Genomic DNA, 53,876 nt, shown 5'->3' with positions numbered 1-53,876 from the left:
CTGAGGTTTCTCTTCGTCCCCTTCACTCTTCACAGGGAACAGAGTGAAGGGGAACGTGGTGATATCAGCCTCCTCCTGCCCTGGAAGCTGCCCTCCCTCCTCACTGGTCCAGAGCTCCTCCCACTCCTCTTAAATGTGGGGGGGCTCTGGGTCCTGCAGCTCAGGGGGAACCTCTTCTTTAATCACCAGCAGCTGCTCCACATCTGCAGGACACAAACAGCAACATCAGAAATCTCTTCATTTGACTCTGAAACAGTGGAGCAACAGACAGAAACAGAAATCAACTCAATGAAAAGAGACATCCTGCTACTGACGACCAGTCAGCAAACTGGGAACAGAAACGCTGGCTTCAGATGCTTGGATCAACGTTGTGTCACCCAGGTCAAAGGTCACTGGTCCCCTCTGCTGAATGGTTTTGTCCATTCATGATCACATCTGCTAGTCAGAATGTTCATTTCTAGAATGAGACCCTGTAGGAGAATGAGAGTTCAGTCCCTAGAACCAGAGGGAACCTGTACCGATGCTAAACATGTCAGCCCACCTACACTCACAGCCAGGGAGGTGCTGGCCACTGGGAGAAGTGGAATGATTCCCTAATGGCCGGTCCAGCCCAGGCCAACCGGGCAGTGGAGAAAAAAAGGTTGTTTTTAATGGGCTGATATAATTTCCAGTGTACAGGATCATCTTTTAACAAGGTAGCACCGTAGCAGCCTACAGAAGAACGACACAAGGACACCAACATGCACAGCATGCTGGGCCAGCCTGTCACACACGACTCAGTTAGCAGGAGTTAGCAACACAGTGTGAATGTCCCCTCAGCTTGGTCTTGTCTTGGTTCAGTCCAATGGTAACATGCTTCTGATGCCTGTCAATGGGAGTGTTCTTAACATTGACCACTGACAGTGACTCACACCTCAGGTTCCAGCCCTGGAATGACGATTCCTGAGATCCACTGATGCGTCAGGTCTTTGTTTCTTTCACTTCATGATCCTCATGGCGCCATCAAAAAATAACACAACACAAAAAACACCTACACAGGAAATACTTAGCTCTCTGGCACACATAACGTCTGGACCAATATTAATATTAATATTAATATATAAAAAAGAATAAATGGCACAAACAAGCAACCGGCGGCGCTCCCACGCCCAGGGTGCCTCCCTGAATTTTAACTACGTTCTAGTCATCCACACCATCACATCTACACTCCCACGCACAACACACACCCTGCACCCATGTTGGGATGGGGGGGCAGCTGGGGCAGGGAGTGAGTCCATTGCTGCCCCTTTTGCTAACTGCACCAGCGCGGGCATGGGCTGGGCCTGTGGCCTGGGGGGTGGGGTTCCTGGGGCTCCCTGTGTTCAGGGGGTTTCTGGGTGCCCTGGTGGTTTGGTCCTGACCTGCCTGCTATCCTGGACTGGGGGTGTGATGTTCTGGTCCCCCACATCAGCTACAGTCAGCTACCCACTGCATTCAAGACAAACTGTAGCACACACACACACACACATACACACACACACACGGACGCATCTATGTACGTGTGTGTCAGAATGACTTGAACACACACCCACACACACATATCCAAATAGACACACACACACATCTGGTCTCAAAATACACGCCTCTCTGGCTACAAAGACAGGTCAGTGAGAGTTTTTCTCGACTGATAACTTCTGTTGTTCTGTGTTGTAGAACTGTAATACTCTGAGAAGAAATACCTGCTGGCTCTACTCTCTCTCTCTCTCTCTCTCTCTCTGGTCTATTTTTATAGTTTGTCTCTTGGTGACCAGTAGAATTTCCGATCGAACTCTCGATAAATCTCTGTTGTTATTGTTGTTACTGGTTTTTGTTTGTTTGTTTTTCTCCAATTGTTGCCCCCCCCCCCCCTTGTCCTCCCTGTCCTGTCCCTGCTCTCTCTTCCTGTCCTCTCCTGAGTCTCAGTCCGGTAGCTTCATCAATGAACCAACACCATTCCTAATAAAGTTCAACACAGAAGGTGATAGGAGGAGTTTATCAGGTTCCTCCTTAGCAGAGTAGAACTGCTTCAGTCCAACCAGGCACCAGGAACATGGATGCTGCTGCTGAACAGGACAGGTTAAAAACTACAAAAGAAGGCTGGACAACAATCCACAGAAAAACTAGTTTACCCTTCGATTTTGACCTTTGAATTTTTACATTTTACCTTTCAGACGTTCACACACAACCCGGAAATGGCTTTTTACACCTAAAATCCCCTAAAATGCTCTCTGAGGGCCTCTGCAGCTCCACTTCCTGGCTGAATTCGGGGCCCAGCAGGTCCCTGCGGGGACTCACCTGCTCTGTCCAGCCTGACTCGGGGCTTCAGCACGGCATCGAGCAGCAACCTCTGCCGGCGGTTCTCCCGCTCGTACTCCGCCACGGTTTCCTCCAGCAGAGCCACGATCTGCTCCGCGGCCGCCGCCAGCCGCTCGGTGAGCAGCGCTCTCAGCACCGGGACTCCAGCCGCTGAGTCTCCTTCTCCCAGCTGCAGCAGGAAGTCTTCAGCGGCGGCGAGGATCCGCTCCTGGACCGACACCCGCAGCAGCTGCGCGGCGCACATGTTGAGGTTCTACCGGCGCCACTCAGCCTTCAGGAGACAAAGACCGAGGCCGGGGGTTCACGGACTTCTCCTTCTTTCCTTGTTGTGTTCAAAGCTTCCCGCGTCTTCGTCTCGTTCTGTGAAGCGCGTATTGATGACGTATGTGGTGACGTCCGAAGCCTCGCCAGCCAGCAGTGACCATGTGACTGATTCAGGACCTGCTTCTCCGGCTTGGCGTGAGATTCTAAATGTAAAGCAGTGAAACGCCGTGGTTTCCTCCCTCTGGTCCGCGCGTCTGTTGCAGCTTCGTTTCCATCACAGCTCTCTCAGCCCCATCAGCCATGTTGTTCATCATCGTGTTGGTTTTTGGAAATTGTACTAAAAGGACGGTTTGTTTGTTTGTTTGTTTTTTCTTTAAATGACCTGTGGCAGCACTTGGATGATGAAGTGGGGAGACTTGGAAGAAGTGGAACTCCAGCGAGTACATCAAGTACAGCGAGTACATCAAGTACAGCGAGTACATCAAGTACAGCGAGTACAGCGATACTAGCAGATACTGGACGGACTCAAGATCCTCTGGTGCACTGAAGAGCCAGCAGACTGCCTGTCCCAGCCTCTTCCTGCTGGCCACAGACTTCCTGTGCAGGCCGTCATCATCAGGGCCATGTGAGCGTGTGTTCTCCACGGCAGGAGAAATCGCTTCAAGAAACCCAACAGACTTGATTTGAAAACGTTGGAAAAACTTCTTTTTTATTAAAAATTTGTAAAAACAAAGCGTCCTCATTCCCATCACTTTCACTGAGACTTTCACATCATGGTCCCATTGTTCAAAGACATGGAACGATCCAGTATGAACACAAAGACTTCAATGATCTTATTGTGTTCACGGGTCATCAAATCAGTGTCAGTTCAGTCGGTCAAGCCTGCAGGGAAGTTTACAGTCCAGCAGGTGTCAGTATTCAGTGACAGTAACACAGTGTCATGGCGTCCACAGGCTTCATGACGCCTCATCCACCCTTCACCACTTCTCCTGTCTGTCCACCAGTCTCTTCACTTCTCTCTCTCTTTATCTCTGTCCCTCTCTTTCCTTCTGTATATCTGTCTTCCTCCATTCTCTGTCTTTGTCTCTGCCCCGCTCTCCTGCTCTCTTTCCCCCCATCCGGTCAAAGCAAACATCCCTTTCTACTGATCCTGGATCTGCTCCACGTTCCTGCCTGTTAAAAGGAAGGTTTTCATCACCACTGTTGCAGGATGTGCTGCTGGTGGAGAATTGTTGGGTGGAGGTTCATTGAAGGAGTTTGGTGCTGGACCTGCTCTACTAGTAAAGAGTCATGAGAGAACTTTGTTGTTTGGGGCAATACAAATAAAACTGACTTGACCAGTGTCATTTGTAGTCTTTTGTTAATTGCATGCCACATGAAATTATTGTTGGTCAGTTTTCTAGCGACTGTCTCACAGTGGCAAGACAAGAACACTTCTACTTTTGATGATGACAGTTTGTTCAACACTAAACTTCATCCAGTACCATGTTGTCAAACACTGGAACCTCCACAGCACCTGAACAGGGACTTGAACCCTGGACCCTCACATTAAAAGTCTGATGCTCTACCGTCTGAGCTCCTCAGGCTCTTTCTACAGCATTGAGACAGGAACAGAAACACCTGTGAAGGTCAAACTGATGCTTTCTTGACTTGTTCAGTCCTCCATGTTGAAGTCCACCAGGCTTTTGATTGGCTCTGATTCTCTGTGGCAAAATCCAACAAGAGGCTCCAAAAATGTCCTGAATGTCACAAGAATGCACAGGACAAGATGTTAGTTTCCTTCATGTCTGCAGTTCCTCCACTGGAAAGTAAAGTCAATGCTGCTCCTCTGCTGAAACCTGGGATCGGACCAGGGACCTTTAGATCTTCAGTCTAAGGCTCTCCCAACTGAGCTGGTTCAGTTCTGAGTGAGGGCCCTGCTTCTCTCATTTATAATCTCTTCCACTCTCACTGGACCTTAGAGAGGATTGGAGCTTCTGAAGTCCTGACACAAATCAAACCAGGGACTTTAAACTACACAGTGAAGGAGTTGGTCATCAAGGTTGATGGCAGCTTATTAAGTTCTAGCTTTGATCAAATATAAGAAATGTAAATGAATTCAACATTGATTGCATTTCCCTCCTTTCTTTGGTGCCCTCAGACTTTCTGAGAACTGTAGGAGGAACTGCTCTCTGTTCTGTGTTTGTTCTGCTCAATGGAGGAAGGAATGGAGCTCTAAGTTTTCCAGTTCCTACATCAGTGAATGGACTTTCTGTGCTGCAAGGAACCAAAGCTACTAAGGAGGATTACAGAGTTTGTCCTTGCAGGAGTCAGTGGCTTAATAGAGTCTAACAAAGGGTTGAACCTGAATGAGACAGTCACCCTTCAACATGGGGCCATGGCAGAGTGAACCAAGGACACTACAATGGGGGTGAGAGTGGAGCCATGATGGATTCACAGTTCATCACCTCCACCATCATGTGGACCACCTGATCACCTCTCCCTCAACCTCTTAATAACTCATTCCCTGACCGGGAATCGAACCCGGGCCGCAGCGGTGAAAGCGCCAAATCCTAGCCACTAGACCATCAGGGACCACACTGAGCTCTCCAACAACAGAGACTATAGACAATGACTCAAGAACACAGGACTCTGTGGTCTCAGTTTGAGATGCAGAGGGTCCACCAAGACCACCAGACACCTCAGCCCCCTAAAGACAGTCCACCCGCAGGATCAGCTTCTATCACACAGTGGTCCAGAACCATTATGAAGCCTGATCAGGAATGTGAGCAAAGCTCTTGGAATAGGCCTGCTGCCACCACAACTAAGATCCTTTAACTGTCAACATTGGTTTGTCTCATTGGAACATTTTCAAACCCTCGTTGCTCAGATTTTACATGAATTTGATCATGACTTTAGACACATGTTCTGTTTATTAATTAAATAATCATTCAGTTATGAATTTAGTGAGTCAACTCGACTTGGTCAATGATAAAAGTTAGTCTGGTTATTATTCAGTCACACACACACACACACACACACACACACACACACACACACACACACACGCACACACGCACACACACACAGCCTGTCTTCAGAAAGATCTGATATCTTTGATAAATCGCCAGCTGAATAGGATAAATGTTGCTCCGCTGTTTCAGAGTCAAATGAAGAGATTTCTGATGTTGCTGTTTGTGTCCTGCAGATGTGGAGCAGCTGCTGGTGATCAAAGAAGAGGTTCCCCCTGAGCTGCAGGACCCAGAGCCCCCCCACATTAAAGAGGAGTGGGAGGAGCTCTGGACCAGTGAGGAGGGAGGGCAGCTTCAAGGGCAGGAGGAGGCTGATATCACCACGTTCCCCTTCACTCTGGTCCCTGTGAAGAGTGAAGGGGACGAAGAGAAACCTCAGTTCCCACAGCTTCATCAGAGTCTAACTGAGGAGAACTTGAAAGAAGAGTCTCTGAGCAGCAGCCCAGTTCATCCTCTGAAAACAGAAGCTGATGAAGAAGAGAGTGGAGGACCAGAACCAGAACCAGCCAGCAAGGTAGATCCAGATCCACTTGTACAACCCCAGACTGAAGACCAGATGTCAGACTCTTCTGAAGCTGAGACTGAAGTCAGTGAGGATGATTGGGTCAGACCTGATAACACGGCCTCCTCTGAGCACAAGGAACCCTTTGGCTCAAGGAGGAATTTGCTTCAGAAACTGAGACCAGGACAGGAAGTGACTCATTGCAGCTCAAAAGAGCAAAAACTACAGACTGAAAGAGAATCAAAGATCATCGGGAATGTGAACTTTGGTCCTTCTGAATCTGAGACTGAAGTCAGTGAGGATGAGCGTCCCTTTAGGTGCTCAACATGCAGTAAAGGTTTTAGTTACAGAAGTAGTTTGGATACTCACATGAGAACACACACTGGGGAGAAACCATTCCCCTGCTCAGTTTGTGGCAAAAGATTCTCAAAGGGAAATCTGAAAAGACATATGAGAATACACACTGGGGAGAAACCATTCCCCTGCCCATTTTGTGGCAAAGAATTCTCAGAAAATGAACATATGAAAATGCACATGAGAACGCATTCTGGGGAGAAACCATTCCCCTGCTCATTTTGCGGAACAAGATTCAAAGGAAAGCAACATCTGAAAACACACATGAGAACGCATACTGGGGAGAAACCATTCTCCTGCCCGTTTTGTGGCAAAGGATTCCGAGTTAACGGGAATCTGGAATCACACATGAGCGTACACACTGGGGAGAAACCGTTCCTCTGCTCAATATGTGGCAAGAGTTTCTCAAAATGGAATCGAAAAAGACACGTGAGAATGCATGCTGGAGAGAAACCATTCTCCTGCATGGTTTGTGGCAAAAAATTCTCAGTTAAGGAAAGTCTGAAATCCCACATGAGAATGCACAATGGGGAGTAATTGTTCCCCTCCCCAGTATGTGACTAGATTGTCAGATACAGTTGCCCAATAAATGTGAGTGTTCTGCTGTAAAGCAAGTGGTTTAAAGCTGGTGCAGTTCTACATTATGATGTAACAGATGGCATCACCCACATTGCAACAGACAAGTAAATACTGACTTGGTTACATGCAAAAACATGAAGATCCCTCACATTGTGTGAACACATTATCACAAGTGTTCTAAAAAGAACATTTCATTAGTATTAGTTAATGGGGAAAAAGCAAGGCTACTGCAAACAAGCGGCATGGCTCAGGGGTAGAGGTCGAGCAACCAAAGGTTCGATCCCCGACCCCGGTGACCATGTCCAAGTGTCCTTGAGCAAGATACTGAACCCATAATTGCTCCTGATGAGTAGGTTGGCGCCTTGCATGGCAGCCTCCACCATCATTGTGTGTGTGAATGGGTGAATGAGACGACTGTGTTAAGATTGTTAGTTAGATAGTTGCTGATTGATGGATGCACTGTGTTAATAAATATATTTTTATTATAAGAGAGGAGTAGTAGTGTCTTTTGTGTACCAACTTGTGGTCACGTGTCTCAGCAATAGCAGTGCTCTGATCTCATCCTCCAACATCAGAGCTGTCCCTTGGTCGTTAATGTTACAGAATATTGACTGTTAGTAGATAAACTCTGTTAGAGACTGGTAACTGTTACAAGTTTGGTCGTTTTTTTAGTTTCCCTGAACTCTTCAGGGTGGTGCCCCGTATAATTAATATTTAATATTAATTAGTTATTTATTAGAGCTGGTCAGAGACAAAGACAGGTCATGAAGAAGGAGTGCTGTATTCTGCTAGCACATGCTAGTGACAGTCAGAGATCAGGAGTCTCAGCAGGGAAAGATTCATCTCTTATTTCAGAAGATAATTGGACGTTCACTGGTGGAATGTTTGAGGGTCAGAGGAGAAAAGAGGACAAGTGCACCTGTTGTGTGTGATGGGGCACCAGCATGGAGGAAGTTGTCATACATTTCCAGCTAAACAGCAAGAAACTTCAAGTAAAGAATTAAAATGATTTAATTCAGTGTTTAACTACCAGGCCTCTGTCATAAAACACCAGGAACAACTGACCACCTCACCATGACTTCACACTGATAACCAGGAGGTAACCTGGTAGTCAGAGCAGCGGTGCTCAGGTCTGTGGACTCAGAGGAGGGTTCTTCTTCTGGTCCTGGGTTTGAAGACATCAGCAGCCTTATTGGAGTGAACTGGGATGTTCCTCTCAATAGACAGCAGCATTAAATCAGAGAGCCTGTCTTCTCCATGGCTCCTCCTGAGCTGGTCCTGGATCAGCTTCAGTTTGGAGAGTCACCGGCAGTGCTGCATATACTGGGAGGAGCCTGTGGCTCTGGGTACACTGTGCCCATGTTGTTGACTTGAAGGCAGCTCAGCGTTACTGCACATTGTTGTTTTGGAGTGCTCAAGATGAGGAGAACACCTCAAGTTCAGGACATTTTCTTCCCAGAGTGATAAAAGCAGCCAACACCTCCAGCACAGAGAGGTTGGGAGAGACCTGCCACACCTCTCCAGAGACATGATGGCAGTGGTGGGATTTGAACCCACACCTCCTCAGAGACTGGAGCCTTAATCCAGCACCTTAGACCGCTCGGCCACACTACCTCACTGAGCCAGTCAGTGAGTTGGTCTGCTAAAGGCATGTTGAAGAGGAAGTAACAATGATAAAAAACGTATTCTGAAGGGGGACCCCTTCCATCCTGCGGTCACAGGAAGTGACGACAGCGCCACTAGAAGCAGGAAAGAAATGGTAAAAGGACTCAGTTTGTACAGAGCCTTTCTACCTCCTACCCCCCTTTGTTTGGTTGTTGTTGTTTAGTGACTGTGGATGAACACACAGGAGAAGTTGAGCATGAATCTGTGTTCCTGTTCACTTGAATACATGCAGGAGCAGCAGGTGGAAATACTACTGTTTATTTTTGTTCTGATTTCAGAACTGTTGACACAACGGTGTCAGATTAAAGCATCTCCACCTTCCAGATGCTGGTCTCCTTCTGGGGTCCTGACTGACCTCCATCTTGTGTTCTGGATCCACCTGAACCCAGCAGCTCCAGATCCCTTAACTCCTTACAGGGATAGAAAATGGCTGCTGGATGGAAGTCCCCCAACTGTGGCTGTTCTGAAACTCTTCTCCTCAGTCACTCCTGAGTTGACACTGAGATGGAAACTCTGAGTATCAGGTTCAGAACAGCTGATCTGAGTTGGTCCAATCAGCTGTGAGTGTGTTCACCTTGAGTGTCACACGTGCACAACCACGACAAAATGCCATCATCAATGGAGCCCCGACACCCTGAGTCACCATGACAACCACAAACAAAATAACGAGTTATTTCACTTCAATTCATTGAAACAAGACCTTCATATATTTATGATGACATCACCAATATGAGCCTTCCCAGTCTGTCAGGTGGTAGAATTCAGTCACCACCAATGACATCAGAGTCATAGTTCAGAGATCAAAGACAGACATTAAAGTCTCTCTGATAAAACAAAAATATAGTGTAGTACACTGGAAAAGAATAATGCAGTATATTAAATATGATGTTTCCATGGAGGGGCAGTTTGACATTTTTATTCTTGGATGCATTTATATTTTAGAATCAGAAAGGCAGTTACAATGACATCATCAAGAAAAAACCTGGTGTTACAAAGGTGAGGTGAACAATTTTAACAGTCAATCCAAATTTTAGGCCTGAAGTTAGAAAATAATATTAGCTAGCTAGCAACATTAGCTAGTTAACTTTAGCTAGCTGGTGATATTTAGCACCACCAACTAGTTAAACAAGGTCAACAGCTGTTATGATGATGGTCACATGATTTAACCTTCCTCCTGTGTGACTTGTTGGAGGTTCTAAATGCATCAAAGAAGCACATCAACTTGTTGACTGCATCAAGGCTTTCTGACTTTGTCAGGAACCTCTAGTTCAACAAAATAAAACAGAAAATGTTTTTCACTGAATTATAAAATCATAAGGATTGGTTTAGACCCAGTTATCAAAATAAGATGATAAAGCAACAATCAGAGCCAAACCTGAAGTCAGAAGTGCACTGTCAGCAACACTGCCAGCAGCTCCTCTCCCAGTCATGGGAGCTTCAGGGACTCTCATCAGCCTCGTTCTCCCATCGACCTGCACAACAACACAACAAACAAAGACGGCAGGTCCAGTGTGGTCCTGATAAGACCACTGGACTGCAGGGTCCCAGTATCACTGGTGACAGTGGTTTTACCAGCTGGGACCTTGGACAAGAACTTCTCAGAGGAAACTCATCATGGTGGCTCAGTGAAGAAAACTAGACCTGAGCTGCCTGCTGGAACCTAGCAGGTGAAGGACAGAGCTCCACCTCTTTAGAGACACCACCACTGTGGGCTCATGTTGGCAAAAGAAGTGGGTCAGTTTTTGACACACACACACACACACACACACACACACACATGCATGTTCTTACACACAGAGACTTTTCCTCTGTTTTTGTTTTTTACTGGTTTTGAACCAGTAACTGGTTTCTGTTGGTTTGGTTTGCTTGACTGGTTGTTGTTTGTTGACCTTCCAAATCCATATTTTGGGTTCTGGCTTGTTCTGCTTTTCATTTTGTGTTTGTATTAAAGTTCTGTTGATGAAAAAGAGACTTTTTTCTCTTTTTCTTGAAGTAAATATGAGGGTCTAAACTGACCCATAACACCATGGATGTTCCAATAGTTAATGATATTAAAATGAATACTAAATCAAACCAATCCATGTCAGAGATGTGTTCTAACACCCTCAGTAACGGTCAGGAAACACAACAACCTTTGGTTTATTTCTAGGATTTTCTTGAGGTTCTTTTTACCATTTTTTTTAACTGAAATTGAAGATTTAGTGACTAAAAAAAGGTCCAGAGGCCCACAACTAAATATTCAAACCAATATTTCCATGGATAAGGAAGCCTAACAAGGTCACCAAGAGATGGAAACAACTTGGAGGATAGAAAATTGTTTTAGTGTATTTGACAGCTGATTGAAGACGTGTGTCAAAACTTACCGTTACCATAGAGATGGGAACAGGAAGCTGACACAAGAGGAAGGTTCCAGCTCTGAAAAAGGAGTTTGATCAAAATCTTGAACTGCCAGTAGAAATATCCTTTTGTATGTTGACCTTTGTTGACAGAAGTCACTTTAGCTTGGCAGTGAAAAGAATGGCTGCTAGCTTGACAAAGAACTGCACAAACCAGGTTCAAGCTGGACTTTGGACCCTGGTATCTGCAACGACTCCATCAACTCCTAATCTAGCAGCTCTGCTGGGTCCAACTATTTTACAGAACATTTGACAGACCTGTGGAGCAGTGAGGACACACATGAGTTGATCACATGATCCACTGAAGCACCATTTTACCTGCCACTGAGGTCACCAACATGAGCTGGAGTTGGGAATCTTGAACTGAACCTGGTATCACAGCGACACCTGCAGCTGAAAAATGGAACAGCAACACTGAACCCAAGTACAGGATTGCAGGGAGACTTTTTGAAGAACAAGGAGGGCGTGGCTTCAAGCTGGATTCTCAGAGACTATTTCCCAAACCTCTACATTGGCATCTACACTGTCATCCAGTCACGTGACTGAAGTCATCCAGTCACGTGACTGAAGTCATCCAGTCATGTGACTGAAGTCATCCATTCATGTCAGTGATGTCACTCTGCAGGACTGTCACTGCCGTCTCATTCTAGAAAAGAATCCAGACTCCACCTGTGGCTCCATGATAACTGATGGACCTCTGGTTGGAGGCTGGACGATGATGTTTGGACTGGAAGGAAAACTCCTTGTCCAAATTCCATTGTGTTCAAGTTTAAAGTCCCACAATAAGAAGTAGCTGAATCTGACAGGTGGAGGTTTGGAACTACAAGATGGTGATGTTTCCTTGACTTGATGCTCTGACTATCAGGGTAGATGACAGCTTCTTCTGCTGCTGCATCTGAGTGGCTATGATTGGAGGTTTTACCCTCCAAGGTTGTTTGGTTCCAGGGGAAATTTTAGAATTCCAGTCCCCAACCTTGGCTGTTCTGAAACTCTTCTCCTGAATCACTCCTGAGCTGCAGCAAGAACAAATACCAGTGCCAACCAGATCAACTTAATGGCTGCTAACAGCCTCAGACACTTGATTTCCATCAATCTGGAGCCAAGAAGGCCCTCACCTGTGGTTCTCCTCCAGGAGGGTCCAGGTTCTGCCATTGGGGCTCCTGGTGCCACTGCCAGAGAGCCTCAGCTGCACACTGCAACATTTCAACAGGAGATTGACATTCCTTCAAATGTCCTGACATCTGATTCCAATGGTTCTGTTCCATATTTATATTTTAAAATCAATCACACAATGAAAGCTGCCTCAGCAGGTTTAAGAGAGAGAACAAGCTAAGAGATCTGAAACCAGTAAAATATGCTTTTCTGTGTGCAAACTAGTGAGGGGCATGGAAGGATATTTTACCACCAATACAGAACCCAGACTTTAGTCATGTGATGAGATGGAGACTCTGATTATGAAGAGTCAAATGGACAAAATGTGACTTGAAAGAAAACACATTAAAAAATACTAACTAAACTTAATAAATAAATAAAGAAGCAGCACAAATAACGTTTTCTTCTGCACAAATTTACTGGAATTAGACTGCATTTTTGTTAATGAGTAGATGAAAGAGTGTCACATATATATTATATACATGTGATACATGAACATGGCTTTGGACAAAAGCTCAGTGAAACTGTAGGATTGTAGAATTATTTAAATGTGTCAAGTGGACTGTTTCAGGTTTCTAGAAGACGCTTCAGCTCTCATCCAAGAGGTGTCTTCAGTTTTCTTCACTGATGGGAGGATTTTTGCTCTAAGGGGGCGGGACCTTCTCCAGAGGTGATTGACACATGCAAGCTCTGGGTGTCAGAGTTGTTTTGGTCAGGATGTGAAAGGGAAGTTGAGTCAGCTGGTATCTGTGTCAGTTAAAAGCCTCACAGTAATTCCATAATCTAGGAGAAGAAAGTCTCCTACGACGGGATTCGAACCCACGCGTGAAGCGCACAATGGATCAGCAGTCCATCACCTTAACGACTCGGCCACCTCGTCTCCTGACCACCATGATGTGCTGCTTTCTCTGAGCCTTTTAAACAGCTGAACTCTTTGGAGCCCAGTTGTCAGAAATGGACCCAGCAGGAGCCACTGAACACAACTCTGACATCATCAGGCTTCTTCCCAGCAGCTTGGTGCTCCAGAAGGAAGAATCCAGACCATCGCTACATCATCAGAGTGAACACCAGCTGATGTTGACCAGTTTAACAAGCCTTTGACTGCTAAATGACATCCAAGCTCAGATTCTCTTGTCCTGGTAGAACAAGTCAATGTTGAAGAAGATGAGAGCACCAGTCTCTTTCATCAAGGAAACAAGCCTCCTGTCACTGTCCTATGCAGTTTCTTTTAAAAAAAAAAGTGAGACAACCTCAAGATTTTCTGTTTCCTCTTGTAGGATTTTGCCACAGAGAATCAGAGACAATCAAAAGCTTGTTGGACTTTAACGTTGGAGGACTGAACAAGTCATGACATCATCAGTTTTACCTTCACAGGTGCTCCATTTACTTTACTTTCAATTTTACAGAGGTAGAACCTGAAATCAAAGCTGTCTGTCCAAAGAAGTGAAAGCTTCCCAGGTTGTGATGTTCTTGTCTACAGACTCTGTCTTGTATGGAGCTTCAGTCTTTAATGAAAAGACTCCTCCATTAATAACATCACTGTGCCTCTGCAGTGAATCAGTCACTCCATCCATTTTCGATACCACTGATTTGTTCAAGGTTATGGGGGGGGGGTGACATTTGGTGAGAGCAGGGTTCACCCTGAACAGGTCACCAGTCCTCAGGTCCACTGAACAGGTCCCCCATGTGGGATGATGGCGTTGAAGCAGAGGAGAAGTCCAGGAAGAAAAGGCGGACATAGGAGTTCCTGCTCTCCAGATGGGTGAGGGCTGCGTGGACCACTGGTGAAATGGCGTCATCAGTGGAGCGGTGTTGCCTGTAGGCGTACTGGTGGGGGTCCACAGAGACGTCGATGGAGAGCTCTATGTGGGCCTTGACCAGCCTCTCAAAGTACTTCATGACTACTGGGGTGAGTGCAATGGGTCGGTAGTCATTTAGGCCTGTCACTGTGGAGCACTTGGGGACAGGGACAATAGTGGCAGTCTTTAGGCAGGTGGGGACAGATGACAGCGCCAGTAAGGTGTTGAAGATGTCCGCCAGCACCTCGGACAGCTGTTGTGCTCAGTCCTCACCCTGGGATGTTGTCAGGGCCTGCAGCTTTGCGAGGGTTGATTCCCTGAAAGGTCTTCCTCACGTCTGCTGTGGTCACACTGAGGGGCGTGTCGTCAGGTGGTGGTGTGAGTCTGGTGCTGGGGGGGGGGGGGGTGTCAGGGTCCTCGAAGCAGAGAAGAAACTCATTGAATGAGTGAGGCGCTGGACCTGCTCTACTTGTGAAGTGTCATGAGATAACATTTGTTGTGATTTGGCGCTGTACAAATAAAACTTACGACTTAAATGGAAACTGTCTGGGGGGGGTGTAGCCTCCATCGGGGATGTGTTTGATGTCTGAATTCTGTCTTTGATGTCTGAATTCTGTTCATTGATCTCCTGCTTCAGTCTTTGATCTCTGACTGATCCTAAACTCATCAAAGGATCACATCACCTTCACAATCTGTAAAGAACCTGGGCGTCATTTTTGACTCTGAGCTGAATTTCATTCCACATGTCAAGAACATAACTAAGAGAGGTTTTTATCATCTTAAGAACAGAGCCAGAGTCGCCCGTTCCTCTCAGGCCAACACGGAGGTGCTGATGCATGCTTTTATTTCCAGTCCTTCAGATTCTTGTAGTGCCCTGCTGCTCTCTGGTCTCCCCAAAACAACCATCTATAATCTACAATGACTCCAGAATTCTGCAGCACGTGTGCTGACGAGGACCAGAGGGCGGGAGCTCATTACACCAGTTTTAATGTCGCTGCATCGGCTCCCCGTGTGTTTCAGGATCGATTTTAAGGTTCTTTTAGTAGTTTTTAAGTGTCTTAATGGTCTTGGCCCACCTTATTTATCTGAACTGCTTTTATCATATCAACCATCGCGGACCCTGAGGTCCTCTGGCACCGGCCTTTTAGTCGTTCCAAGAGTCAGAACTAAAACCCACGGGGAGGCTGCATCCAGCCATTATGGCCCAAAGTTCTGGAACAGCCTGCCAGAGAACATCAGGACCGCAGAGACTGTTGATGTTTTCAAAAGGAGGCTCAAGACTCCCCTTTTTAGCTTAGCTTTTAACTGACTTAGTCTCTCTTAGCCTTTAATTTTATCACGATATCTTATTGTTACTTTTGTCTTTTAATTATTTTATTCTACTTTTTTATTAGCTCTTAAAACTTTTAGATTTTATATATATTTTATGTCATTCTGATATTTTAATATCATTGTAATTTCTGTTCTTTCCTATTCTACCTTCTTTGAGTCTTTTAGTTTTTAGCTCCAGTGTTTCCTGGTGGGGGCCCTCCACACTGGGAGGTGTGTCTGGTCCGCCCACAGGGGCGTCGTCCTTGGGATCGTCCAGGCCCGGAGAGCTGGGGGGCTCTGCATTATATGTGGAGTGTACCCGTCTGTCCGGGTCGGGGGGGTCTGGGTGGCGGTGCTCCCTGTGGTTGTGGGCTGTGGCACCTCCTGGTGAGGATGGCCCCCCATAGGTGGTCTTTCCTCACTAGGATTTTCAGTGCCCTGCCATGTTCCTACTGACAGTCAGTGTGTGGTTGTGTGTGTGTGTGTGTGTGAGGGGGGGGTGGTGTGTGCATGTATGAGGTCATGTGGGTTGGGAAGGCCGGGTTCTTAACATGTATTTATTGTATTGTTTTATATTTTATTAAACGTTGCCTGTTTTCTCTCAGTTCTGTGAAGCACTTTGTGTTGCAGTCTCTGGATGAAAAGTGCTGTACAAATATAAATAAAGTAAACTAAAGCAGACGGACGACTCGAGAATGAGAGAGGAAAGAGTAAACAAAGCAGACTCTTTTGAGGTTTTCTCCTTGGTCCCTTCATTTTTTGAGAAGACACTGGACTCAACTGCTGTCCATGATTCTGGATTTTGTTGATTGCGTTGTGAACGAGGATTTGGCCAGGTTTTGTAGGCGGGATCACTGGTGTGCGAACACACCTGACGCTGTGGAGAAAAGATGGCGAGCCACCCACAGGAGAGAGAGAGTCGGAGTGGAAAATGGCGCTGCAAACCTCACCCACCCAGGTGACACTGACCCTGACGGTGGGATTGTGGTAGGACAGAACTGACAGGTTTCACAGAGACACCTTGAATTTCTTTTGGACTGATAACGGACTGAACGAAAAGACTGCTGATGAACGGGAGAGACTCTGATTATTGATTTGTGAGATTGAGTTGTAAATTGAAATACTTTGGCACTGAGTTTTATTTTTATAACTTTGTTTTGTTCACGTTTCCTGATTGTGTGCCAAATCGGTGTTACATGAGTGGGTTGTTGAAAGGGAGTTCAAGCTTGGATAGAGCCGGTGAAACAACCCAACAGGAAGAGGGAACGTAGAACTAAAACTCATCAATAGGCTGAACCAAGATCAAATGAGAACCTAGACTGAGGAAACTCAAATAGACACCGTGAAGTAAACAAACAATCATAGAAATCCAGCCACCAAATTAAACCTCAACTCAAATAAGTCGGGTTAACTTCAAATAAGACTCAAAAGAGGTCAATAACCTGATTCTCCTGAGGTCTGGTTTCTGTCTGTTGGTTGGAGGGAGACTCCTTTATTGAATGTGTGTGGATGTAAAGGGTTTGGAACCAATAGTTTTTGTTTTTCTGACATTTTCTGTCTATAAAGAAGTGGGCAGTTTTATTCACTGACTAGTCTGTGGTCTGTTATTCTTGCATTAGAATCAACCACTCACATGAGCCTAAAATCTCTGGTCCTCCACCTGAAGTGAGACACATGGGAACTTTGACCCTCATCAACCATGCAGGGAGGAGTTCTCAGAGTTTGATTGTGCTGATGAATCATCAGAACTCTCCATCACGCCGTGACGAGGACATCTCAGTGTCAAATCTGTCATTTCCTGCTGCCAGTAGGTGGCGCTGTGGTCACTACTGACCTATAGATGTGTTCAGACTGGGATGTTGATCAAACCTGGAAGTTTCAAACAGATCTGACAGGTGGAGAGGATTCAGAAGAGTTGAAGCTTCATTTTAGTTGGAGCCTGAAAATGAGGTGAGACTGAGGGCTCCCAGGAGTTGCAGGTAGGTGCTGCCCCCTAGTGACTCAATGGAGAACAACATGTAATGACATGAACGTTCTCCATTTTTCCAGTTCTTGACTTCATTCATCCTCCAACTTCTTCAAGCTGGAAGAGAGTGAGATCATTTAAAGTAGAGAGTCAATAATCAGCATCTCATCACTCATTTGTTCTCTGGTGGTGACCTCACGACTCTGCAGTGTGACATCACACATTTCGCTGATGTCATCCTCAAGTGTGTCACTCAGTTCATGCAGCCTTCATTGTTTTATTTTATTATTTCCTTTCACTTTGATCTTCACAAAGACAAAGTGCGTCTGATGGAGGCACCGCTGACAGAGTGGAATGTTTCCATGTTGCCATGACAACGTGAGGCCCCTCACCTCCTCTGTTCCTTCTGCCGGTCGGCGTCAGAAGAGCAAGATGGCTGCTTCTCCATCTGGGTGGATGAGCAGCTCCTCCCATCTCAGGCAGACGCTCCCTGGCTGCATGTCAGCAGCTCCTCAAAGCTCCTTCTGGTTTCTTTGCTCTCCTGATGCTGCGCTGGTGGATTTGTCCACCTCTCATTCTCCAGGGTTCTCAGCCTCATGTTCTCTCCCTCCTGTTCCAGCTCCTCCAAGTTTCCAGTGGAAGTTTGGCTTTTGTTTGCTACTTTGTCTTTTCTCCTCTGTTGGTGCTTTGAGTTCCTTTGTTGTTCTTTGTCTTTTCATCATTCAAGCCTCCTTTTGTTGAACGCTCCTCTCCCCCGTCTGTATTTGGGTCCTGTTCTCCTCCACTTTGGCCAAGAAGGCGGCCCAACAAGAGTCACCAGTGATGTCACAGCTCCTGGATGCCCCGCCCCTTCATCTGGTGCAGGTTGTGTGATGTCACTGAATCCCACTCAGACCAGACCAGTCAGAGATCAGTGTGTTTGTGTCAGTGATGTCATCGCTGCTGACGTCACAGCCCTCCATCCACACACGCCAGACTGAGGTGGAGGAGGTGATGTTGGGGTTTTCAAGGTCTTCGTCATGAGTGGGAGGGGCTGAGCTGGTGAATGATCAGCTGACCAGGTCTGGGCTCAGTTCAGATGTTGAGCCACTGCTGACTGCCGTTTGCCTGAGGAAGACCCAACGTTCCCCTCAAGAAATGGAGGGCAGTTTTTAGTGCAGCGTTCATTCTGGTTGGAGTTTTCCTTTCCTTTGCCCTGCACCTCTCTGGTGGGGAGGTGCTCCCTGTTGACGAGGACTCAGTGGAGAAGACTGGACCAGGACCTTCACTGGTTCAAGGAGCACCGAGGCAAAGGGAGGCCCAGACCAGCAGCCAGGGTGACCAGTTTGAAAAGCTGCTCCTCTTCCATGCTGACTTGTTGGTGTCTCCTCTTTTATTCCTGAGTGATTTTAATCTCAGCTCTCTGAACCTGAATGGAGCAGAACCAGGAAATCATTGCAGGAAATCATGGAGGAGAAATGAATGAATGAGACTTCCAGTCAAACTGAGACAAACGTCCAGGTTTGGTCATCAAAGATATCTGACATTCATCAGTAGACTGACAAAGATGCTCATTATTATTGCAGCAGATTAAACTAGAGAATAAAGAGGGTCTCACTTTGGAAAAAAATATTGCAGTATATTTTTGTTTTATCAGAGAGGCTTTAATGTCTGTCTTTGATGTCTAAACTCTGACTCTGATGTCATTGGTGGTGACTGAATTCTACCCCCTGACAGACTGAAGGCTCATATTGGTGATGCAGGTAGGTGCTGCCCCCTAGTGACCCAATGGAGAACGACATGTAATGACATGAAGATTCTACATTTTTCCACTTGTGAGATAAAAATACCTCACAGCAAGAAGGTTCAGGGTTCCAGTCCCGGCTGGAGCACAGGATCTTTCTGTGTGAGTCTGCATGTTCTCCTGTTCCTGTGTGGGTTCTCTCTGGTACTCCAGCTTCCTCCCACAGTCCAAAGACATCAAGAGAGGACGAGGCTGATTGATACTCTAAACTGACTGTAGGTGTGACTGTGAGAGTGAATGGTTGTCTGTCTCTATGTGTTGGTCCTGTGATGGACTGGTGACCTGTCCAGGGTGAACCCTGCCTCTCACCTGTAGACTCTGCGATAGGCTCCACCCCCATGACCCTTAACAGGAATAAGTGGAAGACAATGGATGGATGGATGTTGGAAACGACTGCAATACAGTGTATAAATATTCTAGTTCCATACATGGGAACCTGGTTCTCCTGTTCTTTAACATCCTCCAATAGGAATGGACCGTCTATGACAAAGTATCAATAAATCTATCAAGGAGGAAGAAGAATTCTGATCAAAGAATTGAAGTCAATCTGGAGATCAGTTGATCTCTGGAAGGAGGAGGAGGAGGCATCCTGTGCTTTTATCTCTCTGTTCATGTTTCCTGCTGAGTGTGTGTGTGTGTGTGTGTGTGTGTGTGTGTGTGTGTGTGTCCCAGCTGCAGCAGTCAGTTCAGGTTCCTTCAGTGTGACTGAGGGAGGTTTCTGTCCGATGGTTTCTCCCAGTGTGAACACAGCCTGACTGCTGATGCTGTGCCGACTCTGACAGTGGTTCAGTTTTTCTCAGTGGCTTTGTTGCTGCTCTCAGATCAGAATGAAAGTTCTCTCAACTCTGAGTTCAGCCTCCACAACATCGAGTCACTTGTTTCTCCTTCCTTTGATCAAATAGCGAACGCTTTTGGACGAGGAGGGAGGAAACCACGGCGTTTCACTGCTTTACATTTAGAATCTCACGCCAAGCCGGAGAAGCAGGTCCTGAATCAGTCACGTGGTCACTGCCGGCTGAAGAGGCTTCGGACGTCACCACATACGTCATCAAAACGCGCTTCACAGAACGAGACGAAGACGCGGGAGGTTTTCAAACAACAAGGAAAGAAGGAGAAGTCCGTGAACCCCCGGCCTCGGTCTTTGTCTCCTGAAGGCTGAGTGGCGCCGGTAGAACCTCAACATGTGCGCCGCGCAGCTGCTGCGGGTGTCGGTCCAGGAGCGGATCCTCGCCGCCGCTGAAGACTTCCTGCTGCAGCTGGGAGAAGGAGACTCAGCGGCTGGAGTCCCGGTGCTGAGAGCGCTGCTCACCGAGCGGCTGGCGGCGGCCGCGGAGCAGATCGTGGCTCTGCTGGAGGAAACCGTGGCGGAGTACGAGCGGGAGAACCGCCGGCAGAGGTTGCTGCTCGATGCCGTGCTGAAGCCCCGAGTCAGGCTGGACAGAGCAGGTGAGTCCCCCAGGGACCTGCTGCATTGTTCCCAACATAAAGGGAGGTTTTAGTAGCTCAGGAAACAAGTCTAGGAATTCTAGCTGGAGCTTCATCAGACCAAGTGGTCCAGACCAGCTGGAAAAACCCCTGAGACAAAGTCAAAGAGCAGGCAGCACAATGTTGGTGGGACTCAGTCAGCACACACACACACACACACACACACACACACACACACACACACACACACACACACACACACACACACACACACGTGTCAGCAGTCTCTCTGTCTCCAGCAAGTCACATGATATCCAAATGAGTCCCGTCAGAATGAACCAATGTTACAGCAGCTTTAGGGGACAAAATCCAAAGGCAAACCTCCTGCAGACACCAGTGAAGCTCTGTTGTTTCATTTCAATGCAGTTTCAGTCCAGATCAGTGAGTCCAGAGCTGCTAGCTTGACAGCTAAACATGAGCATCACAACACTCAGCAGGACCATAGCTTTTCTTTAATCTCTTCTTTTTAATCCTCCCTTTTCTTTCTCACCTGTCTTCATTCTTTTTGACAGTTTTTCCACACTATCATCACGTTCAAGTCAAGTCAATTTTATTTGTTTGAACCAAATCACAACAAAGTTCTCTCATGACTCTTTACTAGTAGAGCAGGTCCAGCACCAAACTCCTTCAATGAACCTCCACCCAACAATTCTCCACCAGCAGCACATCCTGCAACAGTGGTGATGAAAACCTTCCTTTTAACAGGCAGGAACGTCGAGCAGATCCAGGATCAGTGGGGACGGCCTTCTGCTTTGACTGGTTGGGGGGAAAGAGAGCAGGAGAGCAGGGCAGAGACAAAGACAGAGAATGGAGGAAGACAGATATGCAGAAGGAAAGAGAGGGACAGAGATAAAGAGAGAGAGAAAGGAAGAGACTGATGGACAGACGGGGACGTGAGCAGGTGGAGCTACGGGTGGCAGCTTGAGCCTCTTCAGGTCTGCAGCCTCCTCAGCAGCACCAGGATCTGGGATGAGGGGAGAAGAGGAGTTAGTAATGTGTGTGATTTATGTATGACACATATAGGAGGACAGAGAGGAGGAGAGAGAAGCCCAGTGCCCAGTTCTGTGTTGAGGGAATGCGTTGCTCTGCAGCTCACCTCCAAGCTGCTAGGGGGTGTGGCTGTGTCTTTCTATGGTTTCGGGGGCTCTTGTCAGATTCCAAAACAAAACTATTTCCAACAGAAAGTCCAGTGCTTCTCTTTGAACGACTTTGTTTTCATGAATCAAACTTAAAACCTTGAACATGAAAAACACGACTTGTGGCCATTTTCTTCCGGAGACGCACATTTTGTCGTGGAGGTTCTTCCACCTCTAAATGCATTCGGCGACTCCTCTGAACGGACCAATCACAGTCCTTGATGTTCACGTCACGACGTGTCGACACAATGAATAGTCAGGACATTTTGGAGGTGCACGTCTGCTGCGGCGTAGGGTCCATGTAGGTCTGCGTCGACAGTGTAGGTACGGCGTTGATGCCATGCAGAAGCATAAACCAGGTTGAAGCCTACAGCAAAATATCGAAGGGCCGGTTTAAGCTGTCCTAACTATAAGTTTGATCAAAAAGGAAGGTCTTGGGGGGGGGGGCATCCCGGACTCAAACCGTTCCACAGGAGGGGAGCCTGATAGCTGAAGGCTCTGGCTCCCATTCTACTTTTAGAACTCTAGGAACCACCAGTAACCCTCCATCCTGGGAGCGAAGGGTTCTAGCTGGATAATAGGGGACTAGGACTGCTTCACTCAGCCTTGCCGTGTCGTGTGTGTGTGTCAGGCTGGCCCAGGATGCTGTGCATGTTGCTTCTTTTGTGACATTAAGATGTAGGCTGACACGGATATTATAAAGGCCTACTTTAAAAAAAGAAAGATTTTTCTTGGCGACCTTGGGTTGGACTGGCCGTTCAAGAATTGTCCATTTGTCCCATTATAGACACTAACATTCCAACGAGTGAATGTGATTATGAATGGACAAAGGCATTCAGCAGAGGGGACCTATGACCTTTGACCTGGGTGACACAACGTTGATCCAAGCATCTGAAGCCAGCGTTTCTGTTCCCAGTTTGCTGACTGGTCGTCAGTAGCAGGACGTCTCTTTTCATTGAGTTGATTTCTGTTTCTGTCTGTTGCTCCGCTGTTTCAGAGTCAAATGAAGAGATTTCTGATGTTGCTGTTTGTGTCCTGCAGATGTGGAGCAGCTGCTGGTGATTAAAGAAGAGGTTCCCCCTGAGCTGCAGGACCCAGAGCCCCCCCACATTAAAGAGGAGTGGGAGGAGCTCTGGACCAGTGAGGAGGGAGCGCAGCTTCAAGGGCAGGAGGAGGCTGATATCACCACGTTCCCCTTCACTCTGGTCCCTGTGAAGAGTGAAGGGGACGAAGAGAAACCTCAGTTCCCACAGCTTCATCAGAGTCTAACTGAGGAGAACTTGAAAGAAGAGTCTCTGAGCAGGAGCCCAATTCATCCTCTGAAAACAGAAGCTGATGGAGAAGAGAGTGGAGGACCAGAACCAGAACCAGCCAGCAAGGTAGATCCAGATACACTTGTACAACCTAAGACTGAAGACCAGATGTCAGACTCTTCTGAAGCTGAGACTGAAGTCAGTGAGGATGATTGGGTCAGACCTGATAACACGGCCACCTCTGAGCACAAGGAACCCTTTGGCTCAAGGAGGAATTTGCTTCAGAAACTGAGCCCAGGACAGGAAGTGAGTCATTGCAGCTCAAAAGAGCAAAAACTAAAAACTGGAAGAGAATCAGAAATCATCAGGAACGTGACCTTTGGTCCTTCTGAATCTGAGACAGAAGTCAGTGAGGATGAGCGTCCATTTAGGTGCTCAACATGCAGTAAAGGTTTTCGTTACAGAAGTAGTTTGGATACTCACATGAGAACACACTCTGGTGTGAAACCATTCCCATGCTCAGTGTGTGGCAAAAGATTCTCAGAAAAGCGACATCTTAAAACGCACATGAGAACACATACTGGAGAAAAACCATTCCCCTGCTCAGTTTGCGGCAAAAGATTTTCTGTAAAGGGATGTCTGAATAGACACATGAGAACACATACTGGAGTGAAACCATTCCCATGCCCAGTTTGTGGTAAAAGATTCTCAACGGGGAATCTGAAATCACACATGAGAACACACACTTTGGAGAAACCATTCCCCTGCTCAGTTTGTGGCAGAACGTTTTCAGAAAAGGGATGTCTGAAAAGACACATGAGAACACACACTGGAGAGAAACCTTTTCCATGCTTACTTTGTATCAAAAAATTTTCAGAAAAGGGATGTCTGAAAAGACACATGAGAACGCACACTGGGGAGAAACCATTCCCCTGCTCTGTTTGTGGCATAAAATTTTCAGATAAGGGATGTGTGAAAAGACACATGAGAACACATACTGGGGAGAAACCATTCCCTTGCTCAGTTTGTGGCACAAGATTCTCAGTGAAGGCACATCTAGAATCACACATGAGAGCACACACTGGGGAGAAACCATTCCCCTGCTCAGTTTGTTGCAAAAGATTTTCAGAAAGGGGATGTCTGAAAAGACACATGAAAGTGCACACTGGGGAGAAACCATTCCCTTGCTCAGTATGTCATAAAAGATTCCCAGAAAAGGGACATCTGAAAAGACATATGAAAATGCACACTGGGGAGAAACCATTCCCCTGCACTGTGTGTGGCAAAAGATTCTCAGAAAAGGGATGTCTGAAAAGACACACGAGAATGCACACTGAGGAGAACCCTTCCCCTGCTCAGTTTGTGGTAAAAAATTCTCAGAATAGGGACATCTGAAAAGTCACATGAGAACCCACACTGGGGAGAAACCATTTCTCACGACTTGGCTCTGAAGCAATGGCAAAACAGTGGGAGATGTGGGTAGGAAGCCAAATAATGTTTTTTTTAACCAAGAAAACAACAACAAAACAAAATAGAACAAAAAGAGCCATGGGATTTGACAGGCAATGGAGTCAATGTTATGGTTGCATGAGTGTAAGGGAGCTGTAAGGAAGAGATGTTGGCTGCTGAAAATGAAAGTGACAATGGATGAGGAGGAAGAGCGGCTCCTGGCCGGCAAGGCGGGTTCTTTATGAAGAGAGCAACTAACCAACTAGGAGGAATGAACAGCTCCCCACTCTCCAGCTCCCTGCTGCAACACAAGAAACATCATGAAAGACATCAGCCAAGGGACCATCACACCCCCCTACAAGAACAGGGTCCTGAAGGGAATCCCGCTACCAAAATACCATGAATGTAATTTTTCTTGAATCCCAAAATGATAATTCACTAAACCTCTAAAAACCATATACGTCCCCCATTGGACTGCTCAGATAAGGTCAAACTATCAGGAGGGGAACCAGTGGCCTGCTCCGGTGGTCCAGCATCTCTTGTTGCAATTTAAGAGGCTAGGAAAAGACAAGAGGAGAACCAGAGAGAGGAAAACCGGTCACAATCAAATACCACACTGAGGAACTCTAGACAACACGTCCACCACCACTTTGTTGGTCCCCTTCACATAGCGAATATCCAGTATGACTGCAGGAACAGAGACCACCTGACTGGTCTCTGGTTGGGACACTGCAACGAATGAAGGAAGGTGAGTGGATTATGGTCAGTGGAGACAACGTGTCTACATGGAGAACAATGATGAGAACACACAGCTGAGAGACATCAGTCTTGCTGAGTTAGTTAACAAAGCTCCTCAGGTCAGGAAAACTTGAGACGACGCAACAGAGAAACTTCCTTTGTCCATCCTGTGTTGTGTGACTGAAGCTGAGGAGAAACTGAAACTAATCATGGTGGTGGAGGCCAGACATGAAGGTTGTGGGTGTAAAGAGTTTTTGAAAGCAGAAGGGAAAACACATCAGGAAAGAGACAGGATGAAGCTGAAATCATGGAGCCACCATTGGACAGGAGGGTGTGAGGGCTGATCTGATTTCTCTGAGGTCACCATCAAAGATCCACTTGGCACCAAGTACTGATCTTTATAATGATGTATTGATCCCTGATCAAACACTGAATTGTCTTTGAGATGTGTGAAAATAAATGAGTGGGCGGAGTCTCTGATATCAGTGATGTCATCCAGCTGATGGAGAAATATGTGACATCAGCTGGAGCCTCCGGTGAAGTACCTTTAGTAGTAGTACACATGCAGTATACGCTCAGTACCGGCTCCTACACAGACACAGCGAGCGCTGCTTTAACAAATACATGGTTCCTATGGGAGGGATTGGTTGGATTTCCGGTGTATCAGGACCAGGACTGAAGTTGGTCCCTGACCGTCCTGGAGGGGCGGCTGTAACACAGGATGAGTTTTCACAGTGAAGGTCTTCTTCTTCTACAGCTGAATTAAAGTGTAAACAGCCGTCTACACACCTTTAACTGTCCTTATAAACTTGTCTTTTAATAAACTTTCTGTTCTCTTTTAAAGTTGTCAGTGCTTTTGTTGACATGCAGAGGCTCTACTTGATCACCACCCTGGTGTTTGACTATTTGGAGTGGATGTTCTTGTTATGATTTGTCTGTTTATCTGCTGCCCCCACGACCTGCGGTGGGAGCTAATTAGCAGTATGCACCAAAACCTAGTTAGACATGGATGCTCTCAAACCAAATCCCTGCCATCGTTCGAAATAATAAAAACACAAGAACACATCTGAGGTTCCTTTTTAGCTGGAATGTTCCTTTCAGAGCTTTAAGACTGAGGAGAAGGATTTTAAACTCTGTTCTGGATTGGTGATGTGGTCTCTCCTCCTAGTTCCTGTCCATGCACTTCTTCCTCCACTTCAAGACTGCAGCTGCTTTCTGGAGCAGCTGCAGTCTTGAAGTGGAGGTTCACTTTTCTGGACCTTTGGCCTTCCCAGCTCACCAGGGTGCTCCCAGCAACTGGAGACAGTTCTGGACCCATTGGGTCTGGTCCTGCTGACGCTATCTGCAATGCTCGTGCTAGCGCGAGTGGATAGGCCTGCCATTTAAATACCATCTTACTCACTCCACAGCAAATTCCAGGCGACTGAAATAAAACTCCAGAATATCAATTTAAAGTGTTTGTTGATAGAATCATTCTGGGGAGGAAACTTTTAGTACATCGCGGTTCTTTTTGAGGGACAAACCTCAGATTTCAGGTGTAATTTTACCTCTCCTCTAGTCGGTAGAAGTGGGCTCACGTTACAGCTTCAGAGGACTGTCATGCTACTGACTGAATGTATTCCTCAGCCATTGATGAGTCGGCCGATATTTATCTATAATATATATTTATATATCCAGTGACTTCTACCAGTGCTGTCTCTGTGCTGGGCTCTAAAACCAGACTGAAACCCTCAAATCAACTCTTGTTATGGAGGAAGTCACTCAGCTGATTACTCCAGGATTTTAGAGAGGAGGGGAGGTCAGCTATCAGTCCATAGTTGGCTAGAACCTCAGGGTATCCACAGCTTCCCTGACCAGGACTTGAACCCTAGGCTATGGCAGTGAGAGCACCAATTCTAGCCACTAGACCATCAGGGACCACACTGACCAGAGTTTGTCCTTGCAGGAGTCAGTGACTTAATAGAGTCTAACAAAGGGTTGAACCTGAATGAGACAGTTTCCCTTCAACGTGGGGCCATGGCAGAGTGAACCAAGAACACTACAATGGGGGTGAGAGTGGAGCCATGATGGACTCACAGTTCATCACCTCCACCATCATGTGGACCACCTGATCACCTCTCCCTCAACCTCTAAATAACTCATTCCCTGACCGGGAATCGAACCCGGGCCGCGGCGGTGAGAGCGCCGAATCCTAACCACTAGACCATCAGGGACCACACTGAGCTCTCCAACAACAGAGACTATAAACAATGACTCAAGAACACAGGACTCTGTGGTCTCAGCTTGAGATGCAGAGGGTCCACCAAGACCACCAGACACCTCAGCCCCCTAAAGACAGTCCACCCCCAGGATCCTGTCCCCCTCTGCTCCAACTCAGCCCTCCATTCATAACGTGACTTTGTCTCAGTCTCTTCACAATGCCAGTCACTGAAACACTGACAATGTGATGGGGGCTTCCTGTCTTTACTGCATTTTTTTCAAGGCTCACAACTGCTACTTCCTACAGTCGTCTCTACTGTGTACTTGTACTACCAGTTGTTATGAGCAACTGTGGATTTCTAAATATTCCAGTCCTCAGTTTGCAACTGTATAGTGATGATGGGTCAGTTTAGAGCTGTCAATCAATGTTAATAATTGATCTTAACATCTGAAGATTATTTTAGGAACACAAATACTTTTACTTCATTCTGAGGATGAGCAGACGTTCAATATAATTCTCATTTCCTGGTCAAAGACTCCTGCTAGTCAGAGAGGATCTGGGCTGGATTGGAAAGCTTCAGAGAGGAAAACCTTCACTCTGGACTGGACTGAGAACGGAGCAGCCTCAGCTTCCTGGAGCCTTACTTGCCTCTGTGGTCTAAGGCTGTGTGGGCTGACATCACAGTGAAACTACTGAGATCACAGAGCCTTTGAGATCACAGGCTGACTTCCTTTTTATCCCTAAAATGAAGGAGAAAAATGTTGTGTCTGTGTTTGTGTTGCTGCATCAGTTAAACAGTGACTCTGACAGAGGGGATGTAGCTCAGTGGTAGAGGGCATGCTTCGCATGTATGAGGCCCCGGGTTCAATCCCCGGCATCTCCAGCTGGTCCTTTGGAGCCTTCATCTTACCAGCTAAATTGATCCATAAATGTGACAACAGTTGATAACAAACTACCAGAAGAGAAACCAGTCTGTTGCATATCAAAGTATTTGTAGCTGGGTCAGTGTGACTGTGAGCCTTCATAGCCAGCATGAAGGAGCTGGTTTTATCTTTGCTGGGGAAATCCCACACACAGCTGCTCTCAGTTCCAAATGTGTGTGTCCTCACTCCTCCGTCCTCCTGCTGCCCTCAGAATACAGACACAATTCAACCTGGCAAGTTTGGAGTATAGAAGTGCTCCTGAAGAGATGTGTGTCAGCCCACAGCTGGCTGTTCTTACCTGGAACCTCAAGATGAAACTGCTTCCACAGATTGGAAATGAATCTGATGTTGACTTTTGGACAAATCACCTGTTCATCAGTTCATCATCACTTCCATCCATTTTCTACTGCTTATCTTGTTATAGAAAGGAGTCTATCTGCTGTGTGACTGAGGCAGTTACTGTGAGCTGCTGCATGTCTCAGTGTGTGTGTGTGGGGGGGGGGGCTGTGTGTGACTGGTCGGCTGCCAAGGATTATTGATGAGATCAATCATGATCAGCTCAGAGATCACGGCACAGAAGAAGGAGACTTTTTGATTTTTGGGGGTTCAGTTTCTAAGTCAGACACATCATCACAATTTGAAGTTTTCCTCCAGTAAAAAACAAAACAACACAAAACCAAACAAAAACATGATTTGACTTTTGATGTCTACATTTTTTGGAAATTGTGAGTCCAACAAGCAGGAGGCCGTTTGAGCTTGGAAACTGTGAAGCATCACCAGTAACTGCTGGTTAATTTACAGTTGTTTCCTCCAAAAAGTTTAAAATGAATGAATAAACCTTTAATACTACAGTTAGAAAGTAGTATTTTGCTATCATCTAATTTGATAGGTGGCGCTGTCACCAAAAAACAAAAGTCCAACAAATGCATTTTATCATCCAATTCAGTAGGTGGTGCTGTGGGGTCCTGGAACTGCAGCTCTCAGGTGCTGCAGAATCTCCTCTTGCAAAGCCTCACAGTTTAGAGTCGTTCCAGAATCTAGGAGCAGAAACCAAAGTCTCCTACGACGAGGATGGGATTGGAACCCACGCCTACAGAGCTCAATGGATCAGCAGTCCATCACCTTAACCACTCGGCCACCTCGTCTCCTGACCGCCATGATGTGCTGCTTTCTCTTAGCCTTTGAAACAGCTGAACTCTTTGGAGCCCATTTGTCAGAAATGGACCCAGCAGGAGCCACTGAACACAACTCTGACATCATCAGGCTTCTTCCCAGCAGCTTGGTGCTCCAGAAGGAAGAATCCAGACCATCGCTACATCATCAGAGTGAACACCAGCTGATGTTGACCAGTTTAACAAGCCTTTGACTGCTAAATGACATCCAAGCTCAGATTCTCTTGTCCTGGTAGAACAAGTCAATGTTGAAGAAGATGAGAGGACCAGACTTTTTCATCCAATGCTGGAACAGCGTTAGACTGAAGGTCTGAAGGTCCCTGGTCTGGTCCAGGTTTCAACAGGGGACCAGCATCAGCCAGCATTTAAATGTGGACAGCAGTGGAGGTGAAGCCCACATCAAGGAAACCAGCCTCCTATCACTGTCCTGTGCTGAGTTTCTTTAAAAAATGTGAGACAACCTCAAGAGTTTCTGTTTCCTGTGTTGGATTTTGGCTCAGAGAATCAGAGCCAATCAGAAGCTTGTTGGTCTTGGATGCTGGTCATCAGGGGCAATGAGGGGCTCAGTGTCTTGCTCAAGGACACTTCAACATGGTCACCAGCTGAAGTGAGAACTGAACCAGCAACTCTGCTAGACGGCCACTCTTCCTCCAGGCCGTGCCCCCCGAACCTGAATCATCATGATGTCATTATTTGTTGCTTTAATTCACCAAATGTGTGACGTGGTGAGTTTGTCAGGAGTTTAAAGACCAAAGTTGTGAACACACAGAGAAGTAAACCTGTCAAAGCTGCTTCACTTGATGAGAGAAACTGAGGAACTGATAGAAGAGCAACAAAGAAAATGGAGTCAGAAGGTCGTCTTCTTCACCGCTCAGTCACAACACTGACACACACACACACACACACACACACACACACACACACACACACACACACACACACACACACACAAATAGTTTGTCTTTGAGAGAGGACAAAAAATGTTTGACTGTGCTGACATGAACTTTCATTGTCTAATTTCAGTCTCCTACAAAAGTGTGTGAATGTGGTCGTTGTGGCCGAGTGGTGAAGGCGATGGACTAGAAATCCATTGGGGTCTCCCTGCTCAGGTTGGAGTCCTGCCAACAACGTTAAACTGTTTAAAATTTAAATTTGACGCATTTTTCCTCTACACTGTCCTTCATCACAGCATTTAACATCAGGACTGCTCCCAGATCAGCTCCATGACCTCATCTTTGCACCAGAGTACCGCCCAAGTTCATCAAAAACGGCCAAGCATAAATATATAATATGTATATAATGTGAACACACCTTTACAGGTGCGTTAACGTGCTTAATAATAGAGAATGAGTGAAGGGTGCGTTCAGAGTGGAGTGCAGTACCACAGTCAGGCCAGCAGGTGGGGCTTTCGTTGGTGCTGTCTACCTAATTGCGGTGTCTGTGCTCTGCCAGCAGAGGTCGTGCTTCCCCACCAATCTTCTCGGGTGTCTGAGTGGTGCCGCCATGTTCAGGTCGTAGCAGGAGGACGTAGGTTGGTACTTGGCAGTTCGGACGTAGCGAAAGTCACGTTATGAATGGAGGGCTGAGTTGGAGCAGAGGGGGCAGGATCCTGGGGGTGGACTGTCTTTAGGGGGCTGAGGTGTCTGGTGGTCTTGGTGGACCTTCTGCATCTCAAGCTGAGACCACAGAGTCCTGTGTTCTTGAGTCATTGTCTATAGTCTCTGTTGTTGGAGAGCTCAGTGTGGTCCCTGATGGTCTAGTGGCTAGGATTCGGCGCTTTCACCGCCGCGGCCCGGGTTCGATTCCCGGTCAGGGAATGAGTTATTTAGAGGTTGAGGGAGAGGTGATCAGGTGGTCCACATGATGGTGGAGGTGATGAACTGTGAGTCCATCATGGCTCCACTCTCACCCCCATTGTAGTGTTCTTGGTTCACTCTGCCATGGCCCCATGTTGAAGGGTGACTGTCTCAGACTCTATTAAGTCACTGACTCCCAAACTCTGTAATCCTCCTTAGTAGCTTTGGTTATTGATGATCTGCAATGGTTCGTGGGGGTGGAGCCTATCCCTCAGGTGAGGGGCGGGGTTTATCCTGGACAGGTCACCAGTCCATGGCAGGGCCATCACATAGAGACAGATTGATTATAAAAATGTTCATCCCCAGTTTGAAGTTAGAGACAGGATTTAAGTGTGGAAGGTTTTTGTATCTTCAATTTAATTCTGAGTGTTGTAAACTGTTTCTAACAAACTCTACTGTTGAACAGTCAAAATGTTTTCTAACCAAGCTGAATGCTCTCATATACTTTTTAAAGTTGAGTTTCTCTCACATCCTCCTGAGATCAAAGACAGAATTCTAGGTACAAATAAATACACTATCAAAGCCCTGATGACATCATCATCAATTCTGACTTTGATCTGGAGGCTCTTGCTTTCTTGCTTCAAATAAAAAACGTTGTTCCAGGGAAAAGTCTGCACATAAACACACACACACACACACACACACACACACACGCACACGCACACGCACAGCCTGTCTTCAGTATAAAATGGTCTGTCACGTTCTCTCACGTTGGAAGATTTCTCTGACTCCATTGTGAATAAAGAGATTCTTCATCTGCCACCTGAGTCTTGATCCACTGATTCCTCTGATCCACCTCTTTCTGCTCCAACAAGGCTGACATGGATCAGGTGGGTCCATGTCATCCAATCAGGAGGTTTCTCCTCTCAGTTAATTTTCTTCATCCCAGTTTAGATTGATTCTTCTCAGCCTGATGAAGGAGCATCTGATCAGGTGTTTGGCTGCTTGTTGGTTGTAATTCCATAGATTTTAATCTCAGATGTTATAGAATTAATAAGAACATCTTAAAGACCTTTGTCCAACACTTGAAACTCTCCTGTCTGTCCAGGCCCAACTGGCCTTTGGTAGTGAGGTGGTGGATGCATGTGAATGAAATGAGGCTGGTGTTGCTGTGAGGAGCCACTAGAGGGAGACACCTGTCGTTCCTCCCAGCTGACAACGAGGCTTCACAGCTGCATTGGAAGCTGTCCTTTATTGGTCCCAACTGTCTTGAGCTCAGGGGCCAAACTCACCAACAACACTTCCTCCTGGTCATGTGGTCTGTTTGTCAGGAGATTCAATCCAAAGTTGTTGACACACAAGAGAAGAAAACACGTCAAAGTTTGTTCATTTTTATGAATCAAACTGAAAATGAACAGAAGAGTGACAGTGAAAATGGATTCAAAAATAATGAATAATCATGAATAATGAATAAATGCTCAGAATTTACTGGCATTTGACTGCATTTTGTGGTTAATCAGTAGATGAAAGAGGAACATATATATTCTATACATGTGATGTACGTACGTGGCTGTGGACAAAAGCGTCTGCTCAATGAAATTGTAGGATTGTAGACTTCTATAAATGTAGAATATAATTGTAGAAATGCTCTCTCTCACCACCCCCAACGTCTGTGCCAGGGTCTCTGGCCAGTGGTCAATGGCTCATATCACCTGCCCAGGATGGATCCAGCTTGCTTGTCTTTGTAATTCTGCACTTATTAGAGACCTGGAAACAAAGGAATGCTGAAAAAGAGAAAATAGGACCTCACACAAATGGGCTTGTGACAGAAATTAAGATCATTTTGTGAATATCCATCCTCTTCAAATGTGTGTGTGAATGTGGTCGTTGTGGCTGAGTGGTGAAGGCGATGGACTAGAAATCCATTGGGGTGTCCCTGCTCAGGTTGGAGTCCTGCCAGCAACGTTAAACTGTTGATGTTCTATGTCAGGGTGAACGTCCTACCTGTGCCTGATTCAGTGTGGTGGCTCACACCTGAATTTATCCAAACTAGCTAACTTCTTAACGCCAATCTACACAGTTTGAATCATCAAAACCTCAAACTGCAGTAAGAATTTTCAATTCTCTCATCCACAACAATCCTCATCAATAAAATCTGGAAGAAGGAACCGCAGAAAGTCTGCAGGAGAACGTAGACGAGTGCTGCCACCGACCCGTCATGGGGAGGACCGGTAACGTGGTGACCCCACTTCCCAAAAGAAGCCGACCGTCCAGCGCACCCTCATCACCCAATAAGGACCTCGGGGACATCCTGGACTCAGTTGACAGGAAACTAACAAGTTTCGATGCTGGACTCTCTCGTGGAAATCCTCCACAAAGAGCCTCCATGAGTCTCTGGGACTCAGCCAGCAAAAGGTGGCTTCACTGGCCGCTAAAAATCAAGCCCTTCAAGCCTCCAGCCTCCCATCACTGTTTCCTCCCTCTCAAATATGTATCCTGAAATATGGATTTGAGTCTTTAGATGCTGTAACGTCCAAAGATCATATTCTTATTGACCCTCCCCCTTCTTTGTTCCACCATGGAAAGAGGAGAACTCTATTCTAGTTTAGTGGATGAACATAGAGGGACTACACCTGGATCTCTGTGTTTAACAAACAATTGAGTTAAACATCAGGAGTCATGAGTTTGCTCAAAACTATTGACTTGGAGTGAGTTCAATGAGTTTATAGCCAACAATTCTCCATCAGCAGCACATCCTGCAACAGTGGTGATAAAAACCTTCCTTTTAACAGGCAGGAACCTCGAGCAGATCCAGGATCAGTGGGGACGAGGTTACAAACAAAGGTACCTCAAAACCTCAAAACAGTGATGTCGGAAGAATTGCTCATGATCTCAAAATGATGCGACAGTAATGGAGAAAGAGTTGCTAATGAACTCAAAATAATGCTACAATGATGTTGTAAAAATTGCTAATGAACTCAAAATGATGCTAACAGTAATGTAGTGAAAGTTTCGAATAACCTCAAAGTAATGCTGACAGTGATGTAGTAAGAGTTGCTACGAACCTCAAAATAATGCGACAGTGATGTTGGAAACATTGCCAATGATCTCAAAATGATGCGACAGTGATGTAGTAAGAATTACTAATGAACTCAAAATGATGCTAACAGTAATGTAGTGATAGTTGCTAATAAACTCAGTGATTCTTTCAGTAATGAAGTGAAAGTTTCGAACAACCTCAAAGTGATGCTGACAGTCATGTGGTAAGAGTTGCTACTAACCACAAAATAATGATACAGTGATGTCGGAAGAATTGCTAATGAACTCAAAATGATGCGAACAGTAATGTAGTGAAAGTTTCGAATAACCTCAAAGTAATGCTGACAGTGATGTAGTAACAGTTGCTACGAACCTCCAAAAAATGCGACAGTCATTTAGTAAGAGTTGCTAATGAACTCAATTTAATGCTACAGTGATGTTGTGAGAATTGCTCAACAACTCAAAATTATGCTAACAGTAATGTAGTGATAGTTGCTAATAAACTCAAAGTGATGCTGACAGTAATGTAGTAAGAGTTGCTACGAACCTCAAAATATTGCGACAGTGATGTCGGAAGAATTGCTAATGATCTCAAAATGATGCGACAGTGATGTAGTAAGAATTGCTAATGAACTCAAAATGATGCTAACAGTAATGGAGTGAAACTTTCGAATAACCTCAAAGTGATGTTGACAGTCATGTAGTAAGTGTTGCTACGAAACTCAAAATATTGCGACAGTGATGTCGGAAGAATTGCTAATGAACTCAAAATGATGCTAACAGTAATGTAGTGAGAGTTGCTAATAAACTCAGTGATGCTGACAGTAATGTAGTAAGAGTTACTAATAACCTCAAAATAATGCTACAGTGATGTCGTAGGAATTGCTAATGAACTCAAAATAATGCGAAAGTAATGTCGGAAGAATTGCTAATGATCTCAAAATGATGCTACAGTGATGTCATAAGAATTGCTAATGAACTCAAAATGATGCTAAGAGTAATGTAGTGATAGTTGCTAATAAAATCAGTGATGCTGACAGTCATGTAGTGAGAGTTGCTTCGAACGTAAATAATGCGACAGTGATGTTGGAAGAATTGCTAATGATCTCAAAATGTTGCGACAGTGATGGAGTAAGAATTGCGAATAAACTCAAAATGATGCTCACAGTAATGTAGTGATAGTTGCTCATGATCTCAAAGTGATGCTGACAGAAATGTAGTAAGTGTTTCGAACAACCTATAAGTGATGCTGACAGTCATGTAGTAAGAGTTGCTACTTACCACAAAATAATACTACAGTGATGTCGGAAGAATTGCTAAAGATCTCAAAATGATGCGACAGTGATGGAGTGAAAGTTTCGAATAACCTCAAAGTCATGCTGACAGTCATGTACTAAGAGTTGCTACGAATCTAAAAATAATGCGACAGTAATGTAGTAAAAGTTGCTATGAACCTCAAAATATTGCGACAGTGATGTCGGAAGAATTGCTAATGAACTCAAGATGATGCTAACAGTAATGGAGTGAAACTTTCGAATAACCTCAAAGTGATGCTGACAGCCTTTTAGTAAGAGTTGCTAATGAACTCAATTTAATGCTACAGTGATGTCGTGAGAATTTCTCAACAACTCAAAATGATGCTAACAGTAATGTAGTGATAGTTGCTAATAAACTCAAAGTGATGCTGACAGTAATGTAGTAAGAGTTGCTACGAACCTCAAAATAATGCAACAGTAATGTAGTAAGAGTTGCTACGAACCTCAAAATATTGCGACAGTGATGTCGGAAGAATTGCTAATGGTCTCAAAATGATGCGACAGTGATGTAGAAAGAATTGCTAATGAACTCAAAATGATGCTAACAGTAATGGAGTGAAACTTTCGAATAACCTCAAAGTGATGCTGACAGTCATGTAGTAAGTGTTGCTACGAACCTCAAAATATTGCGACAGTGATGTCGGAAGAATTGCTAATGAACTCAAAATGATGCTAACAGTAATGTAGTGAGAGTTGCTAATAAACTCAGTGATGCTGACAGTAATGTAGTAAGAGTTACTAATAACCTCAAAATAATGCTACAGTGATGTCGTAGGAATTGCTAATGAACTCAAAATAATGCGAAAGTAATGTCGGAAGAATTGCTAATGATCTCAAAATGATGCTACAGTGATGTCATAAGAATTGCTAATGAACTCAAAATGATGCTAAGAGTAATGTAGTGATAGTTGCTAATAAAATCAGTGATGCTGACAGTCATGTAGTGAGAGTTGCTTCGAACGTAAATAATGCGACAGTGACGTTGGAAGAATTGCTAATGATCTCAAAATGTTGCGACAGTGATGGAGTAAGAATTGCTAATAAACTCAAAATGATGCTAACAGTAATGTAGTGATAGTTGCTCATGATCTCAAAGTGATGCTGACAGAAATGTAGTAAGTGTTTCGAACAACCTATAAGTGATGCTGACAGTCATGTAGTAAGAGTTGCAACTTACCACAAAATAATACTACAGTGATGTCGGAAGAATTGCTAAAGATCTCAAAATGATGCGACAGTGATGGAGTGAAAGTTTCGAATAACCTCAAAGTCATGCTGACAGTCATGTACTAAGAGTTGCTACGAATCTAAAAATAACGCGACAGTAATGTAGTAAAAGTTGCTACGAACCTCAAAATATTGCGACAGTGATGTCGGAAGAATTGCGAATGAACTCAAGATGATGCTAACAGTAATGGAGTGAAACTTTCGAATAACCTCAAAGTGATGCTGACAGCCTTTTAGTAAGAGTTGCGAATGAACTCAATTTAATGCTACAGTGATGTCGTGAGAATTTCTCAACAACTCAAAATGATGCTAACAGTAATGTAGTGATAGTTGCTAATAAACTCAAAGTGATGCTGACAGTAATGTAGTAAGAGTTGCTACGAACCTCAAAATAATGCAACAGTAATGTAGTAAGAGTTGCTACGAACCTCAAAATAATGCAACAGTAATGTAGTAAGAGTTGCTACGAACCTCAAAATATTGCGACAGTGATGTCGGAAGAATTGCTAATGGTCTCAAAATGATGCGACAGTGATGTAGAAAGAATTGCTAATGATCTCAAAATGATGCTAACAGTAATGGAGTGAAACTTTCGAATAACCTCAAAGTGATGCTGACAGTCATGTAGTAAGTGTTGCGACGAACCTCAAAATATTGCGACAGTGATGTCGGAAGAATTGCTAATGAACTCAAAATGATGCTAAAAGTAATGTAGTGATACTTGCTAATCAACTCAGTGATGCTTACAGTAATGTAGTAAGAGTTGCTACGAACCTTAAAATAATGCAACAGTAATGTAGTAAGAGTTGCTACGAACCTCAAAATAATGTGACAGTGATGTCAGAAGAATTGCTAATGATCTCAAAATGATGCGACAGTGATTTAGTAAGAATTGCTAATGAACTCAAAATGATGCTAACAGTAATGGAGTGAACGTTTCGAATAACCTCAAAGTGATGCTGACAGTCATGTACTAAGAGTTGCTACGAACCGAAAAATAATGCGACAGTAATGTAGTTAAAGTTGCTACGAACCTAAAAATAAATACGACAGTGATGTCGAAAGAATTGCTAATGAACTCAAGATGATGCGACAGTGATGGAGTGAAAGTTTCGAATAACCTCAAAGTCATGCTGACAGTCATGTACTAAGAGTTGCTACGAATCTAAAAATAATGCGACAGTAATGTAGTAAAAGTTGCTACGAACCTCAAAATATTGCGACAGTGATGTCGGAAGAATTGCTAATGAACTCAAGATGATGCTAACAGTAATGGAGTGAAACTTTCGAATAACCTCAAAGTGATGCTGACAGCCTTTTAGTAAGAGTTGCTAATGAACTCAATTTAATGCTACAGTGATGTCGTGAGAATTTCTCAACAACTCAAAATGATGCTAACAGTAATGTAGTGATAGTTGCTAATAAACTCAAAGTGATGCTGACAGTAATGTAGTAAGAGTTGCTACGAACCTCAAAATAATGCAACAGTAATGTAGTAAGAGTTGCTACGAACCTCAAAATAATGCAACAGTAATGTAGTAAGAGTTGCTACGAACCTCAAAATATTGCGACAGTGATGTCGGAAGAATTGCTAATGGTCTCAAAATGATGCGACAGTGATGTAGAAAGAATTGCTAATGATCTCAAAATGATGCTAACAGTAATGGAGTGAAACTTTCGAATAACCTCAAAGTGATGCTGACAGTCATGTAGTAAGTGTTGCGACGAACCTCAAAATATTGCGACAGTGATGTCGGAAGAATTGCTAATGAACTCAAAATGATGCTAAAAGTAATGTAGTGATACTTGCTAATCAACTCAGTGATGCTTACAGTAATGTAGTAAGAGTTGCTACGAACCTTAAAATAATGCAACAGTAATGTAGTAAGAGTTGCTACGAACCTCAAAATATTGCGACAGTGATGTCGGAAGAATTGCTAATGAACTCAAAATGATGCTAACAGTAATGGAGTGAAACTTTCGAATAACCTCAAAGTGATGCTGACAGTCATGTAGTAAGTGTTGCTACGAACCTCAAAATATTGCGACAGTAATGTCGGAAGAATTGCTAATGAACTCAAAATGATGCTAACAGTAATGTAGTGAGAGTTGCTAATAAACTCAGTGATGCTGACAGTAATGTAGTAAGAGTTACTAATAACCTCAAAATAATGCTACAGTGATGTCGTAGGAATTGCTAATGAACTCAAAATAATGCGAAAGTAATGTCGGAAGAATTGCTAATGATCTCAAAATGATGCTACAGTGATGTCATAAGAATTGCTAATGAACTCAAAATGATGCTAAGAGTAATGTAGTGATAGTTGCTAATAAAATCAGTGATGCTGACAGTCATGTAGTGAGAGTTGCTTCGAACGTAAATAATGCGACAGTGATGTTGGAAGAATTGCTAATGATCTCAAAATGTTGCGACAGTGATGGAGTAAGAATTGCTAATAAACTCAAAATGATGCTAACAGTAATGTAGTGATAGTTGCTCATGATCTCAAAGTGATGCTGACAGAAATGTAGTAAGTGTTTCGAACAACCTATAAGTGATGCTGACAGTCATGTAGTAAGAGTTGCTACTTAGCACAAAATAATACTACAGTGATGTCGGAAGAATTGCTAAAGATCTCAAAATGATGCGACAGTGATGGAGTGAAAGTTTCGAATAACCTCAAAGTCATGCTGACAGTCATGTACTAAGAGTTGCTACGAATCTAAAAATAATGCGACAGTAATGTAGTAAAAGTTGCTACGAACCTCAAAATATTGCGACAGTGATGTCGGAAGAATTGCTAATGAACTCAAGATGATGCTAACAGTAATGGAGTGAAACTTTCGAATAACCTCAAAGTGATGCTGACAGCCTTTTAGTAAGAGTTGCTAATGAACTCAACTTAATGCTACAGTGATGTCGTGAGAATTTCTCAACAACTCAAAATGATGCTAACAGTAATGTAGTGATAGTTGCTAATAAACTCAAAGTGATGCTGACAGTAATGTAGTAAGAGTTGCTACGAACCTCAAAATAATGCAACAGTAATGTAGTAAGAGTTGCTACGAACCTCAAAATATTGCGACAGTGATGTCGGAAGAATTGCTAATGGTCTCAAAATGATGCGACAGTGATGTAGAAAGAATTGCTAATGAACTCAAAATGATGCTAACAGTAATGGAGTGAAACTTTCGAATAACCTCAAAGTGATGCTGACAGTCATGTAGTAAGTGTTGCGACGAACCTCAAAATATTGCGACAGTGATGTCGGAAGAATTGCTAATGAACTCAAAATGATGCTAACAGTAATGGAGTGATACTTGCTAATCAACTCAGTGATGCTTACAGTAATGTAGTGAGTGTTTCGAATAACCTCAAAGTGATGCTGACAGTCATGTAGTAAGAGTTGCTACGAACCTCAAAATATTGCGACAGTGATGTCGGAAGAATTGCTAATGAACTCAAGATGATGCTAACAGTAAGGTAGTGATAGTTGCTAAGAAACTCAGTGATGCTTACAGTAATGTAGTAAGAGTTTCGAACAACCTCAAAGTGATGCTGACAGTCATGTACTAAGAGTTGCTACGAACCTCAAAATAATAAGACAGTAATGTAGTTAAAGTTGCTACGAACCTAAAAATAAATACGACAGTGATGTCGGAAGAATTGCTAATGAACTCAAGATGATGCTAACAGTCATGTAGTGATAGTTGCTAAGAAACTCAGTGATGCTTACAGTAATGTAGTAAGAGTTGCTACGAACCTTAAAATAATGCAACAGTAATGTATTAAGACTTGCTACGAACCTCAAAATAATGTGACAGTGATGTCAGAAGAATTGCTAATGATCTCAAAATGATGCGACAGTGATTTAGTAAGAATTGCTAATGAACTCAAAATGATGCTAACAGTAATGGAGTGAACGTTTCGAATAACCTCAAAGTGATGCTGACAGTCATGTACTAAGAGTTGCTACGAACCGAAAAATAATGCGACAGTAATGTAGTTAAAGTTGCTACGAACCTAAAAATAAATACGACAGTGATGTCGAAAGAATTGCAAATGAACTCAAGATGATGCTAACAGTAATGGAGTGAAACTTTCGAATAACCTCAAAGTGATGCTGACAGCTTTTAGTAAGAGTTGCTAATGAACTCAATTTAATGCTACAGTGATGTCGTGAGAATTTCTCAACAACTCAAAATGATGCTAACAGTAATGTAGTGATAGTTGCTAATAAACTCAAAGTGATGCTGACAGTAATGTAGTAAGAGTTGCTACGAACCTCAAAATAATGCAACAGTAATGTAGTAAGAGTTGCTACGAACCTCAAAATAATGCAACAGTAATGTAGTAAGAGTTGCTACGAACCTCAAAATATTGCGACAGTGATGTCGGAAGAATTGCTAATGAACTCAAAATGATGCTAACAGTAATGGAGTGAAACTTTCGAATAACCTCAAAGTGATGCTGACAGTCATGTAGTAAGTGTTGCTACGAACCTCAAAATATTGCGACAGTGATGTCGGAAGAATTGCTAATGAACTCAAAATGATGCTAACAGTAATGTAGTGAGAGTTGCTAATAAACTCAGTGATGCTGACAGTAATGTAGTAAGAGTTACTAATAACCTCAAAATAATGCTACAGTGATGTCGTAGGAATTGCTAATGAACTCAAAATAATGCGAAAGTAATGTCGGAAGAATTGCTAATGATCTCAAAATGATGCTACAGTGATGTCATAAGAATTGCTAATGAACTCAAAATGATGCTAAGAGTAATGTAGTGATAGTTGCTAATAAAATCAGTGATGCTGACAGTCATGTAGTGAGAGTTGCTTCGAACGTAAATAATGCGACAGTGATGTTGGAAGAATTGCTAATGATCTCAAAATGTTGCGACAGTGATGGAGTAAGAATTGCTAATAAACTCAAAATGATGCTAACAGTAATGTAGTGATAGTTGCTCATGATCTCAAAGTGATGCTGACAGAAATGTAGTAAGTGTTTCGAACAACCTCAAAGTGATGCTGACAGTCATGTAGTAAGAGTTGCTACTTACCACAAAATAATACTACAGTGATGTCGGAAGAATTGCTAAAGATCTCAAAATGATGCGACAGTGATGGAGTGAAAGTTTCGAATAACCTCAAAGTCATGCTGACAGTCATGTACTAAGAGTTGCTACGAATCTAAAAATAATGCGACAGTAATGTAGTAAAAGTTGCTACGAACCTCAAAATATTGCGACAGTGATGTCGGAAGAATTGCTAATGAACTCAAGATGATGCTAACAGTAATGGAGTGAAACTTTCGAATAACCTCAAAGTGATGCTGACAGCCTTTTAGTAAGAGTTGCTAATGAACTCAATTTAATGCTACAGTGATGTCGTGAGAATTGCTCAACAACTCAAAATGATGCTAAAAGTAATGTAGTGATAGTTGCTAAAAAACTCAAAGTGATGCTGACAGTAATGTAGTAAGAGTTGCTACGAACCTCAAAATAATGCAACAGTAATGTAGTAAGAGTTGCTACGAACCTCAAAATAATGCAACAGTAATGTAGTAAGAGTTGCTACGAACCTCAAAATATTGCGACAGTGATGTCGGAAGAATTGCTAATGGTCTCAAAATGATGCGACAGTGATGTAGAAAGAATTGCTAATGAACTCAAAATGATGCTAACAGTAATGGAGTGAAACTTTCGAATAACCTCAAAGTGATGCTGACAGTAATGTAGTAAGAGTTGCTACGAACCTTAAAATAATGCAACAGTAATGTATTAAGACTTGCTACGAACCTCAAAATAATGTGACAGTGATGTCAGAAGAATTGCTAATGATCTCAAAATGATGCGACAGTGATTTAGTAAGAATTGCTAATGAACTCAAAATGATGCTAACAGTAATGGAGTGAACGTTTCGAATAACCTCAAAGTGATGCTGACAGTCATGTACTAAGAGTTGCTACGAACCGAAAAATAATGCGACAGTAATGTAGTTAAAGTTGCTACGAACCTAAAAATAAATACGACAGTGATGTCGAAAGAATTGCTAATGAACTCAAGATGATGCGACAGTGATGGAGTGAAAGTTTCGAATAACCTCAAAGTCATGCTGACAGTCATGTACTAAGAGTTGCTACGAATCTAAAAATAATGCGACAGTAATGTAGTAAAAGTTGCTACGAACCTCAAAATATTGCGACAGTGATGTCGGAAGAATTGCAAATGAACTCAAGATGATGCTAACAGTAATGGAGTGAAACTTTCGAATAACCTCAAAGTGATGCTGACAGCTTTTAGTAAGAGTTGCTAATGAACTCAATTTAATGCTACAGTGATGTCGTGAGAATTTCTCAACAACTCAAAATGATGCTAACAGTAATGTAGTGATAGTTGCTAATAAACTCAAAGTGATGCTGACAGTAATGTAGTAAGAGTTGCTACGAACCTCAAAATAATGCAACAGTAATGTAGTAAGAGTTGCTACGAACCTCAAAATAATGCAACAGTAATGTAGTAAGAGTTGCTACGAACCTCAAAATATTGCGACAGTGATGTCGGAAGAATTGCTAATGAACTCAAAATGATGCTAACAGTAATGGAGTGAAACTTTCGAATAACCTCAAAGTGATGCTGACAGTCATGTAGTAAGTGTTGCTACGAACCTCAAAATATTGCGACAGTGATGTCGGAAGAATTGCTAATGAACTCAAAATGATGCTAACAGTAATGTAGTGAGAGTTGCTAATAAACTCAGTGATGCTGACAGTAATGTAGTAAGAGTTACTAATAACCTCAAAATAATGCTACAGTGATGTCGTAGGAATTGCTAATGAACTCAAAATAATGCGAAAGTAATGTCGGAAGAATTGCTAATGATCTCAAAATGATGCTACAGTGATGTCATAAGAATTGCTAATGAACTCAAAATGATGCTAAGAGTAATGTAGTGATAGTTGCTAATAAAATCAGTGATGCTGACAGTCATGTAGTGAGAGTTGCTTCGAACGTAAATAATGCGACAGTGATGTTGGAAGAATTGCTAATGATCTCAAAATGTTGCGACAGTGATGGAGTAAGAATTGCTAATAAACTCAAAATGATGCTAACAGTAATGTAGTGATAGTTGCTCATGATCTCAAAGTGATGCTGACAGAAATGTAGTAAGTGTTTCGAACAACCTCAAAGTGATGCTGACAGTCATGTAGTAAGAGTTGCTACTTACCACAAAATAATACTACAGTGATGTCGGAAGAATTGCTAAAGATCTCAAAATGATGCGACAGTGATGGAGTGAAAGTTTCGAATAACCTCAAAGTCATGCTGACAGTCATGTACTAAGAGTTGCTACGAATCTAAAAATAATGCGACAGTAATGTAGTAAAAGTTGCTACGAACCTCAAAATATTGCGACAGTGATGTCGGAAGAATTGCTAATGAACTCAAGATGATGCTAACAGTAATGGAGTGAAACTTTCGAATAACCTCAAAGTGATGCTGACAGCCTTTTAGTAAGAGTTGCTAATGAACTCAATTTAATGCTACAGTGATGTCGTGAGAATTGCTCAACAACTCAAAATGATGCTAACAGTAATGTAGTGATAGTTGCTAAAAAACTCAAAGTGATGCTGACAGTAATGTAGTAAGAGTTGCTACGAACCTCAAAATAATGCAACAGTAATGTAGTAAGAGTTGCTACGAACCTCAAAATAATGCAACAGTAATGTAGTAAGAGTTGCTACGAACCTCAAAATATTGCGACAGTGATGTCGGAAGAATTGCTAATGGTCTCAAAATGATGCGACAGTGATGTAGAAAGAATTGCTAATGAACTCAAAATGATGCTAACAGTAATGGAGTGAAACTTTCGAATAACCTCAAAGTGATGCTGACAGTAATGTAGTAAGAGTTGCTACGAACCTCAAAATAATGCAACAGTAATGTAGTAAGAGTTGCTACGAACCTCAAAATATTGCGACAGTGATGTCGGAAGAATTGCTAATGGTCTCAAAATGATGCGACAGTGATGTAGAAAGAATTGCTAATGAACTCAAAATGATGCTAACAGTAATGGAGTGAAACTTTCGAATAACCTCAAAGTGATGCTGACAGTCATGTAGTAAGTGTTGCTACGAACCTCAAAATATTGCGACAGTGATGTCGGAAGAATTGCTAATGAACTCAAAATGATGCTAACAGTAATGTAGTGAGAGTTGCTAATAAACTCAGTGATGCTGACAGTAATGTAGTAAGAGTTACTAATAACCTCAAAATAATGCTACAGTGATGTCGTAGGAATTGCTAATGAACTCAAAATAATGCGAAAGTAATGTCGGAAGAATTGCTAATGATCTCAAAATGATGCTACAGTGATGTCATAAGAATTGCTAATGAACTCAAAATGATGCTAAGAGTAATGTAGTGATAGTTGCTAATAAAATCAGTGATGCTGACAGTCATGTAGTGAGAGTTGCTTCGAACGTAAATAATGCGACAGTGATGTTGGAAGAATTGCTAATGATCTCAAAATGTTGCGACAGTGATGGAGTAAGAATTGCTAATAAACTCAAAATGATGCTAACAGTAATGTAGTGATAGTTGCTCATGATCTCAAAGTGATGCTGACAGAAATGTAGTAAGTGTTTCGAACAACCTCAAAGTGATGCTGACAGTCATGTAGTAAGAGTTGCAACTTACCACAAAATAATACTACAGTGATGTCGGAAGAATTGCTAAAGATCTCAAAATGATGCGACAGTGATGGAGTGAAAGTTTCGAATAACCTCAAAGTCATGCTGACAGTCATGTACTAAGAGTTGCTACGAATCTAAAAATAATGCGACAGTAATGTAGTAAAAGTTGCTACGAACCTCAAAATATTGCGACAGTGATGTCGGAAGAATTGCTAATGAACTCAAGATGATGCTAACAGTAATGGAGTGAAACTTTCGAATAACCTCAAAGTGATGCTGACAGCCTTTTAGTAAGAGTTGCGAATGAACTCAATTTAATGCTACAGTGATGTCGTGAGAATTTCTCAACAACTCAAAATGATGCTAACAGTAATGTAGTGATAGTTGCTAATAAACTCAAAGTGATGCTGACAGTAATGTAGTAAGAGTTGCTACGAACCTCAAAATAATGCAACAGTAATGTAGTAAGAGTTGCTACGAACCTCAAAATAATGCAACAGTAATGTAGTAAGAGTTGCTACGAACCTCAAAATATTGCGACAGTGATGTCGGAAGAATTGCTAATGGTCTCAAAATGATGCGACAGTGATGTAGAAAGAATTGCTAATGATCTCAAAATGATGCTAACAGTAATGGAGTGAAACTTTCGAATAACCTCAAAGTGATGCTGACAGTCATGTAGTAAGTGTTGCGACGAACCTCAAAATATTGCGACAGTGATGTCGGAAGAATTGCTAATGAACTCAAAATGATGCTAAAAGTAATGTAGTGATACTTGCTAATCAACTCAGTGATGCTTACAGTAATGTAGTAAGAGTTGCTACGAACCTTAAAATAATGCAACAGTAATGTAGTAAGAGTTGCTACGAACCTCAAAATAATGTGACAGTGATGTCAGAAGAATTGCTAATGATCTCAAAATGATGCGACAGTGATTTAGTAAGAATTGCTAATGAACTCAAAATGATGCTAACAGTAATGGAGTGAACGTTTCGAATAACCTCAAAGTGATGCTGACAGTCATGTACTAAGAGTTGCTACGAACCGAAAAATAATGCGACAGTAATGTAGTTAAAGTTGCTACGAACCTAAAAATAAATACGACAGTGATGTCGAAAGAATTGCTAATGAACTCAAGATGATGCGACAGTGATGGAGTGAAAGTTTCGAATAACCTCAAAGTCATGCTGACAGTCATGTACTAAGAGTTGCTACGAATCTAAAAATAATGCGACAGTAATGTAGTAAAAGTTGCTACGAACCTCAAAATATTGCGACAGTGATGTCGGAAGAATTGCTAATGAACTCAAGATGATGCTAACAGTAATGGAGTGAAACTTTCGAATAACCTCAAAGTGATGCTGACAGCCTTTTAGTAAGAGTTGCTAATGAACTCAATTTAATGCTACAGTGATGTCGTGAGAATTTCTCAACAACTCAAAATGATGCTAACAGTAATGTAGTGATAGTTGCTAATAAACTCAAAGTGATGCTGACAGTAATGTAGTAAGAGTTGCTACGAACCTCAAAATAATGCAACAGTAATGTAGTAAGAGTTGCTACGAACCTCAAAATAATGCAACAGTAATGTAGTAAGAGTTGCTACGAACCTCAAAATATTGCGACAGTGATGTCGGAAGAATTGCTAATGAACTCAAAATGATGCTAACAGTAATGGAGTGAAACTTTCGAATAACCTCAAAGTGATGCTGACAGTCATGTAGTAAGTGTTGCTACGAACCTCAAAATATTGCGACAGTAATGTCGGAAGAATTGCTAATGAACTCAAAATGATGCTAACAGTAATGTAGTGAGAGTTGCTAATAAACTCAGTGATGCTGACAGTAATGTAGTAAGAGTTACTAATAACCTCAAAATAATGCTACAGTGATGTCGTAGGAATTGCGAATGAACTCAAAATAATGCGAAAGTAATGTCGGAAGAATTGCTAATGATCTCAAAATGATGCTACAGTGATGTCATAAGAATTGCTAATGAACTCAAAATGATGCTAAGAGTAATGTAGTGATAGTTGCTAATAAAATCAGTGATGCTGACAGTCATGTAGTGAGAGTTGCTTCGAACGTAAATAATGCGACAGTGATGTTGGAAGAATTGCTAATGATCTCAAAATGTTGCGACAGTGATGGAGTAAGAATTGCTAATAAACTCAAAATGATGCTAACAGTAATGTAGTGATAGTTGCTCATGATCTCAAAGTGATGCTGACAGAAATGTAGTAAGTGTTTCGAACAACCTATAAGTGATGCTGACAGTCATGTAGTAAGAGTTGCTACTTACCACAAAATAATACTACAGTGATGTCGGAAGAATTGCTAAAGATCTCAAAATGATGCGACAGTGATGGAGTGAAAGTTTCGAATAACCTCAAAGTCATGCTGACAGTCATGTACTAAGAGTTGCTACGAATCTAAAAATAATGCGACAGTAATGTAGTAAAAGTTGCTACGAACCTCAAAATATTGCGACAGTGATGTCGGAAGAATTGCTAATGAACTCAAGATGATGCTAACAGTAATGGAGTGAAACTTTCGAATAACCTCAAAGTGATGCTGACAGCCTTTTAGTAAGAGTTGCGAATGAACTCAACTTAATGCTACAGTGATGTCGTGAGAATTTCTCAACAACTCAAAATGATGCTAACAGTAATGTAGTGATAGTTGCTAATAAACTCAAAGTGATGCTGACAGTAATGTAGTAAGAGTTGCTACAAACCTCAAAATAATGCAACAGTAATGTAGTAAGAGTTGCCACGAACCTCAAAATATTGCGACAGTGATGTCGGAAGAATTGCTAATGGTCTCAAAATGATGCGACAGTGATGTAGAAAGAATTGCTAATGAACTCAAAATGATGCTAACAGTAATGGAGTGAAACTTTCGAATAACCTCAAAGTGATGCTGACAGTCATGTAGTAAGTGTTGCGACGAACCTCAAAATATTGCGACAGTGATGTCGGAAGAATTGCTAATGAACTCAAAATGATGCTAACAGTAATGTAGTGATACTTGCTAATCAACTCAGTGATGCTTACAGTAATGTAGTGAGTGTTTCGAATAACCTCAAAGTGATGCTGACAGTCATGTAGTAAGAGTTGCTACGAACCTCAAAATATTGCGACAGTGATGTCGGAAGAATTGCTAATGAACTCAAGATGATGCTAACAGTAAGGTAGTGATAGTTGCTAAGAAACTCAGTGATGCTTACAGTAATGTAGTAAGAGTTTCGAACAACCTCAAAGTGATGCTGACAGTCATGTACTAAGAGTTGCTACGAACCTCAAAATAATAAGACAGTAATGTAGTTAAAGTTGCTACGAACCTAAAAATAAATACGACAGTGATGTCGGAAGAATTGCTAATGAACTCAAGATGATGCTAACAGTCATGTAGTGATAGTTGCTAAGAAACTCAGTGATGCTTACAGTAATGTAGTAAGAGTTGCTACGAACCTTAAAATAATGCAACAGTAATGTATTAAGACTTGCTACGAACCTCAAAATAATGTGACAGTGATGTCAGAAGAATTGCTAATGATCTCAAAATGATGCGACAGTGATTTAGTAAGAATTGCTAATGAACTCAAAATGATGCTAACAGTAATGGAGTGAACGTTTCGAATAACCTCAAAGTGATGCTGACAGTCATGTACTAAGAGTTGCTACGAACCGAAAAATAATGCGACAGTAATGTAGTTAAAGTTGCTACGAACCTAAAAATAAATACGACAGTGATGTCGAAAGAATTGCTAATGAACTCAAGATGATGCGACAGTGATGGAGTGAAAGTTTCGAATAACCTCAAAGTCATGCTGACAGTCATGTACTAAGAGTTGCTACGAATCTAAAAATAATGCGACAGTAATGTAGTAAAAGTTGCTACGAACCTCAAAATATTGCGACAGTGATGTCGGAAGAATTGCAAATGAACTCAAGATGATGCTAACAGTAATGGAGTGAAACTTTCGAATAACCTCAAAGTGATGCTGACAGCTTTTAGTAAGAGTTGCTAATGAACTCAATTTAATGCTACAGTGATGTCGTGAGAATTTCTCAACAACTCAAAATGATGCTAACAGTAATGTAGTGATAGTTGCTAATAAACTCAAAGTGATGCTGACAGTAATGTAGTAAGAGTTGCTACGAACCTCAAAATAATGCAACAGTAATGTAGTAAGAGTTGCTACGAACCTCAAAATAATGCAACAGTAATGTAGTAAGAGTTGCTACGAACCTCAAAATATTGCGACAGTGATGTCGGAAGAATTGCTAATGAACTCAAAATGATGCTAACAGTAATGGAGTGAAACTTTCGAATAACCTCAAAGTGATGCTGACAGTCATGTAGTAAGTGTTGCTACGAACCTCAAAATATTGCGACAGTGATGTCGGAAGAATTGCTAATGAACTCAAAATGATGCTAACAGTAATGTAGTGAGAGTTGCTAATAAACTCAGTGATGCTGACAGTAATGTAGTAAGAGTTACTAATAACCTCAAAATAATGCTACAGTGATGTCGTAGGAATTGCTAATGAACTCAAAATAATGCGAAAGTAATGTCGGAAGAATTGCTAATGATCTCAAAATGATGCTACAGTGATGTCATAAGAATTGCTAATGAACTCAAAATGATGCTAAGAGTAATGTAGTGATAGTTGCTAATAAAATCAGTGATGCTGACAGTCATGTAGTGAGAGTTGCTTCGAACGTAAATAATGCGACAGTGATGTTGGAAGAATTGCTAATGATCTCAAAATGTTGCGACAGTGATGGAGTAAGAATTGCTCATAAACTCAAAATGATGCTAACAGTAATGTAGTGATAGTTGCTCATGATCTCAAAGTGATGCTGACAGAAATGTAGTAAGTGTTTCGAACAACCTCAAAGTGATGCTGACAGTCATGTAGTAAGAGTTGCTACTTACCACAAAATAATACTACAGTGATGTCGGAAGAATTGCTAAAGATCTCAAAATGATGCGACAGTGATGGAGTGAAAGTTTCGAATAACCTCAAAGTCATGCTGACAGTCATGTACTAAGAGTTGCTACGAATCTAAAAATAATGCGACAGTAATGTAGTAAAAGTTGCTACGAACCTCAAAATATTGCGACAGTGATGTCGGAAGAATTGCTAATGAACTCCAGATGATGCTAACAGTAATGGAGTGAAACTTTCGAATAACCTCAAAGTGATGCTGACAGCCTTTTAGTAAGAGTTGCTAATGAACTCAATTTAATGCTACAGTGATGTCGTGAGAATTGCTCAAAAACTCAAAATGATGCTAACAGTAATGTAGTGATAGTTGCTAATCAACTCAGTGATGCTGACAGTAATGTAGTAAGAGTTGCTACGAACCTCAAAATAATGCAACAGTAATGTAGTAAGAGTTGCTACGAACCTCAAAATATTGCGACAGTGATGTCGGAAGAATTGCTAATGGTCTCAAAATGATGCGACAGTGATGTAGAAAGAATTGCTAATGAACTCAAAATGATGCTAACAGTAATGGAGTGAAACTTTCGAATAACCTCAAAGTGATGTTGACAGTCATGTAGTAAGTGTTGCGACGAACCTCAAAATATTGCGACAGTGATGTCGGAAGAATTGCTAATGACCTCAAACTGATGCTAACAGTAATGTAGTGATACTTGCTAATCAACTCAGTGATGCTTACAGTAATGTAGTGAGTGTTTCGAATAACCTCAAAGTGATGCTGACAGTCATGTAGTAAGAGTTGCTACGAACCTCAAAATATTGCGACAGTGATGTCGGAAGAATTGCTAATGAACTCAAGATGATGCTAACAGTAAGGTAGTGATAGTTGCTAAGAAACTCAGTGATGCTTACAGTAATGTAGTAAGAGTTTCGAACAACCTCAAAGTGATGCTGACAGTCATGTACTAAGAGTTGCTACGAACCTCAAAATAATAAGACAGTAATGTAGTTAAAGTTGCTACGAACCTAAAAATAAATACGACAGTGATGTCGGAAGAATTGCTAATGAACTCAAAATAATGCGAAAGTAATGTCGGAAGAATTGCTAATGATCTCAAAATGATGCTACAGTGATGTCAGAAGAATTGCTAATGAACTCAAAATGATGCTAAGAGTAATGTAGTGATAGTTGCTAATAAAATCAGTGATGCTGACAGTCATGTAGTGAGAGTTGCTTCGAACGTAAATAATGCGACAGTGATGTTGGAAGAATTGCTAATGATCTCAAAATGTTGCGACAGTGATGGAGTAAGAATTTCTAATAAACTCAAAATGATGCTAAAAGTAATGTAGTGATAGTTGCTCATGATCTCAAAGTGATGCTGACAGAAATGTAGTAAGTGTTTCGAACAACCTCAAAGTGATGCTGACAGTCATGTAGTAAGAGTTGCTACTTACCACAAAATAATACTACAGTGATGTCGGAAGAATTGCTAATGATCTCAAAATGATGCGACAGTGATTTAGTAAGAATTGCTAATGAACTCAAAATGATGCTAACAGTAATGGAGTGAACGTTTCGAATAACCTCAAAGTGATGCTGACAGTCATGTACTAAGAGTTGCTACGAACCTCAAAATAATGCGACATTAATGTAGTTAAAGTTGCTACGAACCTAAAAATAAATACGACTGTGATGTTGAAAGAATTGCTAATGAACTCAAGATGATGCTAACAGTAATGGAGTGAAACTTTCGAATAACCTCAAAGTGATGCTGACAGCCTTTTAGTAAGAGTTGCTAATGAACTCAATTTAATGCTACAGTGATGTCGTGAGAATTTCTCAACAACTCAAAATGATGCTAACAGTAATGTAGTGATAGTTGCTAATAAACTCAAAGTGATGCTGACAGTAATGTAGTAAGAGTTGCTACGAACCTCAAAATAATGCAACAGTAATGTAGTAAGAGTTGCTACGAACCTCAAAATAATGCAACAGTAATGTAGTAAGAGTTGCTACGAACCTCAAAATATTGCGACAGTGATGTCGGAAGAATTGCTAATGGTCTCAAAATGATGCGACAGTGATGTAGTAAGAATTGCTAATGAACTCAAAATGATGCTAACAGTCATGGAGTGAAACTTTCGAATAACCTCAAAGTGATGCTGACAGTCATGTAGTAAGTGTTGCTACGAACCTCAAAATATTGCGACAGTGATGTCGGAAGAATTGCTGATGAACTCAAAATGATGCTAACAGTAATGTAGTGAGAGTTGCTAATAAACTCAGTGATGCTGACAGGAATGTAGTAAGAGTTACTAATAACCTCAAAATAATGCTACAGTGATGTCGTAGGAATTGCTAATGAACTCAAAATAATGCGAAAGTAATGTCGGAAGAATTGCTAATGATCTCAAAATGATGCTAACAGTAATGTAGTGATACTTGCTAATCAACTCAGTGATGCTTACAGTAATGTAGTGAGTGTTTCGAATAACCTCAAAGTGATGCTGACAGTCATGTAGTAAGAGTTGCTACGAACGTCAAAATATTGCGACAGTGATGTCGGAAGAATTGCTAATGAACTCAAGATGATGCTAACAGTAAGGTAGTGATAGTTGCTAAGAAACTCAGTGATGCTTACAGTAATGTAGTAAGAGTTTCGAACAACCTCAAAGTGATGCTGAAAGTAATGTACTAAGAGTTGCTACGAACCTCAAAATAAAAAGACAGTAATGTAGTTAAAGTTGCTACAAACCTAAAAATAAATACGACAGTGATGTCGGAAGAATTGCTAATGAACTCAAGATGATGCTAACAGTCATGTAGTGATAGTTGCTAAGAAACTCAGTGATGCTTACAGTAATGTAGTAAGAGTTGCTACGAACCTTAAAATAATGCAACAATAATGTAATAAGACTTGCTACGAACCTCAAAATAATTTGACAGTGATGTCAGAAGAATTGCTAATGATCTCAAAATGATGCGACAGTGATTTAGTAAGAATTGCTAATGAACTCAAAATGATGCTAACAGTAATGGAGTGAACGTTTCGAATAACCTCAAAGTGATGCTGACAGTCATGTACAAAGAGTTGCTACGAACCTCAAAATAATGCGACAGTAATGTAGTTAAAGTTGCTACGAACCTAAAAATAAATACGACAGTGATGTCGAAAGAATTGCTAATGAACTCAAGATGATGCTAACAGTAATGGAGTGAAACTTTCGAATAACCTCAAAGTGATGCTGACAGCCTTTTAGTAAGAGTTGCTAATGAACTCAATTTAATGCTACAGTGATGTCGTGAGAATTTCTCAACAACTCAAAATGATGCTAACAGTAATGTAGTGATAGTTGCTAATAAACTC

The 53,876-nt window shown here is 42.7% G+C and overlaps 2 protein-coding genes and 4 non-coding genes across 6 annotated transcripts; 4 read left to right on the top strand and 2 right to left on the bottom strand.

Annotated features, from left to right (window-relative positions):
- The first annotated feature begins 1,311 nt into the window (after nt 1-1,311).
- Nucleotides 1,312-7,002, top strand: LOC147271892 (uncharacterized). Its single transcript, XM_086202778.1, has 2 exons — nt 1,312-1,336; nt 6,404-7,002. Exons 1-2 carry the CDS (start codon nt 1,312-1,314, stop codon nt 7,000-7,002), a joined length of 624 nt encoding a protein of 207 aa, XP_086058904.1.
- On the bottom strand, nt 5,101-5,172 carry trnae-uuc (transfer RNA glutamic acid (anticodon UUC)). The gene has a single exon. It is a non-coding gene; the product is annotated as a tRNA-Glu (tRNA).
- A 16,114-nt stretch (nt 7,003-23,116) lies between the features above and the next one.
- On the top strand, nt 23,117-25,956 carry LOC147271891 (uncharacterized). The gene has a single exon (XM_086203698.1). The coding sequence runs from the start codon at nt 23,159-23,161 to the stop codon at nt 24,383-24,385; it is 1,227 nt and encodes a 408-aa protein (XP_086059824.1). The 5' UTR covers nt 23,117-23,158; the 3' UTR covers nt 24,386-25,956.
- Nucleotides 25,957-27,318: 1,362 nt separating this feature from the next.
- trnae-cuc (transfer RNA glutamic acid (anticodon CUC)) lies at nt 27,319-27,390 on the bottom strand. The gene has a single exon. It is a non-coding gene; the product is annotated as a tRNA-Glu (tRNA).
- A 798-nt stretch (nt 27,391-28,188) lies between these two features.
- On the top strand, nt 28,189-28,260 carry trnaa-cgc (transfer RNA alanine (anticodon CGC)). Its single transcript has one exon. It is a non-coding gene; the product is annotated as a tRNA-Ala (tRNA).
- Nucleotides 28,261-31,217: 2,957 nt separating this feature from the next.
- Nucleotides 31,218-31,289, top strand: trnae-uuc (transfer RNA glutamic acid (anticodon UUC)). The gene has a single exon. It is a non-coding gene; the product is annotated as a tRNA-Glu (tRNA).
- Nucleotides 31,290-53,876: the final 22,587 nt, after the last annotated feature.

The sequence above is a fragment of the Aulostomus chinensis genome, chromosome 1 (genome assembly GCF_037954235.1).
Source record: "Aulostomus chinensis isolate RoL2024-O1b breed Wild chromosome 1, RoL_Achi_v1.0, whole genome shotgun sequence".
In the NCBI taxonomy this organism is placed as follows: Eukaryota; Metazoa; Chordata; class Actinopteri; order Syngnathiformes; family Aulostomidae; genus Aulostomus; species Aulostomus chinensis.
The sequence above is the reverse complement of the archived record's forward strand: the minus strand, read 5'-3'. Positions and strand labels throughout refer to the sequence as shown.

Coding starts and splice junctions, on each gene's coding strand:
- LOC147271892 (XM_086202778.1), top strand. CDS start 1,312: ATGGGCTGGGCCTGTGGCCTGGGGG. Junction 1,337..6,403: donor CTGGGCCTGTGGCCTGGGGG/GTGGGGTTCCTG, acceptor CTGAGACTGAAG/TCAGTGAGGATGAGCGTCCC.
- LOC147271891 (XM_086203698.1), top strand. CDS start 23,159: ATGTCAGACTCTTCTGAAGCTGAGACTGAAGTCAGTGAGGATGATTGG.